The sequence below is a fragment of the Lathyrus oleraceus genome, chromosome 5, assembly GCF_024323335.1.
Source record: "Lathyrus oleraceus cultivar Zhongwan6 chromosome 5, CAAS_Psat_ZW6_1.0, whole genome shotgun sequence".
Lineage (NCBI taxonomy): Eukaryota > Viridiplantae > Streptophyta > Magnoliopsida > Fabales > Fabaceae > Lathyrus > Lathyrus oleraceus.
Window position 1 is genome coordinate 557245145 of NC_066583.1, and position 72089 is coordinate 557317233.

Below are 72089 nucleotides of genomic sequence, written 5' to 3' on the forward strand. Positions count from 1 at the left end.
CTAACCAAAAGCACAAAAATGTGTCACTAACATCTTTTGTTTGAAGCTTGAGTATCATCCAAGACACTTTGTGGGTTCTATTTAGATGATCAGTCAACACAAGGGAATGGCTTGAGATACTTCCAACAGGTTCAAATGGGGTCCATTCGTCAATCAAAACGTTAATCTTGAAGGAGCAAAAGTTTGTTCATGAGCTGTCATGCTCGCTAGGCGAGCAGAATGGGTCGCCTAGCGAGTCCCAAGAAAAGCCACCAGAATCACCTACGCTCAGAGGAATTTCTTGAACTGTCATGCTCGCTAGGCGAAACCCACGTGTTAAAAAAAACGAAAAAAAAAACGAAAAACGAAAAAAAAATAAAAATAAATAAATAAAATATAACAGAAAATTTTTGGACTTGGGCCTCTCTCATTTGAGCCCACAGGTCCACAAAAATCAGGTTATAAATTCAGAGTTTCAGTAAAACAAAATTCTATTCTATTCCTATTAATCTGACAGGAAAAAGATAGTGAGAGAAGAGCTAACAGAGTTCAGAGCAACCTCCAGAGACTGAAGGGAACTCATCGGCAAAGAATCAATTCCCTCTCATATAAACCCTCAGATTGCTTTGCAAACCCAACCGGGCAATTCAATTTCATTCGATCTCTCCAATCAGGTTTGCCTTATTCCCATTACTTTATGCTTTTAATTTGAATGCTCTGAATGTATGAGGTATTATGGGTGAATTTGATACCCTTTTGATGCATGTGTTTGACAAGAGGTTTAGGCCTCCTACCCTTGGTTGCTTTTTGTGAGCTTTTTGTGAATTTTAATGGCATGATTCATGTGGTTATATTTTGATTTGGGGGCAACTCTTGATTACCCTATCTTGTTTCTCTAACCTGTTTGTTGAGTTTTGTTTTGTGAGGGCTCATATGACTCTTGCAGAGATGGCTTGCCTGGTGTTCCACTTTATTTGTGGGATATAATCTGGAGGTTTATTTCGATTACCTGTACTGACTCACTTTCTTTGATGGTATTTAGCTTGTGAATCTTTGGGTTTCTTATATATCTAATTGTTGTTACTTCGGATCTTTATCCGTACGGTAGATCTCTCGATCCCTTTACTTTTCCCGCATGTTACCGATTTCTTAGGTTTCATATAGCCTCTCGTGGCATGTCATTTAAGGTAACGCGGTTCCTTCATCTAGGACTGCCTTTTTGCATGAGCATCCCTAAACACCCCAAACTCATTGATTTTTCTTCTCCTAAGAACACGTTATCTCCTTCTACTACAGGCGAGTAAGTCTCCAAAGGTCGAGCATCCGGTAGATTGCATAGTAACGTCGTTCACCCCAAAACACAACCCTTACCCCATAGGTGGTTGAACTACGTTTTGCTCTGATTTTCATCCCAGATGAGATACGTAGGCATAAGACGCGATGTCTTAGCGAGCACACTCCTCTTTAACCCATAGGTAGCCGAGCTACGAAGACTCTGATTCTCATATTCAGATGAGATACGTATGTAGTGGATGCGACGTCCGTGCGAGTCATTTTCTTTTGGCCTCTCTTTTAGTACGTAGTACATTCGATAAACATACAGGCTTTTCTCATCTCTTCAATCATGTTTGTACAAATAAATTTTCAAAAAAAAAAACAACAACCTTTACAACAAATGTGAAAAGGGCTCCCTAGGATGCTTTGGGTGCCTAATACCTTCCCATTGCATAACCAACCCCCTTATCCAGATCTCTGACATTTTTACTAGTTTTTGATTCGATAAAACTTTTAGGTTTTTGTTCGCTTTCTAACCATTCCTTTGGATAAATAGAAGTGCGGTGGCGACTTGACTTGTATGATTTACCTTGGATTTAGTCAATATCTCTAATGGTAACGAATACCCCGCTACATTACGAAATCTAGATTCTAGATATGGATTGTGTAATAGGGACGCGGTTATTATGTCGTGGTATATTTATTAATATGTTGGATATGGAAATCTTGACAGGAAATAACGCAGGAAAATGAGCTTTTTTGCCTAGAATTAAAATAAAAACATCTGCAAATGATGGGTTGCCTTTTGTCCTTAGTAGAAAGCAGTTTCCTGTGCGACTAAGTTTTGCAATTACAATAAATAAATCACAAGGACAAACCAATCCAAATGTTGGAATATATCTTCCACGACATGTTTTTAGTCACTGACAGTTATATGTGACTTTATCCATGTGTGTTTCACGGACTACGACAAGAGTTTTAATCGAGGAAATAAAATTGAAAGGAGAATATGGTGACTACACAAAAAATGTAGTCTTTAAACAAATTCTTTTATCGCATCCGCAAGTATTTATAAAGTACATTAAAAAATTGCCCACAGATTGATTTCCATTTTGGTTATATGACATACCAAGATTATATTGTATTCTTTATATCATAACTAAATATAATTTTCTTTTGCTTTAATATACATTCAAACTATAACACAATGAAATCTTCCAATTATGTAAGGAGTTGAGACGGAAGAATGTTGAAACTTGCTTCGACATAAAAGTAAGTTATACTTAATCATTTCTTTTATGCTTTTATGTTAGATATCAATTGGATCATACTTATTCTCACTATTCTTATGGAATAAATTTTAGATATGAGACTTTGAAGATAAATGGAACATATGGATGGATGAACAAACAATTTCATCCATCGGCAAACTCGACAATAAGGTGTATTTACCTTTTCCGCAATACGTATAAAAAACTGTTTCTTGCATTTTCACCACTCTTTTACTAACATTTTTATCATCCTTATTGAAACAGATCAAACGTCTAAAAATTTATTTTGTCGGTTGGAGCTCCACAGTGATAAAATCATATATAGTTACTAAGTCCATTATTTTGAATGCATGAATTTAACTTATATTTATGGTTTATATAAATAAAATCATATATATGTACTAAGTCCATTGTTTTCCTTTTTTACCAGAAATCCATGTAATTCAGAAACAAGTCATAGTTGTTGTTCTACCAAATCTAGACTAAAACAAAGTATCTCCATTCTCTAGGTATTTATTTGTATCACAATAAACCATATTATATTCAAACGAGTCAAATATTTTGAATGTATTTCTTTGATGACATGACATTTTGTTATTTGTAGTTTTTTAAATCTCAAGAGCGCATTGATAAAGGGATGTACGGAGAATTGATTCAAATCTTTATAAGGTAAAAAAACTATATTGCACTACTTACTATTAATTTTACTATCTTTTTCTCTAAAAAAATTCTAATTGAAGAGTCTTACATTTTTTCTTTACCACGAAAAACAATTGTAGGGAAAAAGAAAATACTTCGAATAAAGATTTCATGTTCGGCATTCTTCTTAAAGAACGTCATTGATTACACAGTATCAATAGTATTTTACATGCTTCAATATAATTATGAATATCTTTGTTTATCATTTTCAAAGTGTAATAATATTATTTTTAATGCGACATACAATATAAACCTCGTAAAAAGAAAAACAAACATTTATTTTTCTCTGCTGTGCGCATTAAAAAAAGCGGACAGACGGACACGGGAGTGCCCGTCTGAACGCTAGTATAAATAATATATATCAAGGTCATGACAAAAAAAAAGATTGATTGACTTGACAAATCTCTCAAGTCTATATCAAGGTCATGACAAAAAAAAAGATTGATTGACTTGGCAAATCTCTCAAGTCTTCCATCATCATATCTTTTACTGATGATAAATGGTCCTTGTGTAACAAAAGAAAGTTTCATCAAGGTTTTTTAATCAATAAGGCAACTGTTGTGTTCACAATTTTCTTAATTTGGCATGTCAGAAACTTGGTTAGGCATCATAACAAGGTTCATCATCTTCACTCAACAATCTTTAGCATTATTGTTCAAATTATGATGGTCGGTAATAACTCTTTGCTCATCTCTTCTTCTTCTATGATGAATTTTGATCTTCATAAAACTTTGAAGTGATCATTCATCCCCTCGTGCTTCATTGGTGAAAGAGGTTCTTTGACAACCTTCTTTTAAGGATCGACTAAAATGTAATTGTGATAGTGCCCTTGCCCAGCAAACTAGTGGTTAGGGGGGACATCTTTAGAGACTCAAAAGGAAACTTTCTCCTTGTTTTTGTAGAGCAAACTATTAGTATCAACTCCTTACATGTTTGATTTTTAGTTTTTAGAGTCATGTAATTGTTAGGGATAAAACATGATCTAAGTTTTGGATTGAGAATGATTCTCTATTAATAGTTCAAGTTTTTTACAAAAATATAATAGAGCTTTGGGAATTAAGAAACAAGCGGAATTAGTATAAAATATCATTGCAAATGTGTTATTTATTATCTCACACAACTATAAAGAAGATATTAGTAATGCTCATTATTTATTTATTTTGCCAATTTAGACCATACTTCTTATTCTCTTATTTTTGTTGACTTCATTTCTTTGGTAGTCAAAAATGATTTTATAAAAAATAAATTTAACTTTACCTTTTTTTTATAAATTAATTTCCTTTTGAGAAAATTTTGACCTAATCTCTCCTCTCGCTATTATATAGTACTAGTATCTTTTCTTTTTTAATATGATCTCTATTAAAAAAAGTATACAGTTGAATGTTTTTGAATGTTAATTTTAGTCAAACTCAACTCAATTAAAACGAAGACGCAAGTTAGCCACATTAATCATAAGATGGGGTTTCGTGTGTCCAGCTTTTAAAAGGAAAAGAAAAAGTTGTGTACAGCAATTATTGAAGGAATCTTAAAAGCTCATAGTATTGCAGAAAGAGATAAGATAATGTTACAAAAAAAACCCATAGGATACTAAAAATACTATGGATGTGACTTTAAAGCCGCCTTTGGAAATGGTTTCTTAACTCCTATTTGTATTAAATATTTAATTTGTATATATGTTCTATTTAAAAATATTTAAGTACTTATCGTCAGATTTTCTTTTTACAACAACGGTACGTGAAATAGAGTATTCAAACTGCATTAAAGTTGTAATAGGATGTCACTTCTATTTATATATTATAAAAATAGCCTAAATCTTTGTCTTGTCTTATCTGAAGAATCATATTACCCGCTAAAAACATAACTCGAATCTATATTTAACTAAAACATAAAACAGAAAAGAAATAAAGAGGAATTTCGTTGAAGGATAAATTTATTTTATCACATTGCGTACATAACTTTGTGACTTTGGTGTCCAACCAAGGGATGGTTCCATCTCCCATGGTAAAATATGGTGGGATTTCGGATGGTAGACGATGATAGTGACCTCGTAGACTATGAAAATAAATATAAGAGGAATATATATATATATATATATATATATATATATATATATATATATATATATATATATATATATATATATATATATATATATATATATATATATATATATATATATATATATATATATATAACATGTCTATGCATTTTGTTTTATATTAGAATTAAAAATAGTTGAAGCACGTGGTACAATATTCTGAATCGGTGGCTAGATATCAAGTTAATAAGTTAATTTAAAATTCAAGATGATTTTTGTGAAAAGTGGAGTTCAAAAAATGGAGTGAATTTGCATTGATTTTGATCTCAGTGATTTAGGTTTTTGGCCATAACACACTTTAAGCCAAATATAATACATATCATTTATCATAATTGTCATCAACTTATAATACAAAATATATTGAATAGTGAGGCTACGTCTCATGCTCACTTCAGCGTATCAAGATGACACAATGTGATAATTTATCTTCGAGATCATTTCTACAAATTAAGGTGTCACCATATTTAAGAGTACTAGCATGTTCACATTATTTCAAGCTATATGGATCACATTCAACTCTTATAGGTGTCACCACCTATCTTGAAGTTAGTTACACCATCAAACTCATACTTATTCATTAATGATCTCGTAAGTAATTTAAATAGAAATAATAACATAAAGTGGTCCAGAGTTCACCCACTATATAAATAGGAGACTCGCCATGCATGCTTGCTATGTACTTACACTTTACCTTACTTTGAAATCATAGTGTCTTTGCATATACATTCTCACTCATAGAATATGCTACGAGAATCAGGCGAGAAACTTGATTCACCACATCAACACATCACAACAAGTGTCATGGAGGTTACATCACATGCACAAGTGGTACATCCAAAAAATTCATTTAGGAAATTTTTTGATCACCATGGGCCTTGTTAAATGCCTTATAGATCTAACATCATGGTAGTAATCAAAATTTAGGCTTCATAAGAACCATCATAAGGCAAGCCCAACCATCATAACCACAACTTCTAGAACTATGAATTCACATGCAATAACTTACAATCTAAGAGGTATGTCGATGAAGAAAAAATTGCACCCTTCAATATTCTCAATCATTGTAAAGGAATGAGGTAAAAGGGTCGATAAGGCATGATGCATCACAACCCAAACATCTTGAATTCTACATGAACACGTTGAAGAACACCATATGCGTGATGGAAGCCCATGTCAAGAGGCTCAAGAATAAATTAGAATTGATTAAGAGGAAATGAACATGGTAGAACGAGTCCCCTTGACAATGTCCATGACAATGTTGCAACTTGAATGAGTGAGTGGAGCATCCTCTCTAAGCACATCGAGGTAAAAGATATGGAGGAAGACATAACTTAACTCCCATTCAAATACGAGATTACGAAATAACAGATATCGATATAGTTCTAACCTTCAACCATGGAGAAGTATGATGAAAAAATAAACTCACGTGAGTACCTCGCATCCTTTAATAACAAAATGAAACTCCAACGAGCATTAAACTTCTCGGAGTGCATCATATTCCCGTACACTCTAAAGAGGGTTGCACTTTTATAGTTTTCTCAACTCTAAAAGAGATCAATTAAGTCATAGAAACAATTGGCCGCGATGTTTATCTCCAGTTCCACTATGATTAAGATAACGTAGAAGAGCTCAACATGCTTTGTCAAATTCAGAAAATGGCTAGAGGAGTTTCTTAAGTATTTCATGGATCATTTCAATGATGATACATACCAAGAACCTCAATCCAATTATGGCCTTAAAACAACTAGTGACAAGTCTCAAACAAAGATTGTTTTCTAACTCATTAATCTGTAGACCATTTGAAATGATATACATGCTTAGGAAAAAGGAAAAGAAGATGCATAGATATGAAGAAGACAGTTGCAGAAAATCTAAAAGATTACAATAGAGATCACCATAATAATTGCAACTGAGGACGAGGATAAAATGATAAAGATAAGGCATGTTGGAAATTATGGATAATTAATTCCCATGGGAGTGTTCCACTATGACAAGAAGTGTGAAGTTGAGTTAATGACAACAAATGCATTATCAATAGTCCCACATAGAAAGTGGTGTTCACTTTAAAAGCATTTATAAAGATTTAAAAACATTAAACTCAACAAAGGATCTAAAGAGGATAAAGTGTCACATGAACAAATATGGTAGTCCCAAACATTATGCCACATGTCTCATCTAAACAACCCATCACTGGTGTTGCCACTAGCGACACCGGCTCCGGATCCGGGACCGGATCCAAGGGTGTGGGTGTAGAGGCGCTAGTGATGGCTTTGTAGGGGGTACTTGCGCACTTAGGCACGACACATCAGAGTAATCGGGACTACTTGCAACGTTATACGGTGGCGTCAGTGGCGCTCCAACAGGCGGTGACATGCGTCCACCATGCAACAGCTTAATTTTAATTATTTCTCCTAGTTTTGGTCGTTGCTTAGAGTCTGAATTTCGAATTCGAAATATGCAACAATTCATGAAGTGGTACATAATGTATCCATAGGCAAACCATTGCAAACCTATGATGGAAATGTGTTATTTCATCAAGAGTTGTAACCTTGTGAAACAACATATGTATGGCCTATAAATACATTATTAAGTATTTGAAAATCAACACAACAGAATCGTGCATCCTTTTCTCATAAATTCCAGACGCACTTCTCTACATTTGAATCCTCACCAGTCTTGTGCAGATTCGATTAGGCTGAATTATCCTGGGTATTCTTGCGTTCAACTCTAAGAGAATAAAGAGAGTGCTTGAAAAACTTTAAAGGAAAGTGACACCAATCACAATTCAGACCTGGATCCATTCAACTTTACCGAGAAATCCTCATAACTTTGATGCTTGAAATTGCAGCGTCGGAAAGGATACAGGAAGAAATTGCTGCATAATTCTGAGGATTTCTCGTTGGAGAAACTTAAAAACACCTTCAAATCGAGGAGGAGATGAAGGATAGAGAAAGGTCAGAGTTCGCTGGATACTCTAAAGCCAATATTGTGATTGGAAAAGTAAAGAGGAAACATGATGACATGAAGAACCATCTTGGCCCTAGAAGGAACATAACAAGTTTAAGAACTCTAGAGGACCAAAAGGAGGTTGTTATGTGTGTGGCAAACCAGGCCACTATGCTCGAGATTGCATGCATAACAAGTCCGAAAACAAAGTTAATATTATTCATGCAAATGATGACATAAATGCTACGGTAAGCGAGAATATGACAATCAAAGGCAAAGTGAAAGGATGGTGGTATGATACATGTGTTACCGTGCATGTTTCTTATGAAAAAGCAACATTTAAAACCTATTCTGAAGTAAAGGATGGACAAGAAGTGCAGATAGGAAATGAAGTACGATCTAGAGTCGTTGGAAAGGGATCCGTCGAACTGAATTTCACTTCCAAAAAGAAAGTCACTCTTGTCAATGTACACCATGTCCCCGACATGAATAGGAACCTAGTTAGTGGAAACTTGTTGGGAGAACCTTGTATTAAGTCTGTATATGAATCGGGCAAACTAATATTGACCCGTAATGGTGTATTTGTAAGAAAAGGATATTCTGCTGAGGGAATGATCAAACTTTATACTACCGATAATATTGTTAATGAAATTTCTAATTCTACTTATATGATTGAATCTACTTATTTATGGTATTTTAGATTAGTACATATTGGTATTAATACTATGAATAGACTAATTAAATCTGGTTTGATCTCATGCAATATTCATGATTTTGAAAAATGTGAAATATGTGTCAAATAAAAAATGACCAAAAAACCTTTTAAAAATGTTGAAAGAAAATCAAATTTGCTTGATCTAATGCACTCTGATTTGTGTGAATTTAATGGCATACTAACCCGTGGGGAGAACCGATATTCCATAACCTTTATTGCTGATTATTGCTCTAGGTTCACACATGTATATCTTCTAAAACATAAAAATGATGCTTTTAATGCCTTTAAAATTTATAAAGTGGAAGTAGAAAATCAATTAAGTAGAAGTATCAAAGTCCTTAGAAGTGATATGGACGGTGAATATTTTTCTGCGGAATTTAATGCATATTGTAAAGAATATGGTATTATACATGAAATTTCCGTGCCTCGTACACCACAACAAAATGATCTAGCCGAGAGAAAGAATCGAACATATCAAGAAATGATAAATGTTATTTAATGCGTTATGAATTACCATTTAATTTGTGTGGTGAAGCATTACTATCCGCATGTCATATAATGAATTCGATTCCTTTAAAGTTAACAGGTATCTCTCCATATGAGATATGGAAAGGTAGATCACCAAATATCGATTAGTTTAGAGTGTGGGGTATGTGGCATATTACAAGAATATGGATCATAAAAGAACTAAATTGGATCCTCGAGGGATCAAATGTGCTTTCATAGGATATGCATCCAATAACAAGGCATATAGACTTTTACATATGGAGTCTAACGTAATTGTTGAATCCTGAGATGTGGAGTTTTTTTGAAAGACTTATCACGAAAGATAAGGAATTTTAGATTCCCACGAATGAAGAATCTTGTGATGAAGACTCTCCACAAATTTTTGAAGAACAACCCAAAAGTATCTCGCGGAGTGTTGAAACACAATCTGAGCCTAGGATAAGCAAAATAGCCCGAAAAGCTAAAGTTCTAAGACCAATTGAAATTGATTATTAACTCATTTCCTTTTATCTAGTTGAAGGAAATTTCAAGAATGATGTTCATAAGATCCCTATTATTCTCCAATTAGAAGATGGTCATAAAACCTATAAAGAAGAAATGACTTCAAGGGGCACTTCTTTTTGGAAAGATGATATCCAAGATGAACTGGATTCGATCATCTTCAATGACGATGTTTATTTTGTGCCCATATTTGATGTTGAAGTAAGCACTTTTACAGGATATGTTTGTGTCCAATTTGATGTTATTAGATTCTGTGAAATTTTATGTTGCAGTAAGGACATAGTTTGTGTCCATATTTATTACACTAAATAAGACTTAAAGGATATATTTGCTACACTAAAAGAGACTTCAATGACCTATGTTTTACAACTCAGTTTACTGTAAAGAGAATGGACCTGAAAATTGGACAGAATATCACAAGGTTCCTTGATTAAACCTAAAATGCCAATTAACCAAAACAGTGGTAAGGCGTTACTATCCTTCATTAAACCAAACAAAATACATAAAGTATCCGTCCAAAATACATATTAGCCATCCAAAACATATAATCATCATCTAAAATACACATTTCTAAGTCAGCAACATAGCATCCTAAAAACAAAAACATCATCCCAAATACATGATCCTAGTTCATCAAAATATAACAAGCAACATCCTAATGTTTTTTTCTCTTTATCGGCAACTTAGGTGTGGTTCTTCATGGTGGTTGAAATGTTGCAGTTGGTCCATGAAATATTACAGTGCCTCTTCTTGGTGATACCCTTGTTTGGAGTGTAGGGGTTGGTCCATGAAATATTGCAGTGCCTCTTCTTGTTGATACTCTTATTTGGAGTGTAAAGGTTGGTTGTGTTTGGCCTTGTGCAACTTGGTTTTGGTTTCTTCTTGGTGATAGACTTATTTGAAGTCTTATTGTTGGTTGTGTTTAGGATTGTGTTGATTGGGTTTGGGTTCTTCTTGGTGATAGCCTAGTATGAAGTCTTGTGGTTAGTTATGGTTGGGATTGTGAATTTGTGTGTTAGGTTATTCTTGGTGATAGTTTAGTTTGAACTCTTGGAGTTGGTTATGTTTGGGATTGTATTTATTGATTTGGTTGTGTTTAGACTTGTGTTGATTGGGTTTGTTATGTTTGGGATTGTTCAGGTTTGGTTGGTTGTATTTGGGATTGTTCAAGTTGTCTTGGTGCAGTTGAGCATGAGGATTTGTTGTGGCCAAATTTACCACACACTGAGCATTTATTTGGCAGTCATTTTCTGCTAACAGTTGTTGTATCTTTTCTCTTTTCATCGGCATCTTTGTTTATTCTTCTCTTATGCCTCCCTAGTGCTCTTCTTGATGGTGGTGGAAGTATGTTGGGGTATGGGGTCTCTTCCCATAAGTTTTCACCATTGGTTGGATATATGATAAGCATAAAGCAAGCCTGGTAAGTCTACTTCCTATACATGGAAGGAATGTAATTTACAGGGTCTTCAACTCTACTTAGATGCATGTAATTGCTTGGTAGAATGGAATACCAGTTTGCATCCAACTCCTAAAAAAGCATTGCATCTTCTTGAGATCAATTGTGAATTTATCTCATGTCATTTTTATGTGCCTTACTTCATAAATCGTCTCACCGACAAGCCTTATTGACAAATAAAATGCAATGAGTCAGTTAGTAGGCATCAAATAGAATTTTCAGAGATTTCAATAACTACAATAATTCTTAAATTAACTAGCCATAAAGAACCTTGAGATTTTAGATTGTCTTTCCAAAACCTTTTTAATTCTTGGAAGTACAAAGCCAATATAAGCTTCAATCTTGGTTATATTTGTTGCCCATCTATCCGTAAGGCACCCTCTTGTATCCTCTAGCATTGTTACAATAGGCTTTTGTCTTGGTCCAATTATAACACTATTAAATATTTCTGACATATTGTTTACCAGCACATCACACTATTATAATTGAACCTAGGCTTACTCAAAAATCTAGGAGGAATCTTCAACAAGTATTTGTAGGCCTCTTTATTAACCTTCCTCATTTCCTTCATTTCCATTTCCCATGCTTGAGGATATGTTGCCTTGGTTGTCCTCCATATCATTTCCTTCAATTGCTTTCCAAGAAACCTTTTCTGAAATTATTGTACAAGTGTCTTACACAGAATCTTTGGTCAACTCCTAGCAACACCTATTCCAATCTAGGTAACAACCCTTATACATAGAAACAAAGTTAAATATATAGTTCCATTTGGTAAAATTCTAATAAGTCAAGGAAAGTGAATTCTACCTTTTGCTGATTTGATATGAAAGTGAATTGTTTGCAAACTTTTAGACCACCTAAATTTTGAATATTTTTTGCATTTTATCCATGTATCTCAGGCAGGGTCTCAGTGTCAGGTATCTTAGACAGAGTCTCAGTGTCAGGTATCTTAGACAGAGTCTTAGTGTCAAGTATCTCAGGAAGGGTCTCAAGTATCTTAGGTTGACCCTCAGTTTGTTGTTCAGTGGGTTGGACATAAGTTAGTACAGGTTGGACATCAACTACTTCTACTACATCAGATTGAGAAATGGGGTGAACTATGTATAGGTCTATCTTTCCATTTGTCTTGGACAAGTTTATCAGTTCTATTGCACCAATATCATTTACTAGCTCCTTTAATGTACCAGCAAAATCGTATCATACTTCAAGTACCCCAGGATACCTCATTTCTTTAACAACACTTAAAATTTCAAAATAACTCCATATATCACCATCACACTTCTAGTTTTACATTACCCCTCCTAGATATGTACTCATATCATCAAACTGTCCCCCGTGATGAAAGTCAACATAAAAAACATCCATTTTAGGAAGAGAGTTGTTAGATGTAGAAATCAGTATAGTTATAAGGGACCACATACAAAACCCTAGACTTCAATAAAGCAAATACATGTTCGATATAGAAATCAATACATACCTCAACGTTCAATGCTTTGCTTCAGCGTTCGTCTCCCTCGAATCATTCTTCTCCCTTCTTCGTTCGTAGCTCTCCTCTTTCACGTTTAGGGTTTCATCTCTCTTCTTCATTCGCAACTCCTTCCCTTTCTCAGTTGGGAATTTAGGGATTAGGTTTAAGGATGCTGCTTAATAATTAAGTGATTTTATCTAATTACTTAAAGTTAAATTAAAAACAACTACATCTCAACAACGGTATAGTCATCTCAACAGTGTTACAGCCACATAAGCACCGTTAATAATAGTTATGTATTTTTGAAATAGATTCATAAAAAAAGACCAACGGTATAAACTTAATCTAGCTTAAAGAACTGACTTGTAATAAAAAAAAATTTAAAAGACCAATCTATTACAATTAAATAACTTAAAAAATCCAAAGTGTAATTTTTCCTATAATATATATGAATATCTAGAGGACCATATATCGCCTCTTTTGTCTTTTTTATATATACACACTCAATTGCACATATGGTTTATTTAGTGTAATTTTTGTTTTCATTTTAAAAAAAAAAGGTAGGAGTAATACTTAAAGTGTATAATTGATTTTAAGATTTTTATTTATAAAAAGAAAATATTATGAATTAAGAATTGATTTTACTTTCGGATATAATTTGTAACTCTTAAAATTTAAACAATTTTTATAATGTAATTTATAATTCAACTTATTTTTCATATATAAATCATTTTATATTTCAACTTATTTTTAATCTGAATCAACTTTATAAAACTAATTCATTTGAACTTAATTTGGTCACTCAAGAAGAAGCAAACACATATTTAGATCATCGATTGATATGAAATGGTTCAAATATTTTAACATGATAAAACTAACCATCACTAGTTGTTTTGTTTGTTTAATTACTAGATTTCTAGAAGAAGAAAAATGAAGTAAATGAACTCTACTGATTAATGATAAACAAGTAACGTTGAGGCTGAAAGCATCGAAACAAAATTGTTACGATAAGATCAAGAAAAAGAATACTTGTTTGATTTTCATACTTATCCATCAACGTAGGACCCACGTCCACATTATAGAACAAGACAAGTCCATCTTAACCTCTTTTATTCACCATGGAGAAGCTGTTAAAATATCTATGTACCATATAAATATCACAACAATCAACTATCCTACTTCCATTTTTAATCTCTCAAATCAATATTCAAGAAACTCTTAAGATTCATTGAAGAATCAAAAAAATGTTGGCAATTTTCCACAAAGCTTTTGCTCATCCACCCGAAGAGCTGAATAGTCCAGCATCTTACAAAGGTTCAAACAAACCCAAGCTTCCCGAAGAAACTCTCACAGAATTCCTCTCTCATCACCCTCATAACACTTGTTCTATGAGTTTCGGTCAAGCTTCTGTTCTTGCTTATGTCAGACCAGACACCCCTTTTTCTGTTCATCAAAGGTTAATAACGATCGTGTTTCTCTCACTGTCTTTTGTCTTGTGATTCGTTTTGAAACATGGGATGATGTTTTTGCAGGTTGTTTTGTGGGGTTGATGACATATACTGTTTATTTCTTGGGAGTTTGAACAATCTGTCACTACTGAACAAACAATACGGTTTATCAAAGGGTACTGATGAAGCCATGTTTGTGATCGAAGCTTATAAGACACTTCGTGACCGTGGTCCATACCCAGCAGATCAAGTTGTTAAGGAACTTGATGGTAGTTTCGCTTTTGTTGTTTATGACAGCAAAATCGGCACTGTCTTTGCTGCACTGGTACATATATTTATCTTCATCTCTAATCTCTATCAATGTTTTTTATTACAATAACTCAAATTTAATGATGTTTTATTTTCTAGGGCTCTGATGGTGGAGTGAAGTTGTACTGGGGTATTGCAGCTGATGGATCTGTTGTGATTTCTGATGATCTAGATGTTATCAAAGAAGGTTGCGCTAAATCCTTTGCTCCTTTTCCAACCGGTACGAATGTCTTTTGGGATTTCGATTAATACAAAAGATGTTGCGATGTTTACTGCAGTCGTTGAATTAATTATAATTTATTTCATATTTTTTATCTGTATGTAATTTAGCGATGGTTTTTACAATTTAACGATAAATATCAATTAAATTAACGATAATTTTACGTTATTTTGTCGGGGACGTTTTTGCGATAATAATGGTTTTTACAATTTTAACCCTATATATTGAATTGAGTGCAGGGTGTATGTTTCATAGTGAAGGAGGGTTAATGAGTTTTGAGCATCCAATGAACAAGTTGAAAGCAATGCCAAGGATAGACAGTGAAGGAGTGATGTGTGGGGCCAACTTTAAGGTTGATAAATTCTCAAGAGTCAACAGTATACCTAGAGTTGGTAGTCAATCAAATTGGATGGAATGGGAACAACATTAGGTTTTTAATTTGTAAATATAAAAAACTTTATGGTTATTTATTTCATGTAAAATAAAAATGTACCTTACTTTATTATTGTTACTACTTTCCTTTCCTAACTAACCCCACCACCACCTACCTTGTCTTATCTTTATCCTTGTTTCGGTTTTCTTGTGTAGTTTTTCTGTTTCCTTCTAAGTAACACAATATATTCAAGTGTTTTTTGGGACATGTGTAGTGTCATGTTATTTATTTATTTTTGTGTTTTTTTTTAATTGTTGTTCATCATTTGGCAATTGTGAGTAAACATATGTAAAATTTAAAATTCATTAGAATAATAACAACAATATGAAAACCTAAGAGTCATATAAAATATCACATATGAATATCGAACAATAAAATTGAAATTCTTTATGAAATAAACTATTGAAAATAAAGATGTATTTCTTAAAATAATATTGATCATTTTACTTGAAAAGGCTTAAGAGACAATATTTTTAAAAAATAAATAAATGTTATTTTCACAAAACATTCGTTCATTGACTCTATACAATTATGTTTTAAGTTATATGTCTAAAAATATTTTAATATAGTCGATTAAATACAGTTACGTTTGAATCAATTGAGGAGAGGGAATGGAGGGAGGAAAAATATTTTTATTAAATGGAGAGGGAGAGGAAATAATAGAAAGGATTTAATTTATATGTGTGTTTGATTCAAAATATAAAAATGGAAGGGAGGTATTTTAAAACAATTTTATTTTTTTTTCTTTCTAATTTTATCATAAAAATTATGGTATTTATTATATAAATTTATGAACGAAATAAAATGATATTTATCATTCATAATTCAAACACAAATTCTTTAACAAAATAATATACAAGTTTAAAAGATAGATAATTGAATACAAGAAAATATAATATAAAAAATTATTATAAAAAAATATTAAAATAATTAAAAAATGATATCAAAATTTTAAAATTAAAAATAAAACACATAAAAATTTAAAAAATATCTAGTTATTATAATAAAAATGAAAAAGTTTTGTGAAAAAATGAAAGTAAAAATGACGGTGATTTGAAGAAAAAAACATATGATTAATTTAGGTGATTTACAAATTTTTAATTGAAAAAAAAACAGCATCATAAAAAAAGAAGGGAAGAGGATTGTCTCCCGTGTAAGTTACTCGGGAGAGAGCAGTGTAAATGTGCATCATTAGATTCTCATCCATCTCTCATTTCTTTATTTTTTTAATATTTTATTTCTCTACCTCTCTTTAATCAATGGTTCACATTTCACTGAACCAAAACTTCAAAGAGAAAAACCGGAGAGAATGCCCTCCCAAAAAGAAGAAGGTTTATTAGAAAACATAACTTTTAATAATTTAGGGACAAATTATAATTTTTATGAAAAAACATTATGGTTAATTTCGGCAATATATTAAAACTCTAACTTGGGTCGATTCTGTTTGCAAATATACCATTTTTAATTTTGGAATTTTTTCTCACACCCTAAGTGCTGGAGAAGCATCCTAAAGAATTCAAAAATGTTGATGAAGATTCATAAATGTATTTTCAGATGCACCTATTGCATACCAAATACATGCGTAAATAAAACACACCCTCACTATTTCCTTAAATTAATACGGAGATACACTTTCGTATTAATCCTATGCGATCTTCGTGCATTCTTAACGGAGATATACTCATTTCACCTTAAATTGATCTGGAGATACACTTGCGCATTAACCTTATATGTCTTAAATTGATAGGGATATACACGTTCCTAATTGAGACACACTCATTTTGCCTTAAATTGATCCGGAGATGCACTTTCGTATTCCCCCTATAGTAAAATCTGACATTTTTAATAAAATAAATCGATGTAATAAACCGTGTATTAAAACTATATTATCATAATAAGATTTTTATAAATTAAATCATACACTTAATGCAGAAGATGAAAATACGATAGATAAATAAATAAATTCATAATACAATCATAATAACAAAGTAACAAACAAGAATATTCATAATTTCTAATACAAATACTAAATTAATGCGCATGTCAGACCCCTCCCCACCCCCACCCACCCACACGCGTTCCTTCGCTGCATCATATACTGTAGTGTTGTTTGTGCCTCAGTAAGAATGACATCTACAATGTCCCTCACATGAGAGCCTTCCAGAAAGACTCATCTGTCTATTTTTAGTAATGTTAACTATTTTTGGGCTTTTATAGTTTTGGGCTTTGACTTGGGATGAAAGTTAACCTAAATCTATAAATAGAGGGACTAACCCTTATTTTTGTAATGAAGTGAATATAATATTCATAACATTGTATTCACAGAATTTTGTAGTTGCAAAGTGAATAATAAGTTTTTCACAGGTTGTGGGTAGAGAGAAATTTTGCAGAATATTCTTCTTCTCCTTCATTTTTCTTTATTTTCTTTCTCCATCGTTCTTTTCTTTTATTGCCATTGTGTGGGTGATAACAATCTTGTTCATCAAGATTGTTTGAAATTCTCCATAGGTTGTGGTGGATTTCTAACATCTGGTATCAAGAGCTCCGGTTGAAGCGATTTGCAGTGAGAAAATCATGATGGCAATGAATCATCGAAACAGGCATTTTCCAGCAAACCTTCTGATTCACAAGAACAATAATTATGAGAATTGGTGCAAGCAGATAAAGGTTGTATTCTGTTATCAAGATCTTTGGGATCTTGTGAAGGAAGGAGTAACAACGCTTGCAGAAAACACGACAGATCAAGAAAAGACTACACATAAAGAATTGAAGAAGAAAGATTATAAAGCTTTCTTTATAATCCATCAATGTGTTGATGTAGATAACTTTGAAAAGGTTAGTGATGTAGAGTCAACGAAAGATGGGAAATTCTGGAGAAGTCGTTTGGAGGTGCGGAGAAGGTGAAAGAGACGAGGTTACAAATTCATAAAAGAACGTATGAATTGCTTCAGATGGAAGACAATGAAAGAATAATTGATTTCTTCACCAAGGTTACGAAACTGATGAATCAAATCAAGGTATATGGAGAAGTGTTGACATCAAGATCCGTTGTTGGAAATATCTTAAGGTCGTTGGCTCCAAAGTTCGACCATGTGGTAGTAGCCATAAAAGAGTCGAAGGATTTGTCAAAATTGACAAAGGAAGAGCTTCAAGGGACACTTGAATCTCATGAACAAAGAATAGCTGAAAGAGCTGCAAGAAAGTCGAAAACTAATATGGCTTTGCAGGCGCAATCAACAAAAGAAAGGAAAGGAAAAGGAAGCTGGAATGGCAACAAAAGAAAGGAAAGGAAAAGGAAGCTGGAATGGCAACAAAGGAAGAGAAGGCTACAACAATTTGACTGGTCGAAATCAGCAAGAAGGAAACTGGTTGAATAAGACAAAACCTTGGAACCAAGGCAACCAAAGAGGTGGTGTTGCAGGTAGAGGAAGAGGGGTGGTCAAAATCCATACAAGAGTCACATTCAGTGTTATAATTGTCAGAAGTATAGTCACCATTCTAGTAATTGTCCAGAAAAGCAGAAGACTCAAGAAACTTATGCAAAGTTGGCGAAACATGAAGAAGAAGAAGAAGAGACATTGTTGATGGTTACAACAAGAGATGAAGAGAGATTCAAGGACCAGTGGTACTTGGACTCAAGATGCTCATCACACATGTCTGGAAGGAAAGATTGGTTTGTCAACATAAAACCCTTAATGAAGAACATGGTGAAATTTTCAAATGACAACACTCTAGCAGCTGAAGGTGTTGGTGATGTTCTGATTATGAGGAAAGATGGAAAAAGGTCAGTAATTTCAAATGTGTTGCACATACCAGGCATGAAGAGTAATTTTCTCAGCATAGGGCAGCTAGTCGAAAAGAACTACAATGTGTCGATCAAAGACAAGATGATGAGAGCTCTCGACTCAAATGGAAGGTTGATCTTGAAGGCTCTAATGTCTCAAAATAGAACCTTCAAGATTAAGCTTTATGTGATGGAGCAGAAGTGCCTTGCAATAGCAGCCAGTAGAGATAGATGGATATGGCATTATAGACTTGGCCATCATAATTTCAAATACACCAGAGATTTGAAGAGAAGAAATATGGTTTCAGGATTATCAAAAATCGACATTTCAAACGAAGTGTGTGAAGAATGTGTGTAGGCGAAGCAACATAAGAACAACTTCAGTAAGGATGCAGTTCAAGTCAAAGGCAATTCTCGAAGTCATATGCTCTGATGTATGTGGTCCTATCCAGGTGGATTCGATTGGAGGTAACAAAATTTTGTTACTTTCATAGATGATTTCAGTCGAAAACTGCGGTCTTACCTGATCAAGAAGAAAAGTGAAGTGATCGAGGTATTTGCCAAGTTTAAATTTATGGTCGAAAGACAAAGCGATTGAAAGATCAAGATTTTGAGGACTGATGGTGGTGGAGAAAATGTGTCTAAAGACTTCGACGCATTATGTGTGAAAGAAGGGATTATGCATGAGGTGGTGCCACCTTACAGTCCACAGCAGAATGGAGTAGCAGAAAGGAAGAATAGAACCATCATGAATATAGTTAAAATTATGTTGAAAGGGAAACATCTACCCAAATAATTATGGGGAGAAGCTGTATCGACTGCAACATATATCCTGAACAGATGTCCGACGAAGAAACTAGAATGAATCACGCTAGAAGAATGTTGGTCTGATGTCAAGCCTAGCTTGAGTCATATGAAGGTGTTTGGATCTATAGCACATAGACATGTGCCAGATCAGTTGAGAAGAAAACTTGATGACAAATCGAGTCAGATGATCTGGATAGGATATCATTTGACTGGAGAATACAAGTTGTTTGACCCAGTGAACAAGCAAGTGGTGATCAGCAGGGACATGATCATAGATGAGCTTAAGGAATGAGATTGGACTGATAATGTTAAGAATGATTCAGTGAGAATCTTATGTGATGAACCAGCTAGTGAAGTCGAAATAGAAGTTCGACAAGAAGTCAGAGGTGAAGCAGGCCCAAGTAGGCCTCAAAGAACAAGACACATGTCTGCAAGGTTGCAAGAATGTGTGATTACGTTTGATGATGTGGTCAATGAAGAAGTTGAGCTGGTACACTATGCTTTCTACGCATATGTCTAACCAGTCAATGCAGCTAAGGCATTGAAAGATTCAAAATGGATGAAAGAAATGAACGAAGAGTTGAAGTCAATCGAAGTCAACAACACTTGGTCACTTGTCGAATTGCCTAAAGACAAGAAGGTAATCAATGTGAAGTGGGTATACAAGGTGAAGTTGAATCCCAAAGGAGAAATGACTCGACACAAGGCGAAACTTGTGGCGAAAAGATTTCTTCAAAAAGAAGGAATCGACTTCGACGAAGTTTTTGCACTTGTTGCTAGGATCTAAACAATCAGGTTGGTTGTTGGTCTAGCAAACATGAACAATTGGCAGACGTGTCAGATGGATGTGAAATGTGCATTCCTGAATGACCCCTTAAAAGAAGAAGTTTATGTTGCACAACCATCTGGGTTTGTGAAACAAGGCGAAGAAAGAAAGGTGTACAGGATGCATAAAGCCCTATACGGACTTAAACAAGCCCTAAGAGCTTGGAACAAGAAGATAGACGGCTTTCTAAGGGAGAAGGAATTTGTGAAACGCAAATATGAACATGGAGTATATGTAAGAAAAAGCAAGAGTCAATTGCTTATACTATGTCTCTATGTGGATGACTTATTGATAACAGGTAGCTGCAAGAAGAAGATCAGAGACTTCAAAGGTGATCTCAATAAGGAATTCAAAATGTCAGATATGGGTAACATGTTATATTTCCTTGGCATCAAATTCTACAAGAGTGGTAGAGGTTTGATGATGCATCAAAGAAGGTATGTAGGTGAAATACTCAAGAGATTTGAGATGCAAGATTGCAACCCAACTTCGACACTAGCTGAGCCCAAATTACAACTGTCAAAAGATTCAGATGAAGATGATGTCGACCCAACCCAATATAGAAGACTTATTGGGCCACTTCAATACCTTTTCCATACAAGACCTGACTTAGCATACATTGTAGGTATGATGAGTAGATTCATGCAGAAGCCAAATGTATCACATCTAGCAGCGACGAAGAGGATACTAAGGTATCTAAAAGGAACTCTCGACTATGACATTTTGTTTCCTGCAGCTGATGAAGGAAAATAATGCAAATTAGTTGGATACACCGACTCAAGTTGGTGTAGTGATGGTGAGGATTGAAAATCCACAGCTGGCTATATGTTTATGCTAGGTGGTGCACCAGTTGCTTGGAGTTCAAGAAAGGAGCCAGTAATGGCATTATCGTCGTGCGAAGCATAATGCATAGTTGCTTCTCTTTGTGCATGACAAACAACGTGGATGGTGAATCTGGTCGAAGAGATAACAACGAAAAGTCATTGAGCAATTACCATGAAGATCGACAGCATGTCAGCTATCAATCTGACGAAGAATCCGATAACACATGGTCGAAGCAAGCACATCGAAATGGGGTTCCATTATCTTTGAGAGCAGGTAGCAGATGGGAAGATGAATATGAAACACTACAGAACTGAGAATGAGATTGACATCATGATGAAAGGAGTACAGGTCGAAATGTTCAGAAGACTAAGAGCTATGATGAATGTAGATAGCTTAGACACAATGAATTAGGTGGCGTGTTGAATTGTAATTCCTTGTGTCGAAGCAGATTGCTCGGTAGAAACAAGGAAGTTTCGAACCACCTAGTGTGCTGAGTTGTGTTAGTGTGTCGAAGCATGTTGCTTCACACAAGATTTCGACTTAGGTCTATTTTTAGTAGTGTTAACTATTTTGGACTTTTATAGTTTTAGGCTTTGGCTTGGGATGCAAGTTAACCTAAATTTATAAATAGAGAGAGTAATCATTCTTCTTGTAATGAAGTGAATAGAGTATTCATAACATTGTATTCACAGAATTTTGCAGTTCCAAAGTGAATAAGAAGTTTTTCATAGGTTGTGGGAGAGAGAAACTCTGCAGAATATTCTTCTATTCCTCCATCGTTCTTTATTTTCTTTCTCCATTATTCTTTTCTTTTATTGTCATTGTGTGGGTGATAACAATGTTGTTCAATGAAATTGATTGAAATTCTCCATAAATTATGGTGGATTTCCAACTGATTTCACTTCTTATCTAATTATACTCTAAATCTTTATCTCTTATTGTATATCTTATTGCTATTTTTTACTCTTGGTTCTTTTTGCATGCTAAAGCTGAAGAAATAGCAAAATTGATGAATGAGAATGAACGATTCAAAACATTGATTGGAGATTTCGAGGTATATTTATTTTACAAAACTTTGATTGAAGATTTAAAGGTATATTTATTTTTCAATACATTGTAATAAGGGTCATGTTTTGCTTTAGTGTTCATTTTTTTAAGTACATCAACTAATATCAAAAGAAATAATTTCCTTTATTGAACGCAGAGGGATTAATATTTTCCCAAGTGTGATGCTTTTCAAATGGAATTTATCTTGGTCATAAATTTAACATCTTTTTGTTTATTGGAGTGTCTAATTGATGATAGTGAAGTCATGTGCCATAAAGAGAAGCTATTGTAATGGATTTGGAATTGTTACGGTAACTAAATTATATAATTGTGTTGTTGCAATATTGATGAGATGATTTATACTTTTGATATTTGATATTTGTTAGATTTCATTTATCAAAGTATTTTATATTTTTTATATATATTATTAACATTATGAGAGGATTTTTTATCTCTCTAAACAATATCTCTATAATTTAAATAAAATACTATTTTTTATATATATATATATATATATATATATATATATATATATATATATATATATATATATATATATATATATATATATATATATATATATACACTTATACTGTTTGTTTTCGAGCCCTCTAGACGGTAACTATTGTTTCTACTCTACCCCTTTGGCCGGAGATGACCGATCGCTTCTTTCCGAACGATTTGCCACCATTCGTGGCGGAGACCACACATGAAGAAGAAACTCCTTCCCACACACCAACACCACACTCACTCACCTCATTCCTTTCTCTACCTTACCAATCACTCGCCTCAAAACTCCAAGCTACAGCACTTCATTTGAAACAATCGGTACTAAAAAAAAATCTTCATTTTTTGAAGGATTCCTATGGCTATTCTGATTTGTGGGTTTCTTTCAATTTGTATTCTTTCATTTTGGGTAGGCTCAAGTTAGTAGCTTTCACATAGGTGTCATAATGGGTCGGCGTGTATTTGCTTACAAACTGTTTGTGCTATGTTTTCTAATTGTTTTTCAGGTGGTGACTGAGACATGGGGTTCCGGTGGGAACCGTGTGAAGGACTATACTCTTTACACTGGGGTTCTTGGAACAGCATACCTGGTTTTCAAGGCCTACCAAGTAACCAAGAACTTGGATGATCTTAACTTATGCTTGAACATTGTTAAAGCTTGTGATTCTGCTTCACAAAATTCAAGGTACTCTCTCTTTCATGCATCAGACAAGACTTAACCTATAATCTATTTGAATAAACAACTTAATTAAATGTATAATTATGTATAAGTGTTTATGGACTATATAACTCAATATAAGCACTTATCCAAAAGGAACCATTCATCTCAAATGACAAACTTTCCTTATTATCCTCCTATCTATTTATAAGCAATGTGTCTTATTTGGCCTAACTACCTCTCAACAAAACTATTAACTACCCATTAACTAATTAACTAACTAACCAACTACTTAACTGACAAGTTACAACTTCCTAACTCCCTAGGGCCACATACTGACTCAATATATCAAATTGGCATGTTCTAATCCAGCCAACTATTCTTTTTCACCCATTGATTCTTTTATTGGTTTTCCAACCAATCTTGACTCTTATTTATCTCTTGGATTTGTTTTTGCCTCTCTTCCTTCTTATTCTTTGCTTTTATTTTGAGATGCTGTTAGTTTTGCTTCTCTTCTTTTTCGGGGGTTGCTCCTCCTTTGACTCTTTTTCGTTACATGATTTTGCTTCTGTCACTATTTCTTCTTCACTAGAATTTCAGAGATAAATTTCAAATTCGTGTTTGAATTTTATGATGAAAGCCTTCTCAAAGGTAAAGAACTTAACTTTCTGATTCTTTTTCCTCTCAGGAAAGCCACCATTGACTAGCTTCTCCCTCAAGTACCAACCAAACCCATGCTAGCCAATTTTCCTCAACCACCGATAAGCATCACTGCTTCCATCAAATCTTGACATCATTTCTGCCAACATCTTTACGTCAAAAATTCCCACACAGTCGTTGAATCTTCTTGAATTAGAATTGCTCTGATACCAATTGATAGAACCAACTAGTATATATTCTAACTAAAAATGGTGAAGAATCCCCTTTGATTACAACAACGACAACACTTCGAGGTCTGCCTATCTTCCAATGCCAAAAGGCCCTATTTTTCTCAATTGACAAACTTCCCTTTCTAATCCTCCTATCTATTTATAGGCAGCATGCCTTATTTGGCCTAACTACCTCTCAAGAAAACTACGAACTATCCATAACTAACCAACTACTTAATTAACAAGTAACAACTTCTTAACTAACAATATCAAATCTACCATTTTCATTCCAATCCATCCATTATTTGCAAATTCAAACAATAGAATCTAGTTATTTACCACTTCATTCCATCAAGTACCACCAATCCAACATAACCTTAAAGAAACTATAAAAAAGATTTAAAGATTGATGAGTTGAATAGAAACATAAAATATAATTGAACAATATGACGTCATTTGATCCATGTAACTGACCCTACTTAGTAAGATAAAACTTGGTTGTTGTTGTTGTCATCGTGTATTTATGTAACTTGAGAAATTTGCACTTGTGTTTCTTCATAGAATTAAGTTAGGAATGACTTAAACTAAAACATTAAACTTGTGATTTGAAATTACAGAATTTAAACAGTTACAGTTTCAGCATAATATGGGAGAATGAGAGATAAGGTGATTATAGTTTTATTTGCTAATGCATTGAGTTGCAGCCGTGTGACATTTATCTGTGGGCGTGCCGGTGTTTGTGCTCTTGGTGCTGTCATAGCTAAGCATGCTGGTGATGAAAGATTACTGGACTATTACCTCAGACAATTCAAAGAGGTATTTTGTTGTATTTATTTCTGAATCATGATCTGTATGATAATTCAATTTACACATTAATTTTGGTTGTTTTATTTCTTTTTCCTATTGGTACTTTTTGCTTTGGGAACAGATTGAGCTTCCCCATGATTTGCCCTATGAGGTACTGTATGGAAGAGCAGGTTACTTATGGGCTTGTTCATTCTTAAACAAGCATATCGGTAAAGAAACAATACAAACTACTCACATGGTAAGCCATATGTGCTTCATTGTGGCACTCTTCATTTTGATTTATTTTGTCAAAATCACGGTTACATGAAAATCAGCTTTTAATTTAACTTTGACAGAGACCAATTGTTGAAGAAGTTATAACAGCTGGTAGATTATTGGCTCAAAGGGGAAGGTGCCCTTTGATGTATGAATGGCATGGAAAGAAATATTGGGGTGCTGCTCATGGACTTGCAGGAATCATGAATGTTTTAATGGACATGGAACTCAAGCCAGACGAGATAGAAGATGTAAAGGGTACACTACGCTACATGATTAAGAATCATTTCTTGAGTGGCAATTATCCCTCCAGTGAAGGAAACGAATCTGACCGTCTTGTGCATTGGTGTCATGGTGCTCCTGGAGTAACTCTTACGCTTGTAAAAGCAGCCGAGGTAATCTTCTCCATTCTTTGTTTTCTTGACAACGGGGCATTCTTTTCCCGCATTACCACATTCAAATACGAACAGAACATGGAGCCTATATGATGTAAAGGAACTGGTAAATTGATGGTTTGCATGAAATTGATTGCAATGATTACAGCATAAACTCAAGTACTCTGCATGTGCAATGTAATTTTCTTTTTCTTGTTCTCACGACTAGTTTCTTTATCATCATTAGGTTTTTGGGGATAAGGAATTTTCGCAAGCAGCTGAAGATGCAGGAGAAGTAGTATGGAAGAGGGGTCTTCTTAAGCGAGTTGGAATTTGTCACGGCGTCAGTGGGAACACCTATGTCTTTCTTTCTTTATACAGATTGACAGGAAACAAGGAGTACTTGTACAAAGCTAAAGGATTTTCTTGCTTTCTACTTGATAGAGCTCAAAAATTGATCACAGAAGGAAAAATGCACGGTGGGGATCATCCTTATTCCTTATTCGAAGGTCTTGGAGGAATGGCATATACCTTTCTAGACATGATTGATCCACAAGTGGCAAGGTTTCCTGGCTATGAACTTTGAGTTCATGATAGATAAAGCAACATATGTATATTACAGATGTAAATTCCCGTACCAAAACCATAATATTTCGGGTAGATGAGATGTATTTGATTTGTGCTTTGGATCTTGAATTGTTTAGAATCTAGAAAGTGTAGTTTTTGTTAGAATCTCGAAAGTGTAGTGCTGGAGTTAAACAATATTTTAAGAGAAATTTCACTATGGACAGTTATTTCAGAGAAGTTTATAAGCACTTTGCCAAATGGTTGAATGATTTTATTGATTCATCAACTCCTACATAAAGACAAAAAAAGTTCCTATCTAACACAACAACAATTAATGCACTCAACATGATATCATCATTTCACTCTTCTGGGGCATCATCTTCCTTCCATGGCAATGCCTCAGACTCTAACTCGGCATAGATGTTGGGGGCTCTCACTTTAGGCCAAACCAACAAGCTTCTCACTAACCTCCCACACCTTGCGAGCCTTCTCGGCATCACTGGCCTCTTGTGATAGCTGGTTCTCAAATGAAGCAGAAGCGTTATTCCAGCTCCAGTAAACACCAGATTTTGTTAGGCTTGGATCACTTACAACCTACATTGAAAACAACACAACCATGCATGAGAAATGACAATACTTCAATCATTCACACACTTCTCACAAGCACATTCCTCGAGTGTTACTGCTATTAGACCATGTTTGGAACTGAGCGACTATAAATGTTTATAAGTTGTTTTCATAAGCTCTTTTAAAGAGTCTTCCGAATGGTTATTTATGCTCCTAGATAAGTTCAAATAAGTTAATCAAAAGTCTCTAATTACCTGAGCAAGTCTCTTTCCCGATTCTTCTTCTGAGACGTAGCCTTTGGTTATGTACTTTTGGAATGGAGGGAATAGAGTTCTGAACAAGGGAATGTGCTCTCTAAACAAGCCTGTTGTGGCAATGCAACCAGGGTAAAGGGAAGCAAATGTGATTCCAGTTTCCTCATGATATCTTCTATGGAACTCTTGCATTGTGAGCATATTACAGACTTTGCTGTCCTTGTATGCCTTGGCACCATCAAAATCTCCACCGTCTATCATGGCCGAACTGTTAAGTCCAGTCAAGCCACCAGCAAGTCCTCTCAAGTCACCGAGGTTAGCCTTCGGCGGAACATTTCCAGCCAATGTGTTTGTGTTACCTGTTTAATTCATACACAATCAGTACAAAACACAACAAAATAATAATCCTAGTTATTGCAGAGAATCGCAGTCATTTGTGGTCGCAGATACATCAAAAGCCTCGACGAATGAACTCTACCTGTGATTGAGCCGACAATGATCAAGCGCTTTGAAGGGTAATCGGATTTTTTAAGGTCCTCAAGCAAAAGGCGCGAAAGAAGAAAATGCCCAAGATGGTTTGTCCCAACACTAATTTCAAAGCCATCCGCCGTGAAACTAGGTTCCTTAGCAGTTGGAAAGTAAACAGCAGCATTGTTAATAAGCACATCCAATGGCATTTCAGATCTTCTGAAGTTATCAACAAATTGACGAACACTGTCAAGAGACGCAAGGTCTAAATGCATAATCGTGTAGTTTTCCTTAGCCAATCCAGCCGATTTTGCAGCTCTTGCAGCTTTGAGGTAGTCCCTGCAAGCCATAATTACATGCCATTTTCCTGATTCAGCCAAAGCCTTAGCAGTAGCTAGACCTAAACCAGATGAAGCACCAGTGATCACAACATTTCCTTTCCTCAACGTCTTCTTCCCTTCAGATGATGACTTGTTAACTGCTGGAGTGGCCGGAGCCGCTGTCTCCGCCCTCACAGCACCAACTTTTTGTCGCAATTCCCTCTTATATATAGCAAGAAAACATAAATTAGACAATGTCCCGAAAACATAAACCGGCAATATACTATTTTCTTTATAATCAACACGCCCCCTTTATGGCATGTTTGGAACTACGGTGAATTTGTCATGACCACACCGTGACTCTGACAAATACACCGTGACTCCAAACAAGCACTTAGAAATTTTCCTAACATTTATTTATACATGTGACATATTTTGATATACTCAAACTCAAGTATAAGTATTAACAATTGAATGACTAATTGAGAAATATAAAAACCAAAGTTATGCTTTGAGTTACCTTACACCTCAATGCAGAAGAGGTGAAATCACCTTTCAAAGAATCAGACAATGATGAAACACCAAAAAGAGTCGAGTCCTTGAGAGACGCACCAATCTTCCCCTAAAAACACAAAAATAATTCTCCACAAATTCAGTTCAATTATCAACTTTGAAAAAGTATATATACAAGAACAACAAGAAGAACAACAAACCTCTTTGGGAATGGAGAAAGAAGCAGGAAGCATAGAAGCAGTTTGAAGAGCCATTACTATATGAAAATTTTATGTAATAAAAAGTGTTGGTGTTATTATAAAAATGGATTTGAAATTGAGTTTATAAAGTGAAGGAGTTATTCATGAAATGTGAGGATAAGATAATTAGCAGTATGTGCATTTGCCACATCCTTTCAAACCAACCAATAAGGTTTTGAGGTTTGGATTTCATAAAAGAAAAAGATATTTTAATATATGTGCCAATAGAAGTCACAATAGTGTCACAGACTTCATTATTACTACTAGTTATGGCCTATGTGTTCTGTGATAATAATATTATAATAATATCATCAATGAAGAAAACGATTGAGGCTTGTAGATAATTTTTTGGATAGAAAGTGAATTCAGAGATTTTATCTTTTAGCAATGATGGAATATTTGAATTCAGGGAGACTTAAATATATAAAAGTTACTACTAGTACTAGTACTTTCTAATTATCTTTTTAACAAAAAAAAACATTAAAGTAAAGAGTATTCCTTTAATTTTTTATTGTAAGTAAATTTTATTTTTTATAAATTTATTTAATATGTAAATATTATTTAATAAATTTAAAAGATAAGTTTTTGTTTATAATAGAAATGGAGAGAATACATTGTTATCTTTTTATTTTTGTTTTTGGTAGCACCTTAGCATGTGATATTGTAATTTTTTTTCATAAAGAAGATACTAGGCGCACACTGCCTATAGAAAACGGAGTAGGAACACTAACATTTGGATTTAAGATAGAGAAACGAGAAGTACTATCAAGAAAATCTTCATCTCTCTCTTAGGTGACACAATGATATGATTTGACACATTAAAATAGTGCTCATAAACCGTAAAAAATGCTAAGAAAAACAAAGTAAATAAGAGAATAATAGAGAGTGAATTCAGATGAAGAGGGAAAGTAGAAGATTATGGATCTATGTATTTGTAGGTATTATTAAGATGTGTGAAGATAAGATTTTTATTAGATGATGTTTTGATGAAAATAAATCTATGCAAAGGATGAAAAGATCTGTCATGATTAAAGAAGTCTCAAGACAAAGAATTGATTGTACTTATATTAAAGATTTCAAAGAATTATATCATATGCTAAGGTACAATAAGCAATTCAATTATGTATAAGTCTTATGGGCTCAAATTTTTTCACCTAAACCATTCTAAAAGATCCCAAACATTTATGCATGACATACTTTCAAGTTTTATATTTTATTTAGCAAAATTTCAAGTTTTCATAGGAAGCAATTGATTGCTCATTTACATCAATTGATTGTTTGTGCTCTGAGTAAATTTTGACCCTACAATCGATTGGTGCATTCATTCAATCGATTGATCCTGTGTAATTTTTTATAATTTTTGAACATTGGCAATAGAACAACTAATTGCTCCATATATGCAATCAATTTCTTCCTGATGTTGTGTGAAAAAAATATGAAACATCGCAATACCTCTTCATTGCACATGTTTATGAAACCTTTTTCAAACCATTGCAATTAATCATGAATATTTTCCAAATATTATCACTCATTAAGAGGCATCCTGTGAGATATTTATAGCGAGAATTTTTCAGATTTCATTTCACCTCTTTCATTATAATTTTCAAACAATTCATCTGCTTCGTATTAAAAACTCTTAGAAACTTTTATTGCCTAATTTTCAAACATCATAAAAAAAGTTTCTTCAAATCTTGAGCACTTATAATTTATATTTTCTTAATCATTTTATTGAAAGAGAAGATAAAGTTAGAACTTTGGAAATCATCCAAAATCACCTGTATTGAAAAATATTTGTATCATTGAAAAATATTTATATCATTGTACTGTAAATTGTTTGCCAAGTTTGTGGAAACAATAAAGTTAAGGAGAAAGTAGGTTCTTTTTTTGTGTGTTGTAAGATAAGAAAGTGGCGTGTTTTCTTGATCTTGTTAAAAGATTGTAGAGAGTTTTGGAGTGAGGTTTGTAATAAATATATAACATAGTGAAAATATTTTAAGGGATGCGAAGGGACTAGACATGCCCTTGGTTGATAAGGGGAACTAGTATAATTATTGTGTCTCATTTACATTATTGCACTTTTATTTTTCTTCCTATCGTTCATAAGTTCATCATTGTTCTTCCAGAAAAATAAAAAAATCATAACATCTGCAAAATAATGAGAAATTATCTTAAAACCTAATTCATCCCCTCTTAGGTTGCACTCTATAGTTACAATTGGCATCAAAGCATGTTAAGGTAACTTGTTCCTAAGATTCGGGAATCATGGATTTCTCTAAACCTTCTTTTGCTGATAGTGGAAACTCAAATAAACCACCATGTTTTGTCAGTGAGCACTATAACTTCTGAAAAATTTGTATGAAAATGTTTTCAGAATCACAAGCGATTGAAGTTTGAATGTTGTCAAAGATAGGTCTTTCATCCCTACAACAGTTATCAATGGTGTAATCCAACCAAAAATAGGAGGCTCTTGGATGGATGATGATAAAAAGAATGTCTTATATGATAAAAAAGCAATAAACATAATTGCTTTAGAACTTGGAATTAATGAATTTTTAGAATATCAAATTGTAAGACGACAAATGAAATGAGATGTTTAGAATGCTGCATAGAGAAAGTATCCTAGATTTGCAAAAAAGATTCTCACACCTAACCAACCACTTAACAACACTTGGGAAAACATTTACAAACGATGAATTAAATTTTAAACTTCTTAGATCTTTAACAAGAGCATGGCAACCTAAAGCTACAACCATATCAGAAAAGAAAAGCCTTTCAAAAATGTCTTATGTGGCGTTATTCAAAAACCTTCAAGAACACGAACTTGGACTTGAAAGGTTAGAAAAACATGAACCCCGAGAAAATAATCATAAAAAGTATTGTTTGAAAATTAGATTCAAGAGAAATGATACAAGATAACGATTCAAATGAAGAAGATAATATTACTCTTCTTATCAAAAGGTTTGGTAAATTTCTTCATAATGACAAAACTCTAAGGTGTCTGCAGTGAAGGAGAAGCGCGACCAAAAACGCAGCGGAATTTAAAATTTTCTCCTTTAGTGATCCTTAAGAATGGGCATGACCAGTGATAGAATCGTTACCTCTTGTGACGATTGAAACCTTTGATGCAAATCTACGGAGCGATCACAAATGTTGAACGATAACAACGCCTCTACTCAGTCCACACGAACGGATTCCTTCAATCTCAGTGCTAGCTGCTACGAATGAAGGCTTTGAGTGTGTGTATGTGTGTGTGTGTGTGTGTGTGTGAGAGAGAGAGAGAGAGAGAGAGAGAGAGAGAGAAAACGAAATTGCAACTGCACAAAATGCTTCTGCACAAGGGTTCTATTTATAGAACCACTTGTGTGGGCTATAAGCTAAAAAGCCCACTTAAGTGTATGTGGCCCATGTCTTATAATATGCCAAAATCACTTAAGCGCGTGGTACCTTACCATATTTCGTATTCTACTTAAGTACACCGTATCTTACGATGTTCTACAATTCACTTAAGTGCATTGTATCTTACGGTGTTCCTTAGTTACTCTATCTCTCATCAATCCGTCCTTTGTGTGTGACCCTGTAGGTTTTTGCGGCATTGACAATTATATTAAATCACGTATTTAACATAATAAACAGTGACCGGTATCTAGCAACACATCACTGCTACCAAAGACACGAAAATGTCATGTGATCTGACAAATCCTTTTGTGATAATACTTATGTGTACAATTACCCTTTTGCCCTTATGTCTATATTGAACACAAGGCATAAACCGTGTCATCCTTATCCAGTTCAATATTGGGCCCATAGACATTTATCCTATTACGCAAGATGGGCAAATTCCATCTAGGTCACTCATGTCCCTTAGCATGCTTCGTGGAGTACCCATCAAATATCTTTATGGTCATCCAATTACGGACAACGTTTGATCAGCAACAAGGCACTCGACTCTACATCTAGGGTCCATAGTGGTTTCAGGTCGAAGGGTGGTATACACCATCATCACCATGAGAATAACTTATGACACTTTGCATAACATTCTATATAGTATTCTCATAGCGGGTCTATCCAGTATAAATATTACTCTTAATATCCATACCTATGTTTAAGACTTGATGACTCCTTATCCATGATCCATGAGATATGATCATCAGTCTATATACATAATAGTCTTAATGCTTTAATGTTATCCCACTTCACAATAAAGCTCGACTACGGATACTTTAAGAATAGTGTCCTTATGTTTAATGTGATCTCATGATTATGTCACACTTGATACATTAGACGGACTAGCTATTCTAGGGACTTTATTAAACAAATATAATAAAGAAAAAGTCTTTTATTATTAATAAATAATTCGATACAAGTACCAAAAGTATTGGCTTTTAGGGCTTACACCAACAATCTCCCACTAGCACTAGAGCCAATCAGGCATACCCTTAATGCACATAGATCTAGTATGGCCATCATGCTTCTGCTGCGCAAGAGGCTTTGTCAGTGGGTCAGCAATATTGTCAAGTGTAGGTACTCTGTATATTTTCACATCTCCTCTATCTATTATCTCTCGAATGAGGTGATAACGCTTAAGTATGTTTTTGGATCGTTGGTGAGATCTAGGTTCCTTAGCTTGTGCGATAGCACCATTGTTATCACAATAGAGACCAATGGGATCCACAATGCTAAGAACCATGCTACGTTCACTAATTAACTTTTTGATCCAAACAACTTCCTTTGCTACACTTGAGGCAGCAATATAATCGGCCTCGATTGTAGAATCAACAATTGTATCTTGCTTTGAACTTTTCCAGCTCACAATGCCACCGTTTAAGCAAAACACATAACCAGATTACGATCTAAAGTCATCTTTATCTGTCTGGAAGCTAGCATCGGTATATCCAATTACAGCCAGCTCTTCCTGACCTTCATATATCAAGAATGAGTCCTTAGTCCTTCTCAAATACTTAAGGATATTCTTGACAGCTACCCAATGAGCATCACCAGGATCAGATTGGTACCTACTCGTTGCACTCAAAGCATACGAGACATCTGGTCGAGTACATAACATGGCATACATGATAGATCCTATTGCAGATGCATATGGAATCTTATTCATGCGATCCCTTTCTTTCTTAGTTGAAGGGGATTGTGTTTTTGATAGACACATGCCATGTTGCATAGGTATGAATCATTTCTTGGAATCATGCATATTAAAGCGTCTCGACACTTTTTCTATGTATGTACTCTGACTTAGGCCAAGCAGTTTTTGTGATCTATCTCTATAGATTCTGATTCCTAATATATAGGTTGCTTCACCTAGGTCCTTCATAGAAAAGCATTTCCCCAACCAAGACTTTACTTTTTGTAGGGTAGGGATATCGTTTCCAATGAGTAATATGTCATCTACATATAATACCAGGAAAACAATCATGCTCCCACTAACCTTCTTGTAGACACAAGGCTCATCTTAGTTCTTGATGAATCCATATTGTTTTACTGTTTCATCAAATGAAGATTCCAGCTTCTGGAAGCTTGCTTCAATCCATAAATTGATCTTTGTAGCTTACATATATTTTGGGCTTCTTCAGGTATGTCAAATCCTTCAGGTTGTGTCATGTACACATCCTCAAGAAGATTCCCATTAAGGAAAGCAGTTTTGACATCCATCTGCCATATTTTATAATCATGATATGCAGCGATAGCAAGTAAAACCCGAACAGATTTAAGCATTGCAACTGGTGAAAAGGTTTCATCATAGTCAACCCCATGAATTTGTTTATATCCTTTTGCAACCAGTCTTGCCTTATAGGTATGTACTTTACCATTAATGTCAGTCTTCTTCTTGAAGACCCACTTGCATCCTATAGGGTTAACTCCTACAGGAGGCTCTACCAAGGTCCAAACTTGGTTTGTGTACATGGAATCCATTTCAGATTTCATGGCTTCTAGCCACTTCTCAGATTCGGGACCAGTTATGGCCTCTTGGTAGGTCACAGGCTCATCTTGATCCATGAGTAATACATCACCTTGATCCGTTATGAGATATCCATATCTCTCAGATAGGTGACGTATCCTGCCTGACCTACGCTGGTCTTGTTCTACTTGAGCAGGTTTCTCTTCCACAACTACTTGTGTTTCCCGCTCTAATTCCTCCGTAGGTGTATCAATGCTTTGTGATTCTTGAATTTCTTCAAGGTCTACTTTCCTCCCACTAAGTCCTTTGGAAATAAAATCCTTTTCTAGGAAAACTCCAGTTCGAGCGACAAACACTTTGCCCTCAGTAGGATTATAGAAGTAATACCCTCTTGTTTCTTTAGGATTCCCCACAAATAAGCATTTGTCAGATTTGGGCTCAAGCTTAGTTGAAATTTGTCGTTTCACATAAACTTCGCAACCCCAAATCTTCATGTAAGACATATGTGGTTTCTTACCACTCCATATCTCATATGGTGTCTTCTCAACCTTTTTGGATGGAACACGGTTAAGTGTGTAAGCTGTTGTCAATAGTGCATGTCCTCAAAAGGAGTTTGGAAGATCGACGTGACTCATCATGGATCGGACCATGTCTAACAGGGTTTAATTTCTTATCTCAGATACACCATTCCATTGGGGTGTTCCAGGACGAGTAAGTTGGGATAGGATCCCACACTCTTTCAGATGGTCATCAAACTCTAGGCTTAAATACTCACCACCTCGATCTGATCAAAGAGTTTTAATATTCTTACCTAGTTGGTTTTGTACTTCATTCTTGAATTCCTTGAACTTTTCAAAAGACTCTGATTTGTGTTTCATTAAATACACATAACCATATCTACTGAAATCATCAGTGAATGTGATGAAGTACTGAAAACCTCCTTTGGCTGGTATGTTCAGTGGTCCACATACATCAGTATGTATGAGGGTCAAAAGATCATTCGCTCTTTCACCTTTTCCTGTGAATGGAGACTTTGTCATCTTTCCAATTAAACAAGATCTGCATGTCTCATATGATTCATAATCAAAAGAGTCCAAGAGTCCATCTTTATGGAGTTTGGAAATGTGTTTCTCATTTATGTGGCCTAATCGACAATGCCAAAGGTAAGTTGGATTTAACTCATTAGGTTTCATTCTTTTAGTATTAATATTATAAATAGGCATTTCAAGATCAAGGACATATAGTCCATTGTTCATTTGTGCAGTAGCATAGAATATATCATTCAAATAAATTGAGCAACAATTGTTCTTTATTATAAATGAAAAACCAAACTTGTCCAAACAAGAAACGGAAATAATATTCCTGCTAATTTCAGGTACATAATAACAGTTCTCTAACTGGATTATTAAACCACTAGGTAGTGTTAATACATAAGTTCCTACGGCTAAAGCAACAACCTTTGCTCCATTGTCAACTCGTAGGTCAACTTCACCTTTTGCCAAATCTCTACTCCTTTTTAGCCCCTGCACATTTGTACAAATGTGAGAACCGCATCCAGTATCTAATACCCATGATGCAGAAGTAGATAAATTAATTACAATAACAAAAATACCTGAAGTTGAAGTCTCTACTCCATTCTTCATATCTTCCAGGTACTTTAGGCAGTTTCTCTTCCAGTGTCCAGTCTTACCGCAATGGAAGCAGGTACCTGCCTTTGCTATGCCTCCACTAGACTTTAAAGCGGCAACAGTGGGTCTGGGTTTGGCAACTTCCTTACCTTTCCCTTTATCACCCTGCTTGGTGGGTCTTTTGTTCTGTCTCTTTCCATTTCCGATCATCAGAGTGGACTTCCCTTTTGACTTCAAATTTTGCTCAGTAGTTCTTAACATGGCTAGCAGTTCAGGAAGAGATTTGTCCATATCATTCATATTGAAATTTAGGACAAATTGACTGAATCTATCTGGAAACGATTGCAAGATCAAATCAGTCGCAAGTTCCTTTCCGAGGGGAAAACCCAACCTTTCAAGGTTTTCCACATACCCAATCATCTTGAGCACATGGGGACCTACAGGGGCTCCCTCAGCTAACTTGCCTTGAAAAAGGACTTTTGAAACTTCAAACCTTTCATGCCTTTCTTGCTCTTGATAGAGCATCTTCAGGTGTTCGATCATATCGAACGCTGCCATGTTCTCATGTTGCTTTTGCAACTCTGAGTTCATGGTAGCTAGCATGAGACAAGTAGTTTCATTGGCATCATCGACATGCTTCTTATAAGCATCTCTTTCTGCCTTAGGTGCAGAACTAAGAGGTTCCTCTTCAGGAACAGGTTTTTCCAAGACATACAGCTTCTTATCATGTTTGAGGACAATCCTCAGATTTCGGTGTCAATCTAGAAAATTTGTCCCAGACAAATTTTCCTTGTCAAGGATTGATCGCAAAATGTTGTTAGAGGTGTTTGTTGTCATTGTAATCTACATGAAATTAATGAAAATATAAGTATCAATAACATATTTAATTAGGCCTTTAATTAAATATGCTCCCACTATTTTACTCAAAACAAATGACCCTCATCATTTGATTCGGAAAATCTCGTTGGAAGATTTTCTAGTGGGTCGAGATCCATATTTCACTTTGTTCTAAGTCCGCGTAGGCGGATTACACAAAACTAGTTTATTTAGGTAGGAACTCCTTCCAATCATATCTAATACAACTCTCGAATATTTTAGTTGGGTGAATAACTCATTATTCTAATCCATCACATGGAACATTTCCAACTCTTGCTTCTAAACACATATAATCTTATTATAATTTGTTTAGTTAAGTTTGACCCATTGTTTTAGCAATTGGATATTACAATTATCCCATCGCACCTTACTAATATAGAACATGCACCTCGCGTAGGCGAAACCTACATTATCCGATACTAGACTTATGAGTGCTAAAACTTGGAAAGCATAAACTTAATATTTAATTTGAGAGAATTGCAATTATTCTGATCTCACCGGCTTATTTATCATATAAATCGTCTCTCGCATGCATCAACATACATTCACATGCATCAACATACATAATGAAACAATTATGGCCCCTAGCGCAATTGTTCTCCCAAGCCAATGAGAGAACCTAAGCTAACATAATAACGATCTAAGCTTCTTCAAGCAAGATCTTCAAGGTTGTCCTCCTTTGATATTGAATTCTTCTCTTTCTTCATAACATTACATTACATAAAAGAAACTCATTTTACATACGAGGGAGTGAGATGAGAAAAGAAGTTACATTAAGAGATTAAAAGAGAGGCACGACACGCAGGTCGTATTTTAAAATCCCAAAACAAAATAAAGGAAAACTAAGGCCATAACCGATCACCACAAGACAATAATAATAAACACATTATTAATTTTAATTTTAATTCTTTTAATTGATTAAAACCAAATTAAATTTAGGCGACCGATCACACTACGCAGAGTTAGCCGGGGGTCAGCTGCTCGGTCAGCGGGAACGAGGTTTCATTTGCCCGAAATTTTAAATGAACAATTCATTTGAAATCGACGTCGTTTTACATCAACACAACTCTTGCGCAGTCACAAAACAGAAAAACTGAGAATTCTGACTCTGTGAATGTGACGACCGTCACAAGGCATGTTACGACCATCACGTCTAGCTTGTTATGACCGTCACAGGCCCATGACGAACGTCACACGGCCAAAATCAACACTTTTGAAACAGTCAACATACGTGATCCAACAAGCCCTCAATTCACAACTCTTTGACAGCACAACCCTTGTACCGTCACTAACCCTAATGCACCAATTTCAGACCGTCAAACACATCTCGATTGTTGATTCACTATAATTGATCAACAAGTCATTGCTTCACCATACTAATGTCGGATTCCGAAGCAAATGACCATTGATCGCTCAAAAGAAAATAACCATTAAGTGTTTGAATGAACGAAACAAAAACAGTATATCATATATATCGTATTTTGCATTAGGATTACTTATATCATATATATAACTTGATCGATCTCAATTGCGTAACCTATGGACGATCGATGTATCTCTGCTTCACCATACTAATGTCGGATTCCGAAGCATAGTCAACATCAATCATCCAAATCGTACACACATGATGTCAAATTCAATTATGTGTTTATTCTTTGATTCATTATGTCTTTTAATCATATTAATACAGAAAATCAACAGTTATCAGATGCATGGTTTCGTAAGTGGCTCTGATACCACTGAAGGAGAAGCGCGATCCAAAATGCAGCGGAATTAAAAAATTTCTCCTTTAGTGGTCCTTACGAATGGGCATGATCAGTGATAGAATCGTTACCTCTTGTGACGATTGAAACCTTTGATAAAGATCTACAAAGCGATCACGAACATTGAACGATAACAACACCTCTACTCAGTCCACACGAATGGATTCCTTCAATCTCAGTGCTAGCTGCTACGAATGAAGGCTTTGAGTGAGTGAGAAGAGAGAGAGAGAGAGAGAGAGAGAGAGAGAGAGAGAGAGAGAGAGAGAGAGAGAGAGAGAGAGAGAAAACGAAATTGCAACTGCACAAAATGCTTCTGCACAAGGTATCTATTTATAGAACCACTTGTGTGAGCTATAAGCTAAAAAGTCCACTTAAGTGTATGTGGCCCATATCTTATAATATGCCAAAATCACTTAAGCGCGTGGTACCTTACCATATTTTGTATTCTAGTTAAGTACACCGTACCTTACGATGTTCTACAATTCACTTAAGTGCACCATATCTTACGTTGTTCCTTAGTTACTCTATCTCTCATCAATCCGTCCTTTGTGTGTGACCCTGTAGGTTTTCGCGGCATTGGCAATTATATTAAATCACGTCTTTAACATAATAAATAGTGAACAGTATCTAGCAACACATCACTGCTACCCAAGACACGAAAATGTCATGTGATATGACAAATCCTTTTGTGATAATAATTATGTGTACAATTACCCTTTTTCCCTTATGTCTATATTGAACACAAGGCATAGACCGTGTCATCCTTATCCAGTTCACTATTGGGCCCATAGACATTTATCCTGTCATGCAGGATGGGAAAATTCCATCTAGGTCACTCATGTCCCTTAGCATGCTTCGTGGAGTACCCATTAACTGTCTTTATGGTCATCCAGTTACTGACAATGTTTGATCAACAACAAGGCACTCGACTCTACATCTAGGGTCCATAGTGGTTTCAGGTCGAAGGGTGGTATACACCATCATCACCATGAGAATAACTTATGACACTTTGCATAACATTCTATATAGTATTCTCATAGCGGGTCTATCCAATATAAATATTACTCTTAATATTCATACTTATGTTTAAGACTTGATAACTCCTTATCCATGATCCATGAGATATGATCATCAGTTTATATACATAATAGTCTTAATGCTTTAATGTTATCCCACTTCATAATAAAGCTCGACTACGGATACTTTAAGAATAATGTCCTTATGTTTAATGTGATCTCATGATTAGGTCACACTTGATACATTAAACGGACTAGCTATTCTAGGGACTTTATTAAACAAATATAATAAAGAAAAAGCCTTTTTATTATTAATAAATAATTCGACACAAGTACCAAAAGTATTGGCCTCTAGGGCTTACACCAACATGCAGTTCCTTTTAGTTTGCTGTATAAGGTAAAATAACATATGTACAAGATGTATTTTAGGCAACAAGTGGAACAAGATGTGTCAACGTGTGTTTCAGCATTAGAGTTGTTGCCAAGAAGAGTTGTTCAGCTAAAGTGCTGACAAAACCATTTAAACAAGAGTTGCTTAGTTAAAGTGTTTGACAGAACCAGTTAAGCAAGAGTCATTTAGCTAAAGTGTTTGACATAAATATTTAAGCAATATGCTTAAGGTTTGGGTTCTGACTATCTTCAGATGTCTTTCAGAAGAGTTGAGGTACTGACTTCTTCAAGATGCAGAGTTTTACTTTTGGGAAGAAGTATGTAACGTTAATCCAAAATTAAGTTGAAAGATTTAGATTTTATTCATTCAAATAATATTTGATTGGATGTACCTTAAAGGAATTTTTTGTTCAAGATTTACTCTACAAAGAATAATTATATGAAGAAGAGTTAATTTGGATGTACTAGTGTAACATGTGGAACATAATGTTCCAACATGTGTGCTGTAACATTTGGTTTCTATCAACAAACATATGTTATTACAGTTGTAGTGAAGAAGGGACACATGTGGAACACGGTGTTCCAACATGTGTGCAACATCTGACCCTGGTTCAGCAAGCCAATGTTGTTGCGTTTTTTGATTGAAAATATGGTTAAGATTCAATATATTTGTTGTTGTATTTTTGCAATGCGTTTGTGTGATTTGTTTGACATATTTTGAAGATCAAATCAATTTAAATGGAGATTTGAATTTGAGTTTGAATTAATAACAAATCATATCTTTTGTTGGAGGTATTTATGGAGCAAATAAAATCCAACAATATCTGTTATTATTCTTGACAAAATTAATTGAGAAATCCAAAGGAGAAAAACCCATAATTGTATTACTATTTAAGGAGTCTCAAACTTCACTTTTGAGGTGTGCATGTTTTGAAGATACCTAGTGTTAGGGTTTATATTTTGATTATTTGTCTGTGCATCACTTTAGCGCCTCATTTCATGCCTTAAGGCATATAGTTTGATTTGTTATTTGAATTGTTAAAGCTTTGTTCCAAGATATTAAGTTTATAAGCTTGAGAACAAAGTGTTTCTTTTATTTCACACTAATGTCATAATAAATATTAGTGATGAATATTTGTGTACACCATTTTATGTTTCATTAACTTGACATAGTTGTTAGTTTGTCTTAATTGAGTTGTAAATTCAACAAACAATAGACTTGTTATTCAGGTCGATCACTAGGGATTAGTGATTGAAGAAAGTGAGTGGGTTCTCATATTTAAGGGTGGACTTAAATAGAAAGTCACTAGAATTAAGGAAAGGAATATAATGTCATAGGGTTTGAGATTCTTATAAGACTAATTGTTCTAATTCAAAGTAGTGAATTTTCTTTCTTGGTAGAGTGTCCCCCAGACATGGTGTGGTTTCACCGAATTGTGTTAACAATGTCTTGTGTTCTTTATTCTTTTTCTGCTTCATCATCGTGTATATGCTAAGTTATTTTCTCTTCGTGTTTTAAATTTGTTTTTATTATGGTATACAGTATCTCAAACATTGTGTTTGACATTTGTCCCTAGAAGCTGTTATCTGTCATAAACCAGTTGTTCACGTTGTCTTAGACATATGGTCCAACAGTTGTCCTCTTGAGAGTAGAACTTCAATTGACATTAGAGCATGCGCCCTATTTTATTTGGGTGAGTTCCAGGGTTCTTATTATGTTCAAGATGGAGAAACTCAATAAAGGAGGACCAGTTCATCAACCAAAGATTTGTTATGGTGCTAAGAATCCTCCAAAGAATGTAATTCTGAAGAATATCTCAGGCTTGATAAGAGATTTAGTAAATTCATGAGAAAATTTGACAAGAGATATGGATATAATGTTACTATCAATGACAAGAACGTTTAGAATAAAGAAGAGGATGGTAAGAGACAAAATCTCAACTATTCTTACAGGTGCAGAGGGATCCGATGTCTTAAATTCAAACACTTTAGACATATTTAAGTTGAATGCTCAAGTTTTTCAAGGAAACAAAGAAGAATCTCCAATGTCTCTAATGATGAAGAATGTGAATCTAATCAAGCAAACAATGTTGTGACCTTCAAAGATAAAGGTGGCAAGAAACACAAGAAATGAGGGTTTGAATTGGGTTTCTAAAAATGAAAACTTTTTAAAAACCAACACAATCAAACAATAATATGAACAAGAAAAATAACACAATCATTTTTATATTGGTTCGCTGTTAATGAAGCTACCTCCAGTCCATCGTCCAAGGTGATTTTTCCTTCTCAACAAGGACTTAATCCACTATAATTGAAACTGATTACAGACATCACAAAGACAACCCGCCTTTGTCTTCTTGAGTCTATCTGACAAAAACCTAGTTGTAGCGGTGTATTCGTCGCTATATGATTTATTGATTAAACCATAAGCAAAGTATACAATGAATCGAGTCGCCACCGCACTTTTATTTATCCTAAGGACTGGTTAAAAAGCGAACAAAAACCTAAGAAGTTTTACACGTAGAAAACCAATAAAAAGATCAGAGAGTCTGGGTAAGGGGTAAATTATGCAATGGGAAGGTGTTAGGCACCCATCACGTCCTAGGTACTCCTAGGGAGCCCTTCTCACACTTGTTGTATAAAAAATGTTTATTTATTTTGACACATTGTGCAAACATGAATGGGATGATGAGAAAAGAATGTACAAGTTAGTTATTTTTGTGTTTGAACGGATGAACCCGTTGCCTACGTACCTTCCATCAAAGGTAAGGATCAAAACGCCGTAGTTCGGCTAAAAGATTTCCAAAAAATTTGTGAGTTTATTTTAAAACACAAGCATTAAGGCTTTTCATTACCAATGGGAGAAAACTCAACCCGAATCAACAATCCACCATGCGAGGACGACTTCAACATACTAGTGAGGGGTTAACCCTATAATAAGTATGGAAGACTTACAATCAACTCACTAAGGACAAGGTAAGATTTACATCAACCGCTATGGTAATTGAAACCTATGGCTAATGTATGAAAACATGTTAACAATGGACAAAGCCAAAACAATTGAATGTGTGAAGTTAATTGATTATGATTATTCACGAAATGTGGTCAAGGTATGATTAAGATTGATTCAAAGAAGTGTTATGAAATGGAGTTTGAAAAGTCAAGGACTTAGGGTCCAAGTTTCTAATTTGAAAAGAGGATGGGAATGTTTGCACAACAAGCATTTACAAATTTTTAAAAGTCAACAAGTGAAAAAGGGGGTTTGAAACAAAAGGGTGTGGATGATGGAATGTAAAACTTCTTAGGAGTTTACCTCTTGAAATCATATAGAAGATGATTCAAGTGTGTCCTTAGGAATGGGCAACAAAGTAAATAAGCAAATAAAAGCAAGGTGATACCGGATGCCATCAATGGTCTTATACCAATCTCACAAACAAAAGCGGATGTCGGATACCAATAAATGGGTTTACACCAATCTCCTAAAACAAAACAACGATACCGGATGCCATCAATGGTCTTATACCAATCTCACAAAGCAAAAGCGGATATCAGATACCAATAAATGGATTTACACCAATCTCCTAAAACAAAACAACACTTGGATGTCGGATGCCAATCTATCTGGACTTATACCAACCTCCAAAGGATGATCCTAGGAATACAAGAGCCAACAACATGGTCTTACACTTGCATCCTCACATACACCAAACAAACAAGCATTTAAGCAATGGACATGAGTGACCAAGTGAGATGGTCTTACACTCTGTCCCTTCCGGATCATAGGAACAATGGCCAAAGAACATGATCTTACAATTGTCCTCAATGGGTAAACTCAAACAAACTACAAGATATGCAATGATGATCATGCAATAATGAACAATCAATGATGATAAGTGCACAAAGGCGAGCAAGCATGTACAAATGCAACAATCAATCAAGCAAACAAAATCATTTAGCACCCACTATAACCAAACAATTAGGCTCAATCAAAGGGGTTAGACTTAAAAGTCCACTGGAATAGGGTGAATGATGCTCTTAACCTTGACATTGAGAGCCAAGGTGAAGCAGATGAAAGGATATAAGGGGTGTGCCTCATCACTCTTATCCCTGGTCAGGGAGAGCATTGAATATCAGAAGGTGTGGGAGTTCAGAAAGATGGAACTCTCTCCACAAGTTAGACTCGATAGATCTTGGGTTTTTACTCACTATGCATCAACACATGTGGTGTGAGCAAGGTGAGTGACTCACAGAATAGTAGGAGATAGGCTACATATCTCTTTTGTCTACCAATTGCCTCACATGAGGTCTTTACCTGCTTGGGGACAAAGTTAAACAATCACAAACATCGCCTCTTAAGGAGGACTTCAGACAGTTGCCTGGCTAAATAACAAGCCAGGTCTTCCAGACTACATGGAGACAAGAGAGTCTACCTCGATGCTTAAGCAAAGCAAAGCAATAGCTAGTTCTCAAGGAACTAAAGCGACTATGGTACCTGAAATCAATCAAATATAATCAGTATCCCAATCACAAAGTCAAAACAGACAAATTATGAACCAACAGACAATGTACAAACAAACAATGCAATGTGCAAAGCACAAACTCAAAGCAAATGAGTTAGCATCCTACAAAACAAACCAAGTTAGTTCATCACAATCAAATAAACCAAAATCAATCAACTTGAATTAAACTCCTTAAAGCATTTTGCTTCTTAACCTGAAAAAACAACTCAAATGTGAGAAGTAAGACCACTAGGACAATCCTAGGGTCAAAAGGAGGTGAAAAATTCAAAACAGCAAGTGAAAATTGATCAAAGTCAAGATTTATCAAACAAGAATAGAATCTAATTGATCTCATATCAAAACTATGCACCAAATCCATTTCATATACAAAACATGCCAAACTATGCACTTTGGAAACACATTAGAGCAAACAGAATGATCATAATCAAATCAATACCAAAACAGCTCAATAAATTCCACAAAAATTCCAGCCTAAACAGAACACATTGAATGAGCAGCATATCAAATTTCATGCTATTTGGACAAGTGGAAGTAAGGAAATTAAAATCAGGAAGTCATGGTATGCAAACACAACTTCAAATAAGGCTACAAATCATGTATCAACTTCAAATGTATGCCAAACAAAATTGGAGCAAGATAAATGGACCACTCCAAAGCAAAAATGTAATTAAACATGTTAAGATTCAATCCACAAAATTTCAGCTTCATGTGATAAGGTATGAGAATTTCACAAGCTATGTAAGTTGATCACTCAAGAAAAGTTCACAAAATGGTAAACAGCAAACAAAAATACCAATCAAATAGGAAATGTATCAACAAATCCTACAAAACATCATGCTCAAACTAGACATATAGATGTAATCACATGCAAAGATCCAGGGCAAAAGACATAGCATAGGCATGGAAACAAAATTCATGAACATGGCATAACATAGTGTGACACACATTGTCACACTCAACTTGATCACATCATATCTACCAAACCAGAAACTCAAAATTAGCAAACTATACATCAAAATCACCAGGAAGGAGTCAAGAACATGCATATAAAATTTCAAGCATTTTGGAGCAAGCATCATCATTTTATGAATGAAATGGCAAAACATACATCAAAAGCATACATGTCCAAAGTCTCTAGGCAAACTTTAAAATCAGCCAGGCACAACATTTGTTATCATACTTAAAAAAAACTAGAGAGAATTTGGAGATGAACACAAAAATCCCCACTCAATTTGGATCAAAAATGGATTTATTATGATTTTTTGAAGTTTGATTGAAGAATAAAATAATTATTTAAACATTAAAATGAATTTGAAAGCTGGCAGTGGCAATCTCGTAATTAACCTATGCCAGGGGCGAAACGCGCCCGTTTCATTTAAGCGGTGGCCACACGTGATTGGCCAGAAGCGGTGGGAAACAGGATTTGAAAATGAAGCCAAGGCAAAGCGGATCTGAACGCGAGCTGGAACGAGAAAATCAGAACACAACGCGTTTTCACACTGTTCATCAAGCTCATGAACAAATTTTCAAAGAAACTAACATGCCATATACCAATCAAACCGCCTCGTCATGTAGAACACTAAAACAGCAAGCATTTCAATTAATTTCACTCATGCTAACGAGATCGAGCCAAAACAGTTTTGCATATAAAATTTCAAATCAAGATATCTTCACTAATACTCAATGATTTAGCACGATTCGAATTGCAGTCTATTCTACGTTGTGAGATCTACAAAACGCATATCAAGATTTCAAGAATCGTGTCAATCGAGTTCTGACCTTATGAAGATGCAGGTCCTGATTCAGCTTGTTTCGAGGCTCCAATGGCAAAAACAGATACTCTAGGATGATGTAGAAGGTGAATGCAAGTGGTCTTGTAGCTCAACAGTGCACGAGGATGATGAAATTTCGAACTGCCATGGAAGCTCAAGGTTGCAACAGACTTGATTCTTCACGATTCTTCCAATGATAGCTTCAAACAGATCTTCACTTTCACCTGCAGAAGAGGATTAGTGCAAGAACCAGTACAAATGATGAAGAATTTTGAGGAATCAAAGTGAAAAAGTGTGAGTAAAAATTGAGAGAATTGAGAGGATTTGAGAACTTTGTGAGTTTGATCTGAGATTGTGTATGTGGATCTGAGTTTTCTGTTATGATTAGGCTTTTATAGTACCCCTTAATCCAATGCCTTAATCATGTTTAGCTCAAATTGGAGTAATTAGCAAAATTCTCATGTTATGCACTTTGGCCAATTTGCCCTTTTTCATTTAGAACCAATGGAATAGTGAATTTCTGCTTGCAGCACATCACAAATCATATTTGGAAATGGATTGAATTGGTTTGGCATCAAAATCCCTTGTATTTTGAAATTTGACTTTTCTTCCCACCAAAAATTAAATGGTTCACTTCAAAAATGACCTTTTTATGTGAAGGTTTTTGATGAAATGTGATGATGGATTTGGATAGTGCATGTTAAATGTGGTTTGCTCAAAAAAGAATCAACCAATTTGGCCTTTCCATTCAAAAGTTATGGCCTTTTGAATTTCAACTTTTTCTGAAAATGATTTGATCATAACTTGCCAACCATAAATGGGAAATGAGTGTTCTTGGACTTTTTGGAAAGGTAAGATCAAGCTCTTCAACTTTCATGTTGAACAAATTTTGATTTGAAGCTTGGTTCATGATGTAATTTTGAGGAGAATGACTTTCCATTTTTGGCAGCTGAAAATTACAGGTCATTTCTATTTTGGGAAACTTTTTGTCTGACCTCCAATCCTTCACTGTGAATGTTTGAAATGTTATATGAAGCTTGTATAGACATGAATGATACTTTTCCAACCATCTCACACCTTCCAATCCCTGATTAAATGCATAGTTGACCACAGTTGACTTTGCTAGGGTTTTGGTTGACTGAGCCATGTTCTGATGAATTTCAAGCCTTTTTCTCTTGAGGTCTTGATACCAAATGATACCATAACTCATATGAACTCTTTATGAATGATCATGGTGCCCAAATTCTTCAAGAATGGTCACCATGCATTGCCCAATGGCTGATTTTGACTGTCTTGACCTAGTTTGCTTCATCTGCAAGTAACATGGTTAGATGACAATATTTTTGTACTTTTAGTTTAGTAAACAAATGAAAAGCAATGATATACAAATGCAATACATGCTTGGCGATCAAAAACCACACTCACAAGATACCCGCCCACTAGGAGGGAAGCAAAGGTGCACAATGATCCTTGAGGCAATGATATGACATGATATGATGCCATGAGGGATCTTAGGGCAAAAATTGGGGTCTTACACTAGTCACTCAAGGAATACACTCAAACAAGTGAGATTTACAAGAATGTGTTTACAAGATTGCTTCTAAAAAATAAGATTAACACAAGTTAAATACAATGAAGTTCTCACACACTAACGAACAAAAACTCTACGTGTGTTTATAAAACCTATACATAAATAATATCAAGTTCAACAAAAGTGGTGTGTATGTTCACGTAGGATAGCGCAATGAATTAATAATTAGTCATTTGTTCAATCTTCCAAGTCTCCTTTATATAGGCAGTTAAAAGATCCGTTGAAGGGTGGAATTGGAATAGAAAAATGCAATTGTCTCTTTGTATAATATTTTGCATATTATGAGGCAAAATGGTACAATAATACTTTCCTTAGCCCATAAAATCAGCATAGTGGAGGGATGGGTGATCTTGTACTATGTACTATTTCCCTGACGTAAAATATTGTGATCTTATCTTCTAATATTTAGAGGCTTATGAATAAATGATGTTGAAGCATACTAAGAAATATCAAGAGACTAGTTGAGAGAATCTTCAGAACCTCGATATTCAGAGTCTTGACACACTTCCTCAAAACCTGGTCTTCAGATTTTGTTCTTTAGAATCTTCAGAACTTGAGAGCGCAGAATCTTGAAGGCTTGACAATTGTTCAGAGGTTCTTCAATCAGAGTCACAGTCAGAAGCTTTAGCTTGTCTAAGAGCATTCTAGAATTTGACAGTATCTTATAAAGCATTTTGTATCTCTTCAGAGCCCGAGTGTATTGATTCCAGAATCTGATGACGTCACATGTCAATTCTAAAGAGTCAGAACATGTTAGCAAAATCTACACACTAGACAAAAATCATTAGGATACAAAATTATTCTATAAGAAATAATGCATTGTTATCATCAAAACTAAAGGTCATATGTAGAACCAAATCTTGTTCTTACAATTTCCCTTTTTTTGATGATGACAAAACCATGTATTTTGATGAATAATTTTAACTTGGTTTAATCACATAAAAATATTTGAGTGAGGTTTGTAAGCTCCCCTTGAATTTTATACTATTAAAATTATTTTTCAACTTTGAACTTCAGAGTTAGGTTTGCAAGCTTCCCCTGAATTTAAGACTTAAAATAATCTTCACACATACAAAAAATCTCAATTAGCATGAAATAAATAACTTCTCATATGGGAGAAGTCTGGTTACTATGGATTTAGTAACTTTCCAAAATGTAACAGCTTGAATACAAAAGTATTTCATTTCAGAAACGGCTTTGCTTGAGTGTTAGAAAGTTCGGTCATCAGCCTCGTCATAGGGTATGATTTGTCAAAGCTTTCATATGCCTGATTGTTGCATGTCTGGTTGTTATCAGAACTTGTATACGTCTAGTTCAGAACTTCGTCTAGTTCAGAACTTCGTCTGGTTCAGAACTTCGTCTGGTTGAAAATATACTTCCAAATTTATTGAAGAGACATTTTTTAAATTTTACTAGAGTGACCATTCACCATTAAAGGTGGGAAGAGCAACCCCCAACAAATAATTATGTTTGGATTTCTGAAACTCTTGCAATATTAACTCAAACAAATTATAATATAGGTATGATTCAATAACAAACATCCTTTTGTTTCAAAAAATAAAAAAGCTTATAAATTGCTACTTTTTAAGAAATAAATTTCTTTTTATATACAACATCCTTAACTATTTATTATCTCATTTTATTTTTTTACTTTTTATTTTTTCATTTCACTATATATAAATTTCTTTGTATATATAGTAACCTTAACCTTTTTTTTATTGTTACATCAATTTTTCACTTTTTATGTATAATATCCTTAAAAAATTAATTATGATATAGGTCTTTACTATTTATTCAAAAAAATATTTATTATTTCATTTGAATTTTTCTTTCTATACAATAAATTTAAAGATAATTTTGACAAATCATAATTAAAATTATTTTAAACTTTAAAATAATTTAAAAATAATAATTTAAAATAATTTTAAAAAACAGACACTTAAAAAAGAATAGGAGAATAATTTTGAGTCGTGGTTGTTTGTTAAAATAAAGGGGGCGTGAATAGCTGCATCTTAGTTGTAAGCTTATGTATTATGATTCATGAGCTGAAGTAGTAATGTCTACCAATCATGTACATGTAATTGAGAACTCTAAAACATTGGTTGAATTTAGGGATATTCAAAACCGAACCGCCCCAATAAAAACCCATAAATCGAACAAAACCAAATTGAAAATTGCAAAAAATTGTATTTGATTTGGATCTGTTTGGGTCTTTTTTTAACAAAACCTCGTAGTTTTATTCGATTTGCGATTTGTGTTGCGCAAACCGAATCAAACCAAAATATCACTTTAGAATCCAAACTTCATTTAACCCACATCTAACCCAAATTCAAATCTATTATCCCTTAGCCTTACGATTAGGAACAATTCTCTTTCTCACTCTTAGAGTTTCAATTTCAATCTTCCCAAATATCTCCTTGCAATATCGCATCTTCTTTGCGAAGTACATTTCGCTTCTTCTTCTCTAATTTCCACTCTCATGTATTTTTTTTTTTTCACTTCTCACTTTAATGCTATTATTCTCTCTTCTAATTTCTTTTTTATCTAACCTCTTCTTTTTTAATCTCTCATCTCTTTGTTTTTTCTTTTTCATCTTCACTAATCTCTCATATCCTCTATTTTTTTTATTATAATATTTTTGATATCATTTTATGCTATTATATTATGTTTATTATTCCACTTTTGTCTAATATGATTTTTATATATTAAATGGGAAGTTGTTGTCTAAATATGGTGAATTTTTTTGTTATTTGTTAATCTCTGAATGACTAAACACAAAGTTATGTTGTCTTCTATATGTATATGTATGGCTCAATAAATTTTTTTTTTGTAAGAAACCGAACCAACCTGCATTGGTTTGGTTTTGTTTTATTTATAAATGCCAATAAAACCAAACCAAACCAAACCGCACGTTTTTTTTCTCTTGCGGTTTAAACAATTTTCAGCATCAAAATCATCCAATACGCATCGCAAACACCCCTAATTGAACCTTCCATGTCAAATCATGATCATTTTCAGTGTGTAATTTGCCTAGAAATATCGATTAATAAGTTGTTATATCATATGGCAACACATTAATACCTAAATCTTATATCAGTTTTAGTAATAGACAAGAATTTGGTGAGATATCATGTGTTAAAATTGTCTTTTAAAATTGTGCTATTTGAACCATCTGTCTCACAGCAATGCCTCATACTTTGGGATCCAAGTTCTTCACATTATCAATCGAATTGTAATTTTAAAATTTTAACAGTCATTTACCTTAATTATTGAGTTTTACTGTTCTACTAATGAACTTATTATGATGAAATGTGAATTTTAACATTTGAACTCTTGAGCACAGAAATGGTAAGTCATCAGAACATACAGCATTTCAGATGCATTGCATGATCAAATTCTTGAACTCTTGAGTGATTTGGAAGTTACAACAGACATCCCCCATAATAAACAGAACAGCCAATTAGCATCATCATCAGACTCTAACATGCCTGATGTATGTATTTAGCGACGCTGACACTTGCATCTATGGTACTTATTGCAAACTGATTTACTTTGACAACAACATATTAAATTCAATAACAAAAATAAAACAAGGAAACAAGTGTAAAAGAATCATCATTTCTAATTTCAATAAGCTTTTCCCATACTCGCGTTACTCTACATTTCCCGATTACATCCATCGGTTTCTAAATTTCTGGTGTACCTTTTTTTTCTTTTTTTTTTTCCTTTTTTGTTTGACAATGTTTTCCCCCCTAAGTGCATGAACGAAATGATAACCTATCTTCATCCAATAAGCACATGAACAAGGAAATAAATGAAACACTGCTAATATTACAAACCTCACCCACTTTTCTGTACAGTTTTTTGCCAGCTAATGGAGAAGGTGATCTCAACTTCCTTCTGAGCTGATATCAACTCACTCCCCGCCATGCCATATAGCCATACATATATTGCCTATTATATTCGCAGTGGCAATCCAAAATTTTGGAAAGTTCTAATTTCACCTCGAAGACCGGCAGTAACAATCACCATACCCCAAGCTGACATTTTTTGACTCACCCCATTTGAGATATCCGTACTGATGCGAGGGCTTTGATGATTTCTAGCAGCCAGGAGAAGTTTTTCCTCTGGCCATGTTGCAGAAATTCTATCAAAAAAGTAACTGTTTGTCGCACTCGCAATGGTTGCATGATGCGGACTATTGTAACCTGAAGCAGATTGGGAACCCTCAACACCAAAGTTTTCCTCTACAGGGGTAGGAGGATGATTGGCTGATGCGACTTCATCGTTATTGTTATCAAGCTCAGGTTGTTCTCCAGAAAATGTATCATGCATGTCCCATGCATCACCCATACCAGGCCAGGGAATGGCCACCGACACATCTTTGCAGTGAAAATGTTCATAGGACTGTGTCACGGTGACACTTTTACTTCTGTTAGGTCTGCAATCAGCTTCATTTTTCCAGATGTATACATGGGAATCCTCACTTGCTGCAACAATATACTTACCATTTGCTGTGAGGGAGGCTGAAATCTGACTACTTGCGTTTCGAAAACCTGCACAAAACTTACACCAGTTTGATCAGCAAGAAAATAAATATATACTGAATCTTTCAGCCTAGGTAAAGAATCAGAATCTCCCATCCCTCTAGACAAAACATGAAAATAGTTGTAAAAACATTGCTTTGACCATATGATCAAACACCATTTATCATACAGATGAAAGCAATTTACATAATGGTCAATTCACTTGTTATGTCATCTTTTAAATAAATTTGACTTGATCTTAGCTAGTGCTACGCACCTTTAAACTTATGAACCAGATCAATACCATCAACAACCCGAATACGAGAATCAGCAGAAGTGATAAGTACTTCCGATGAACTACCTGGGGCAAACTGGTCATAAAATCCAAATACAAAGACAATCATAAGCATCATAACTTAGGCACAGCAGTAAACCAGTAAGTCATTAAATTACCTGGAAACCAGTAATTTTCTTGTGATTTGATTTCTTTTTTTTGTTCTGCAAATTGATCTGGCTTTTCTGTTGCAACTTATTTTCTGAACGGAATATAAAAACAAGACGATCATCAGTGGCCCCACAATTGCAGAATAGAGTTTTGATGAATAGACACAATTATAAAAAGAAAAAAAGAGGAGCAACTGACAGTACCGGATGTATTATATAAATGACAGCTACCCTTGTATGAACCAACTAGTGCACCCTGCAGACAATTTACCTAAGTTGTAACTGAAATGTTGAGTTTCTGAATGCTTAAATGGATGCATATTAACAGTGAACCAACCTGGCCATCAGGCGTATAACATGCAGCAGTGACCATCTCATGAAGATCAATCCAATCAACAACTTGTCGATCAGGAATGCTCCATATGCGAACCTTAGCATCCAAAGATCCACTAATGAAGTATCTATCATCAACAGGATTAAACTGGATGCAAGTTACTGTGCCAGACAGAAAGCAGATTGAAACAGAAAGATATTATTAGCAGAGGAAAAAAGAGGGCGCGAGGGGATTGAATTGCTGAATTTAACCACCCTATTGGGTATAAAAGAACTCCTGTATAATTAGTCCTATATGCAAATTTCGATAAAACTATGCCTTGTACATAATGGGTTTACCCAATCCTAAAAAACATTATCTTGACAGGAATAGGATGGACTTCAAATTTAATTCTTTTACTAGGGAATAGGCAGAAGAAGCTTTGATGAAAATCCATTAATGTATATGCATACTCTGCCATCAGAGTGGCCTACATGTCTTCAACTAAGAAGGGAGCCTAAAAAGGTAAGTGTATTGCAAGATGATAGATCACATTTACTCACCATAGTCACTGTGTGAAAAAATCTTCAAACAAGACTTGCTAGACAAATGCCACAGCCGCACTGTTTTGTCCATTGAAGATGAGAGCAAGTGCTGTTCAAAATGGGGAATAAAAACATTACAAAGAATACCGAAAAGCACTGGTACTTTAACTCATGTTTCATGAACAGAAAGAGCTGCTTTATTAAAAATATTTAACTTTTAAGGATATTCAACAAACATCAATTGAAAAGCTAAACAAATAAACCAATAAGTCCCCCGCCGCATTGAATCCTTTTAAAAATTCAAAAATATTGTCTGAGCTAGAAACAATATCAATCATTATAATTCATTCTTCAAACTTTAGTTACTACCAGAGGTGTTCATCCTATTTGCACAAGTGTCACCATAAACAATAAGGCATGACTCAAATAGGGTGTTACAAAGCGTTTAGTTTACATATGCATCCCCTCCGGCTCCAATGTATACTATAGGGGGCAGTTTGGCAAACTAAAGATATCAATTCAAAACTTTCAAAGGATTTTTATTCCCTTTTTAATATGATTTCATAAAACAATATAAACTAGAACCAGCTACAAATATCTTGTCTGTTTAAACATTGGGTGTGAAGTAGTTCAACAACAACATTAATTTGGTGATGTGAACAAGTCATTTTTATATGTTCAAACACATTAGTTGAGCTGGGGAAATAAATAAATTTTATTTTTGTGGTAATAGGATGGATTACAGCCTACTTAACCTGAACTTAATTTTAAAACAAAATAAAATCTCATCCTTCCATTGTACAGACATCAACATACCGTCTCATTCGCTATAGCAATTGTACAGACATTCGATCTGTCGTTTAAGCAGTAAATTTTGTTCTCCTTTCCCTTATGTGCTAGCTAAGCTAAGCTCTCCCTCAATCACAGTTCACTATAGCAATTGCAGTAATAAGTAGATATACTTGACGAGTGTTTTATTATCAAAGAAACATTAAATATTAAGAGATCCCTGAACACACTGCTACCCTGCCGCCGTGTGTAAGTTCCCTCCCTAAACTGTTCAGTTTTAAATGTCTACTTTCCAAGAAAGGCCTAGAATCATAATGAACTCTAGGAAAAATAAACCATTTTAGACCCATTAAAATCAAAAGTTTACAAACAAAATTTTGAATCTGAAAAGAGTAGAAGAGAAGAAAAAGATCCAGAAATCTTTTCATTGGGAACTAACTTTTTCTACTTGTTCTAACAATACCTATTTTTAAGACAATATTAATGCAACCCAAATGAGAGACACCAACCTAGCAATAATGTCTTGTGTGTGCTGCGCACATACATATTCCACGGTAAGATGATAGTCTGGGATTCTCCCCCAAACAACATAACAGACATTCTTAACAATTTAATGTATTCTAATGCAACCTGGAAGAAATATATGTGTCGGTTCATCCAATTGAAAATAATTCCACCAAAATATATAACGAATACTGAAGTTTGTGATATAAACTCAAAGAATAAAACTAAAAAAGGTTTAACAAAAGCCAATCTTCATCAGATCCTCACTCAATAATTGAAATCTAATAATAAAACCTTCAATATGTGTAGTTGCATCAATTACCAAAATCAACCAATGCCAACATAAGAATGAATAGTAAACTTTACAAATATACACACCAAGGCATCGGAAATGCCTCAGCAATACCATACCAAAACATAAGACCTATCTGAAAAACAGAAGCTAACCTGAGACTTAGACCAGGAGAGGTCAAGCACATCATGCAAATGTCCCTGAAAGGAGCAAATGGGTTTTTCAGTGAGTGCAAACACATTTTCAGGGACCACAAACTGGTCCAAGCTCAAGGACTTTCTACTAACAGACGATCGCCCCTTTCTCTTCCTCTCTGGAAGATTATCCGCCAAAGGAGACAACAAAGTGGGTTCCGGCGACCCATTAACAAGAAACAACATATTAACATTAACATCTTCCTGTTTGTCCATAAGCAACAACTCACCTTTCCTCTCAGACTCCACAACCCGCCAAATATGAATCACACAATCCTCACCGGCACTAGCAAGATACTTCCCGTCTAAACTAAACTTAATACTCCAAATTGACCCATTATGAGCCTGAATCTCTTGACTCTTATACAATGCAGTTATCTCTTTACACGATTTCCCATATTGTCTCACTCTCACCCTCTCCGGTCCATGAAACGAACCATCCTGACTATCATCGGTAGCCGAACTCGACCTCCTACCCCCTTTCTCCGACGAAGTATCCCTCTCATCACTGCTCCGCCGCTCCTTATGACCCGCCATCGAACTCGCAACACTCTTAATACTCTTCAACCAACTGGCCCCTTTCTTCTTCCCCTTTGAAGAACTTCCACTCCCATTCCCACTCCCACCACCACCACCACCACCACCACTTCCCCCAATTCCATCACCAGTCTCCTCGTGATTCTGCCGCCGCATAAGCTCCTGCACAATGGGAGAATGACCAACCGTCATCTCAAATTCCTCCATAGTCAACTGTCTCCCAGTCCCAACCTCCTTCACTTTATTCCACATTCCATCCTCTCTAACTTCCTTCACAACAAACTCCTTCCCATTATCAAGATCTCTAATAGTACAAGCTTGTTCTTCATCTCCTCTTTCAATTCTTTCAATCTCACCGCATTCCGCCTCGCCGGAAACAGAAACCTCCACCGTCGCCTCAACCACCTCCGCCGCAGAAGCCGAACTTCCCGGCAAAAAATCGGCGCCGGAATGAGTTCTTCTAGAATTATTCTTCCCAGATGGAGGTTTACCGGGGGATCCGCCGCAATTAGCGGGAATAGAGTTATTTACAGAAGAAGAAGAAGAGTTAAGAGAGGGATAAGAAGTTTGGTTGGTGTTGGAATTATTGTAACCGTCAGATTTGGATCGGAACATGGCATTGTAAGGCGGGATAGGGTTTCCGCGTGAGAGCGTAGGGTCGGAAGAGAGACCTATGGTTTGGAGAAGACGGGTTCGTCGTTCGGAGACGGAGGAAGGTTGGGAGATCCATATGTCGTAACTGTTAAGGGCAAAATTGTAATTGCAGATATTGTTATTGTTATTGGTGTTATCTTCGTCTTGGTCTTGTTCTTGTTCTTGGTCAGAGTTGGAGTTGGAACAAGAGCATGAAGAAGAAAGAGAGAGTAAACGGTCGTGTGATTCGTAGAAGAAATCGTGATGGTCTTGGTCTGAAACCACAGTGGGTTTGTTCATGGTTTAATGGAGATGAGATTGGGATTGGGCATTCCCATTTCAATGAAAATGCCCTTCCCTGAGCAGAATGTGAGTCGATCTGATCAAGGTTTGTGATGGATCGAATTGGGGAAGATGATGGAGAAGGTTGATTTGGGAATGGAAGAGTTTGGTTATTGTGTGTGTGTTGAGAGAGTCGAGGGTGGAGTGGAATGGAATGGGGTGAAGGAGTTTGGGGTTCGGTCAGGGAGCAATGTTTCTGTGTGGAGAGAGAGATGTAGAGAAGGAAAGAGAAAGAGAAAGAGAAAGAGAAGGAGAGGTTTCCTTTGTGTTTTTTTTTCTTAATTATTTTTAAAATTAAATAAATATTAAGATTCTTACCATAAGTAATACTATTGAGTAGTTGAGTAAAAGTAAAAGGTAATATTGAGTCATTCATTAAGAAAAAAAATATAAATAAATCAATTACGAATTTAATGAGCAAAAATAAAATCAATTAGTATTTCGTTACTATGCTACTTTGTATCCGAAAACTATTTCGTTGTAGTTGAGTAAAAGTAAAAGGCAAACAAAAACAAATAAACTAAATTTGACAACTTAATTGATATTTGGACACAGACATTCAATTAAAAAAAATGTATATTTTAAATTTGTAATATTTTATTTATTTATATTTAAAGTGTAAAATTATGATTCTTAGATTAATAGACCAAAATTTAATTTTTATATTTTGTTTTATTTTTTAAAAATATAAATGTTGGTTGAACTAAACCAATTGACCCATATTTTGATTTAGTTTGGATGCCCTAAAAAATATTACAAAAACCCAATTGAATTGACTAATTTAAATTCATTTTGATATATTTTATTTAAAATATTAAATAAAACAAACTGCTGCATAAATTTTTTAAAAAAAGTAAAAATTATTACAATATTAAGTGAAATGTATAAAATTTATTAAAAATTTGAGTTTTAAATAAAAGTATTTTGTTAGGATCTTTTTCATAAATTAAAGTTCACCGGAATTCAATAAGCTAAAAATAATTCTACAAAGTTCAAATAAAACTTAGAGAGGATTTTTTTATCTTTCACTTGATGGAATAGATTCTCTCAAGTGCAATTTTCACTAGGAGTGTACGCTGATTGGGTTAGTCTGATTGTGCCTTAATCCGTTATCCAACCCCGTTCAATTTTCAATGGGTTGGATTCATCATCAAATCCATAAGTTTATTGTAAAACCCGATTCAAACGAACCCGATCATTCATGAGTTGGATTGGATTGGGTTCACGAATTGTGTATAAAATAAATATTTTTTCAATTAAAAAAATCTATAACACAATTCAATATAATTTTGCATATTTCTAACAATTAAATTATGAAAATCATCAAATAATATCTAATAAAAATTGACTCATATATATTAACACTTAATAATATATAAAATTTCATAAAATATCATTTTCATAAAATTTATAAATTCTATTCCATCAAGAGCAAATAAACATAACTTTGTCTTAAAATGACATAAATATATTGGTCAAATATCGGTCTAATAGTACCAAAATGTAAAATTCAAAAGGCAACCAGCATAATAGAAATGGTCAACAATAGCAATAATAGAAAACCTAACAACAGCAGTTAAAAGTTTCAGCAACAACAATAATAAAAAGATCCAGTAACAACAACAGCGGTAAAAGGTTTCAGTAACAACAATGAAAAGATTTAACAACAATAGAAAATCTGGCAACGACAGTTGTAAAAGGTTTCAGCAACAACAATGAAAGATTTAGCAATGAGTTTAGTGATATGGTCTTTAGTTTAGTTTATAATATATACTTAATTAGTTTTCAAATTTTAATAAATAAATAAATAAAAATATATAATTTTGCATATTTTAATATAATATATATACTCTACTTAATTAGCTTTAAAAGTAGATTTTTTTAGTTTTAAAAGTATTTAAGTAGATTCAAAAGTATTCAATTAAGGTATATATAATTAATTTTAAAAGTAGAATTTTTAACGTTAAATAATATATATACTCTACTTAATTAGGTTAATTATAGAGTATGTCAAATAATATATATACTATACTTTGGGTTTTTAATATAATATATATTCTATTAAATTGCAAATTTGTACATTACATTACAACTTACATACCTTTATGAATTATTTAATAATAATAATAATAATAATAATAATAATAATAATAATAATAATAATTAATTATGTCACATCAATGAATTGGGTGAACGGGTTTAGAAACTAAAACCCAATATCCGAACCAAATATATACGGATTATTACGAATTGGATCGGATATATCCGTAAATGAATGAGTCCAAATAATTAATGGATTAATTCGATTTGGGTAGGCGGGTTCGCGGGTCTACCCGCATCATGAACACCCCTAATTTTCACATAAGAGAGAATAAAGACTGATAATTCATAATTTGAACATTTAAAAAATTATGTATTTTTTCTTTTTTAATCGGTGAGATATCATATTTCATCTTATCCTATAAAAATTACACATTAAAAAATCGTCTTTATTGGTGTTTCTAAGTCCTAAGACATTAATTAATTAGTATTTATAAATGATTCTTTCTACATAAAAGTATAGGTAAAAGATATTTAAAAGTTAAATATTTTTCAAAATTATGAATTGAAAATATTTAATTCATTTTATCTATTTTTCCTATATTTTGTCTTGATAGGAGTAGACTATTTTGTTTTTATTGATATTTCCAAAGAAATATGTTGAAGATTTCATTTTGTTTTTTAATTAACTCTTTAGTTCCTATGAAAAAGTGGTCCAAATAATACAAAAAATATAATAAATAATAAATAAAATCCGATTGAAAATTATTTTTTATGAATATTGAGCTGAAGTATTTCAAGTATTCAATTGATTCGATTTTAACTAAAACTTATTAATCATTTAGTTTAAGATGTTATTAGAAAAATAATATATATATATATATATATATATATATATATATATATATATATATATATATATATATATATATATATATATATATATATATATATATATATATATATATATATATATTGATCACTTTTTATAATAAATATAATATACATATTTTATATTAATTTATATTATAAAATGGTTTTGACCTTATGAATTCAATTTAAGGATAAATCTTTTAAAAGAATTAAACTTTAAATTTCAATTAGAATATTTTTTTATCAATTTCTTCTACACATTAAATTTTAAATTATTATTTTTTTAATCAAAATAAACTTTGTATTAATTCAAAAAGTCAAGGAAAACAAGGCGATCGTAAGGATCCATCCCACCAAACCGACAAAACAAGCAAAAAAATAAGCTTATTACAGCATCACCCTTGTTATATTTGTTCTAAGTTTCTTATTATACCATCCTCTATAGACTATCATATGAATAATATTGTCCACTATCTTTGTATTATGTACACTATTGCCAAAATATTTGTCATCTCGATACCTCCAAATCCCATAGATTGATTCCGCTACATCTAACTTCAAGATGGAAGCCCTTCAACCTTCAACCTTTTTCTTTATTGTGCATAACGATCCACTTCAATTCATCATGTCATTCCTCAAGATCATTTCTTAGGATCGTGAGCTACTTGAATCCACTCAAGATCTTTGATCCAAATAGCTTTCAATTTGGTGCAACCATAAAATATGTGGTTGACGGTTTCCTCCTAGGGACCAAAACAACATATGTTATTATCCATTAACCCAAATCGATGCAGTCTCTCTTTAGTTGGTAGTCTACCATGGCAAGCGAGCCAAAGTGTCATCATAGCTCTGGACCTCACAGTATTATCATAGAAAATTTGATTCCAAGGCACCTGGTCATGATCAACATTTTTCATCTTCATATAAACCTTCTTCATGCTAAACTTTTTGTTGTGCATCATTTGATTCCAAGTAGTCTACATACACACCCGACTCTCTCTCTGTTTGAGAATTGTCTTCATAATCCACGTGTAACTAATTTTACTCTTCATGACCATCAGTATATCTCATTTAATATAGTATGTATGCATCCACTTCACTCAAAGACTATCAGATTTATCACAAAGATTTCAAAGCAACTTCAACATTAATGTTGTGTTGTTCCATATGCTCAACTCAATAATATCCAGGTCACCACACTTCCTAGGACTACAAACCTTTTTCCAAGCAATAGGGCTCCTCATGTTAATGTTAGTCCACATAAATGATCTACAAACAACTTTGATTTTTTGAGTCACATGCCTTGGGAGAAGAAAGCATTGCATCTAATAATTAGTTATTGCAAAAGATACATTTTTTTATAAGTTGAACTCTACTTGCATAACTCAACAACCTAATACTTCAATGCTTGATTCTTCCAACAATTTTGCTAATAAGGTTCATGTAGTGATGAATAGATTGTTGTTTGCTAGTCAGAGGAACACTCAAATATTTGAAGTAATATCAACCAACCACCATAGGTCTACGATATATTCTAGGTAGATTTTGGCCAATACACTTTTTTTAGATAGAGAAAGCTTGACCTTTTTATTAGTTTATTTAATTAAAAAGGATATGTCACATGTAGAGTTGGAAATGAGCCGATTCGAGGCAAACTCGTCTCAACTCTCGATAAGAATTGATTCAATTTAAAATTCGACTCGAATTCAACTTGATTCTTTTTAAGCTCAAGCTCGATCCATTTTAAATACACGAACAACTCGGTTCAACTCGTTAAATTCAGTTTGTTTGCTCAACGGATTTAAAAACCATTTTAAAGTTTATTTTTCAAATATATTTGATATTTTAATTTAATATTTATAAAAATAAAATATTTAAATAAAATAAAAGTTATAAGATTGAAATTTATTCTTTTTCTCAAAAAAAAATATTTTTATTTGATATAAGTTTATTAAGTAAAGATATTTAATTTTTAATCATTATATATAAAAAAGTTATATGATATTGATTTTATTTATATAATTATTTTTAAAAATATTTTTCTTGTTTGAAAATATAATTGATCAATTAAAAACGTCATATTAAAAGAGCAGAGAGGGATAAGATTTGGACTAAGTCTATAAATCTACTCTTATAGCCAATATAACTCTTTTTGTATACAATTGAGTTGACTCATGAACCTAAAGAGAACTATACATCATTCTAGTTCAATTCATTTAATTAACGAACTTTTTTTTTTCATATTCAATTTGATCCATGAATCTAGGTCAATGATTTAACAGTCAAATCAAGTTTCGAACTATATTCGAATTGGTTTGATCTTTTAAAAGAATTAAAGTTTAAATTATAATTAGAGCAACCTTTTATTGACTTTTTTTACACATCAAATTTTGAATTACAATTAAAGGTGTGAATAAGTAATATCGATCAACATAGCTTTACGATCTATCCTAGATAGATTTGGGCCAATATAATTTTTTTTAGATAGAGAAAGCTTAACCTTTTCTTATTAGTTTATTTAATTAAAAAGGAGTTCGATTAAATAAATAAATAAATACAAATATAAATATTTATATTATTATTATATTATATTTCATATTTTAGTTAAATTATAAATTTATTATTTTTTCATTAAATTAAACTTATAGTGTACTTTATATATATATATATATATATATATATATATATATATATATATATATATATATAAAAATTGTTGTTACTAAAGAGAGTATAAATATTATATTTTATATAATCAAATTCTATAAAATGACAAAGTAAATATCAATATTAACTATTTTGGAGAACTTATAAAAAATAAGTTAAAAAACTAAATCTTTAACAATATATAAAAGAAATATTTTGTTTTGGTTTTGGTGTAGTCTTTTTTTTCTACTGTTTTTACCTTTATTTTATTGTGTAATTTACTTAATAACTTCAATTAAAACCATTATTATTAACTTCCTATTATTAACTTCAATTTCTTACTATTATCTTCCACATATTATAATTTTTTAAAATTATATTTAAATATAAAATACAGTTTATATTTTTATTGATGCACATTAAAAAACGGACAGACGAACACGCGAGCGTGCTCGTCTAAATGCTGGTATAATGAATGACAAAAGTTGTTTTTATATATAGACTTAAAAAATTTATGTTATTACATAAGTAATTCAAATGAAACAAGTCATTAGTTTTATTAGTATTTTATTTTGTTAATCTATTTAAATATAAATTAAACTACTAACTTAAATAGTTGAAATAAAATAGATTTTTAAATAGTTTAATAGGCCTATAAATTTTTTAAAAATGTAAGACTAAAAAATAAAATTAAATATATGAGAGACTTATTTAGGTGCTGACTTTTTTTTACTGACAGTGGTTTTCACCTATTGAATTTATCAAGGTTCAGTTTGATAAAAATATCGGTTGATCGATAAGTTAGCTGATAGTTTATTATCTATAATTGATAGTTGATGACTTATAAATGATAAGTTCAATTAATTGATAAATTAAAATGACATGAAATACATTTAATATATAATTATTTTATTTAAATTAAAATAAATTATAAATGAAAATAGTGAATTTTAGTTAAAATAATAAGGATAAAAGTGGAAGAATAAATGATAAGCTATAAACTATAAACTAAAATGCTATTTAAAATAATGTCTAAAAAATAAGTTATAAACTAATAAAATAAGCTATAAATTTGTGATAAAAATGATAAAAATAAGCTATAAGTTAATAAAAATAAGCTATAAGCTAATAAAAAAAAACTAATAATTATCATATGAGTTTATATGAACTTATAAGGTATAGATTATAAGTTATAAGCTCAAGAAATGTTAAAGCCAAACAAAATCCCTTAACCCAAATCAACTTTGCCACTCAATTAAAATAAATAGTTATAAGTGGTGCCCTCATAATTATTTTTAAAATTTAGTTTGACAAAAAAAAGAAAGGTTGAAATCATTTTTTTTAAAGATTTCTAGGTTCTAAAAACCCAAAGACTTAATTATCATTTTGCCATATATATATATACATATATATATATATATATATATATATATATATATATATATATATATATATATATATATATATATATATATATATATATATATTATTTACATAATTAAACTATCTATTTTAAATTTAAATAGTTTCGATTTTTCTTCTCATATTTTTACATTAAAAATTAATGATGTGCCCATTTGTAATGGCATATAACTTATATTTTTTATCTTTAATTTCACAAATATGTTTTATCTGTATTTCAAATTTTTGCACTGAAAATTTATGACGTATTCAATTATTAATGATTTTGTAATTTGACTATTTTATCTTAAAGTTTTATAAAAAAAATTATATTTTGAGTTGCCACATTTCACAAATGACATGTCACTTAAAATAAACACATCATTAATTTTAAGAACAAAGAGGTGAGAGAGATTAAAATTGGTTAAATTTTAAATATGCTTAATTGTAATTTTGGTCCATTTTTTATGACTAAAATCCAACACAAAAACTTAAAAAATGGACCAAAATGAGGTTTTTAAAATTGGGGATCAAAATAAAAAAAACATAGGGGACCAAAGTTGCAATTAAATCTTGTAAACATGTGACTAATTTTGTGAATGAGATAAAATATGAGGTAAAGGAAAGCGTTGAAAAGAATGAGTAATAGTGAGGCGGTTCAACTAGACAACATACACATTGAAGAGTGGAGAATTCTTGGAGATAGAGGTATTGAGTGGCTCACCAAACTCTTTATGAAATTATGAGGTTAAAACGCATGTCGGATGAATGGAGAAGAAACATTTTAGTTTCAATCTATAAGAACAAAGAGGATATAGAAAATTGTGCAAATTATAGGGGAATTAAGCTTATGAGTCATACCATAAAGATATGAGAAAGAGTGGTTGAACGGAGATTAAGAAAAGAGACTTGAGTTCTCGAGAATCAATTTGGTTTTATGCCTGCATGGAAGCTATTTATCTATTATGGTGTATAATAGGGCAGTATCAGATGGACCAATATGACCTACACTTAATTCTTATTGACTTAGATAAAGCATATGATAGAGTGTCTAAAGAGATTTTATGAAAATTCCTAGAGAAGAAAATAGTTAGGATTGCATATATTCGAGTTATCTAAGATATGTACGAAGGAGTATCGAAAATAGTGTGCATAAGATGGAGTGACGAATGATTTTCCCATTACAATTGGTTTGCATGAAGATCCAACCCTAAGCTCCTACATTTTTACCTTAATTTTGGATGTACTCACATAACACATCCAAGAGCTAGCACTGAGATGCTTGCTTTTTGCAGATGATATAGTTCTTCTTAGAGAATTGAAGGAGAATTTAAATAAGAGATTGAAAACTTGGAGACGAGTTTTAGAAGCACATGTTTTTGCCTAAGCAGAAGTAATACGAAGTATATGGAAAGTAAATTCAACAAAAAAATAAGAGTTTCTAACCTATAGGTGAAAGTTAGAGACCATATTATCCCTCAAGACACACGGTTTAAATATCTTGAGTCTGTAATACAAAATATTGGAGAAACAGAAGGAGATGTAAATTATCGAATTCAAGTTGGGTGGTTGAAATAGAGAAGGGCATCAAGTGTTTTATGTGATGCAAAGGTACCACTCAAGTTGAAGGGATAATTTTATCAGATTGCGGTAAGACCTGTGATTTTGTACGGGATATAATGTTGGACGATTAAGAATCAACATGAGAATAAATTAAGTGTAGAAGAGACGAGGGTGTTGCAGTGGATGTGTGGTAAGACTTAACAAGATAAAGTTAGAAATGAAAATATTATAGAGAGTGTCGAAGTAGCGCCTATAGTGAAGAAAATGGTGTAAATAGACTTAGGTGATTTGGGCATGTAGATAGAAGACCGGTAGATTTTGTAGTAAAGAGGATATACCAGATGGAGAAAAGACAAATAGTTAAAGCAAAGGGAAGACCTAGAAAGACTATCAAAGAAGTTATTAAGAAATATCTTGAGACTAATGATTTGGATAGAAGTATGGTGTTTGATAGAATATTATGGCGAAAGTTAATCAATGTATTCGACCCTATTTAAAGATGACAATTGTACCCATCCCTAGTGGGTACCCACAAAATTTATCCACAATGGATATGGTAAAAACCCGCAAAATTGGTATGAGTATGGACATGGACAATTACTCACTAAAATAAGCGGGTATGGATGCGGGTACGAGTATCTTAGTACCCAACCCTCCCCATACCCACAAAATATATATTTATATATTTTTAATTTCATTATTATGCACATATGTTAATCTAACAATTTTATTAAATATATCATTATTAAATTTCTATGCATTTTAATATAAATGTTTGTTTATTTCTTAACTCAACAATAACATCCTCAATTTTTTTAAAATATTGTTAAAAAATTAAAATGACATGAAAAATTATAATTGATCGATAATTTTTTATTTGAAATACAAGTAAATGGGTATGAGTATGTGTACTTAGGTACTCATAAAATATTGGCACAAGTTCAAACATTGGTGCTCACACGAATATGGACTCGAATACGAGGATTTTTTTTAACCTGTGGGTTTGGGGACGGGTACTATAGTACCCTGCCCAAACTTTGCCCATTGTCATCCTTAACCCCATCGAGTGGAATAACACTTAAGTGTTGTTGTTAAAATAGTAACACTTTTACCATTATTATAATTTTATTATCTCGTTTCTTAGACGAAGTTACGAGATTTTTCTCATGTTTAAAATTGTAGTGTTGGTTCATAAGGATTTATCATATGATTATCTTAAGTAAAAATATGTTTAATTACAATTTTGGTCTGTCCGTTTTGTCTTTTCTTAGATTTTGGTCTCCCATTTTAAATACTATGATTTTGATCCTTATTTTTGTTAGATTTTGATCCCTTTTCAAAGACAATCAACACAATTTTTTTTAAAAATATCAAAATTGAGGTTTTTGAAATGGAAGAATCAAAACTAAAAAAAAAAGTAAAATAGGGGAATCAAAGTTATAATTAAACCTTAAAAATATATGGTTTAATTCTTTTTCTTAATTTAAGTCAAATTTAAGCTTACTTATTCAATAGTAATCGAATGGGATGATAAGGGTTTTTTTCTAACTTAATAATAAATTATGAGTTCGAGCTCAATATTGCATTCGCAACAAAACTTCGAGGGAGCATTTTACTATTCAGTATAATATTCCTCAACTTGAAATATTAGTCTCTGCAGCTGAAATAATAGAAGTATTCAAATTTATACCATTCAAATTAAAATTTCAAATCAACTTTAAAAAAATTGAAAGTTGCATAAAAGTGAATATTATTATTATATATGAATGGATGTCATTTTATGAAAATTGTTCGAATAAAATTGAATTTTAAATTAAAAATTAAAAATTAAACCAAATCGTGTACATATATTTTAAATGATACACAATATCAATATAAAGAATTTTTTATATTATCAATCAATCAAAATTGTTAATTATTAAAAATATTTGATTTTTTATCTTTATCATAACAATCTCTAAAGTCATATTTATTAATAGTAATGCTATGTTATGTTGATAATATAAAATAATAACTATAAACAATTCATAACAATTAATTTTGTAATATAATTTAACTATAAAAAAATTAACTTAAGTGAAGGGATATAAATACGTCATATCTATATCCGTTTACAAGAATCTATAATATAAGATATTTAAAATTAATCTGATTAAGTTTATTAAATAAAAATAATAAATTTAAACTTTTTTTTAAAATTTATTTAATTAAATGATCCGATTTGAGCTATTAAAATTTTTTATAAAATTTAATAAGTTGACAAATATATACATATTAATTAAAAAATAAATCAAATATTAGATAAAAAATCATATAATTTATTAAAAATAAATAAAATAGAGTATTTAAAAGTCTTAACATAAAATAACTTTTAAATAAATTTTAAATTCATCTTAGGCTTTTAAATGTCCAAGTCATACAAAAATGAAAACTCTATAATAGACTATAGAAGTGACCTATTTCTAAATTGATGCTTCCTTAAGAGAACTCAATTAATAGTTATATAGATATTCGGATGCATAAACTTAAATTCAAACATGCAACAATTCATTATTCAATTTTAATGTGTAATGTAATAGTCTTATAAAATGAAAGAAACGCGTTAATTACACATTTCATTACTTCAACTTTTGCCACTAGCTATCATTTAGATATTTTTCATTTTATTATAAATATCATTAGAGTTAAATAATATAAGCATGTTTAATGCTCTAGTGTTAGTTTTCAACAATTCGATCTACATCATCTTTTGCAAATTTCTTCGTGGGACTTGGTATTTTCCCACTCTCAATCTCTAAATATAAATAATTTAATTTTAATATTTATAACTAAACGTGACAACCATTTGTTTCAATGCCTTTTTCGGTGCATAAGAATATGCTATATTAATTAATTAATTAATTAAACTCATAAACATTGCTTTCAAAGTAACAACGCTGTATATCTCTCCAACCAACAAAAACTTTATTGTTTCTTAAATTGTCTCTCAAATAGTTTGTGTCTCTCAAAGTGTGTTGCAGTTTAGTGAGGCATTATAATTATGTCTTGGATTAGCACTCAACAACATATTTGTTTTACTTTTGGCAATATTTCAAAGTTAGTATCACTAAAGTCATTTATGATGTTGATTTTTAAGGATTTGATTATGCTAACCGGGGACAAATTAAAAGGTAAAGGTATGCCATTATGTGATAAACACTGTAACTTAATAAAGTAATTACTTTTGCCCTCCTTACAAGGCTCACCTGAATCATATATAGGTAGGGGTCACTCATCTTTTTTACAATCAAAGAGATGTGTTGTTTCTTTAAATAAATATGTTTCTCTTTAACCTTTTTGCATAATAATGGAAAATAAGAATGAAAAGACATTCTTTTAAATTTATGTTGATTAATGGTTTTGAAAAAATTGTCACTGACAATTAGAGGTTGAGTCGTAAATTATGTCGCTCTTTTTAAAATGTTTTGCAGAATTTTTTTAAATTATGTACGAGAGACAATCAACTTCTATGTTTCAAAGATAAAAGAGTAAATTGATATGATTACTACTTGCAAGTTGCAACATATGTAACCCCTCTAATAGCACAAAGAACACTCTAAATAATTTCTCAAACAAAGAGAAATTCAAATATTTGTATAAAGAGAATCTTAAAAAATTCAATGAGTAGAAAGAAAATAAAAAAAAGTTGTCTCTTCGACAATTCAAGTACGCAAAGTAAAGAGAATGAGGAAGGAAAAACTTAAAAGTAATTTTTCGCGTGTTTTAGAATGAAAAATGTGCATTATTTACATAACAAAGTAAATTAGTCATGGTATAAATGTAATTTAAATAAAACAGGGTTTGAGGATTCTTTTATTTAAAATTCATACCCGTATTAGAATTTTTGACATGTTCCAACAATTCTCCACTTGAATTTAAAAAAGTATTTTCATAAGTAACGTCAAAAATTAATAAGATTGTGCATAACAAATGTGTCTATACCTTGAACTTTTGCATAACAAGTAAGATTCTGATTCAAGAAGAATGACTTATTGTCTTGAAGTTTGTCTCATACACCGCACACAACCTTTTCTTACGGTATAAGAACACCATTTATTTGAGGTGGTGATTGTTGCCTAGAAATTAGAGCAATTGAGGTCCTTTAAGGATTCTCATTCTTAATTCAGTTCACAACATTGTGATTTTGATTCTTTAATGGTTTGTAATATGACTTCAAAACCGTCCCAAATTTCTTTATGTTATTTGAAACAACCAAAAAAAAATCTTTTTGATTTTTTCTTCGAGATTATTTTTCAATTCAAATGCGAGTAATCAGACTCTCGATTGATTTTCTTTTTATAAATTTTTTCAACTAGGGGGCACAATTTGTTAATAATAACAATAATTTAAAATTGTTCATATAAAGACATACCTTCAATGATGATCTTGTGAGCAACCTTTTGTAGTTCATGACATTGGGCATCCACTGATCTTTCATCACTCATCAGATACTTCAGAGAGCAACTAACATCATACTTTTTTGCTCCAGCCTCCTTTGTATCATACTTTTTCAAAAATCTTCTCAAACCTATTTTGTAGTATCGTAACTAGTGTAATAATCATACATATCATCTGCGAGTCTATTCGAAATATGATCTTTACAGAGGTAATCACTCTCTTTTCATAAGGTAGTTTCTTTCCTCAGTTGTAAATTATTTTCTTTAATATGTGCAGCAAATTAAAATTCATTAAAATTAAGCGTTCCATTTGAATTTACAAACTTCTTACTTTTAGTTTGCTCATTGATCTAAAAGGAACAACATAAATGTTATCGGTCAAAACATCTTTACCCAAAAGAATAAATTTTTGCATAAATTAATGCGCTAAACATTTAAAATTAGATTTTTATATTTATACATAAATAATGTCAATTTTTTGAAATTATTTTAAAGTTCTTTTTTTACTATTGATCTAATGAATGCATTTGAATGCATTTAAAAAAAATCACTATTATATTTCAAAACTATTTACCAAACTAATTACTTTTCAAACAAAACAAATTACACGACAGAAGTAGATGCCACTGTCTGTGGTCCATGCATGCTTTTTTTCCACTAAGGCGTCAACCCTATTGATGCATGCAAGCACATGATAAGAGCATGTGCCACTATCAGTGACACATGCTTTTTTTTAATTATTTAAAAAATTTATTATGCATGTACTAAGAAGAGACGCCAGGAGGAGTGGCACATGCATGCAAAAGGCTATTGAACATGCGTTAGGAGGAGTGGCGTATGCATGTCATATTGGTAAAAAGCAATAGGCAGTGGCGCCATGAGGAGTGGTGCATGCATGCAATATTAGCCTTTTACATGCATGTGTCATAGGTAGTGGCACCTTAGTGCAAATAAGCAATGCATGCGCCAAAGAGAGCGGCGGCTACTCTTGTCGTGTAATTTTTTTTGTTTGAAAAATGGTTAGTTTGAAAAATAATTTAAAAATGTGATTATTTTAGTATTTAACTTGAAAATAGTTGTTATTTTTTTAAAAAAATCTTCAAATGCTTTGATATGCGTGCGAATCTCAAATTTTACATAAAATATAATTAAATAGTAAAAGTCTCAAACTATTTCAATATCATATTCTAATCTTAAAATTTGAGTTCATAATTAAAAGATATAAAAAAATGATATTTTTTTATTTAAATTAAAAAAATCTACAACATCATATTTAAATCAATAAATAGAATTAATATTTATTTATTACAACAAATATAAATAGTTAGGTGTATGTAAAGCTGTCAAAATTGGTTAGTCCATATGGGTCGGTCTATCAAACCTGAAAAATCATATGGCTTGGATCTTAAAATTAAATGTCATAATTTTTAGATATTTTTTAGCTCGGCCCTAAAAAACACACAACCCATTAGGACTAGCTCGTATGGACTGTGAAAAGTTTGTTAGGCCGGTATAACTATAAATTTTTAAAACAT

General features: G+C 33.0%; 4 protein-coding genes across 4 annotated transcripts; 2 read left to right on the forward strand and 2 right to left on the reverse strand.

Moving 5' to 3' along the window:
* The first annotated feature begins 14008 nt into the window (after positions 1-14008).
* LOC127086375 (stem-specific protein TSJT1) lies at positions 14009-15532 on the forward strand. Its single transcript, XM_051027135.1, has 4 exons — positions 14009-14371; positions 14448-14688; positions 14772-14892; positions 15132-15532. Exons 1-4 carry the CDS (start codon positions 14160-14162, stop codon positions 15320-15322), a joined length of 765 nt encoding a protein of 254 aa, XP_050883092.1. The 5' UTR covers positions 14009-14159; the 3' UTR covers positions 15323-15532.
* A 7689-nt stretch (positions 15533-23221) lies between these two features.
* On the forward strand, positions 23222-27020 carry LOC127086376 (lanC-like protein GCR2). The gene is made up of 6 exons (NM_001426912.1): positions 23222-23442; positions 23628-23806; positions 25353-25464; positions 25577-25693; positions 25791-26105; positions 26332-27020. The coding sequence occupies exons 1-6, from the start codon at positions 23269-23271 to the stop codon at positions 26668-26670; spliced, it is 1236 nt and encodes a 411-aa protein (NP_001413841.1). The 5' UTR covers positions 23222-23268; the 3' UTR covers positions 26671-27020.
* LOC127086377 (protochlorophyllide reductase, chloroplastic) lies at positions 26904-29247 on the reverse strand. The gene is made up of 5 exons (NM_001426913.1): positions 28974-29247; positions 28781-28882; positions 27951-28482; positions 27473-27831; positions 26904-27245 (listed from the first exon to the last, which is right to left on the reverse strand). Exons 1-5 carry the CDS (start codon positions 29025-29027, stop codon positions 27090-27092), a joined length of 1203 nt encoding a protein of 400 aa, NP_001413842.1. The 5' UTR covers positions 29028-29247; the 3' UTR covers positions 26904-27089.
* Positions 29248-52078: 22831 nt separating this feature from the next.
* Positions 52079-57863, reverse strand: LOC127086378 (uncharacterized). Its single transcript, XM_051027138.1, has 7 exons — positions 56045-57863; positions 54323-54413; positions 53784-53941; positions 53651-53702; positions 53456-53538; positions 53280-53373; positions 52079-53032 (listed from the first exon to the last, which is right to left on the reverse strand). The coding sequence occupies exons 1-7, from the start codon at positions 57551-57553 to the stop codon at positions 52434-52436; spliced, it is 2586 nt and encodes an 861-aa protein (XP_050883095.1). The 5' UTR covers positions 57554-57863; the 3' UTR covers positions 52079-52433.
* Positions 57864-72089: the final 14226 nt, after the last annotated feature.

What these genes read in the sequence shown, in the direction of transcription:
- LOC127086376 (NM_001426912.1), top strand. Translation starts at nt 23,269, where the DNA reads ATGACCGATCGCTTCTTTCCGAACGATTTGCCACCATTCGTGGCGGAG. An exon ending in ACCTCAGACAATTCAAAGAG is followed by an intron (nt 25,465 to 25,576) that starts GTATTTTGTTGT and finishes CTTTGGGAACAG; the next exon opens with ATTGAGCTTCCCCATGATTT. An exon ending in CGCTTGTAAAAGCAGCCGAG is followed by an intron (nt 26,106 to 26,331) that starts GTAATCTTCTCC and finishes TATCATCATTAG; the next exon opens with GTTTTTGGGGATAAGGAATT.
- LOC127086377 (NM_001426913.1), bottom strand. Translation starts at nt 29,027, where the DNA reads ATGGCTCTTCAAACTGCTTCTATGCTTCCTGCTTCTTTCTCCATTCCC. An exon ending in CTTTCTCCATTCCCAAAGAG is followed by an intron (nt 28,883 to 28,973) that starts GTTTGTTGTTCT and finishes TTGTGTTTTTAG; the next exon opens with GGGAAGATTGGTGCGTCTCT. An exon ending in CTTCTGCATTGAGGTGTAAG is followed by an intron (nt 28,483 to 28,780) that starts GTAACTCAAAGC and finishes GCTATATATAAG; the next exon opens with AGGGAATTGCGACAAAAAGT.
- LOC127086375 (XM_051027135.1), top strand. Translation starts at nt 14,160, where the DNA reads ATGTTGGCAATTTTCCACAAAGCTTTTGCTCATCCACCCGAAGAGCTG. An exon ending in CCTTTTTCTGTTCATCAAAG is followed by an intron (nt 14,372 to 14,447) that starts GTTAATAACGAT and finishes ATGTTTTTGCAG; the next exon opens with GTTGTTTTGTGGGGTTGATG. An exon ending in GCACTGTCTTTGCTGCACTG is followed by an intron (nt 14,689 to 14,771) that starts GTACATATATTT and finishes TTTATTTTCTAG; the next exon opens with GGCTCTGATGGTGGAGTGAA.
- LOC127086378 (XM_051027138.1), bottom strand. Translation starts at nt 57,553, where the DNA reads ATGAACAAACCCACTGTGGTTTCAGACCAAGACCATCACGATTTCTTC. An exon ending in TCATTTATATAATACATCCG is followed by an intron (nt 53,539 to 53,650) that starts GTACTGTCAGTT and finishes TATTCCGTTCAG; the next exon opens with AAAATAAGTTGCAACAGAAA. An exon ending in AGAAAATTACTGGTTTCCAG is followed by an intron (nt 53,374 to 53,455) that starts GTAATTTAATGA and finishes TTTTATGACCAG; the next exon opens with TTTGCCCCAGGTAGTTCATC.